This window comes from Chlorocebus sabaeus, chromosome 17, assembly GCF_047675955.1.
Source record: "Chlorocebus sabaeus isolate Y175 chromosome 17, mChlSab1.0.hap1, whole genome shotgun sequence".
Lineage (NCBI taxonomy): Eukaryota > Metazoa > Chordata > Mammalia > Primates > Cercopithecidae > Chlorocebus > Chlorocebus sabaeus.
Genome location: NC_132920.1, coordinates 33,179,200 through 33,250,971, shown reverse-complemented (window position 1 = coordinate 33,250,971; position 71,772 = coordinate 33,179,200). Strand labels below are relative to the sequence as shown.

Sequence of the window (71,772 nt, the reverse complement as noted above, 5' to 3'; positions counted from 1 at the left end):
CTCTGAGAAAAGAACCAATGGGCACTGAGCTTTGTATGAGTCATTGCTCACTGGGCAGAAAGTTGGTATGAAAGATCTGACAATATGGAGCTGGTGATGCTGTTAAGATGACAGATGGAGAACAGTGACACTCATTTTAACCAGTTAAGAGTCATGAGTTTTGGGGAGATGATGTGTTTTCTTTGCTCTGAAGGTGATCTCATATTCTGCTGACCCATCTATGGGCATTACCATTTCCTGAATTCTGCCACACCTCACACACCCACAGGACATGGCCTGGTGTGGAAGAAATGCTATCTCAGTGTGTAAAAGGTCATTCAGTGGCATTATTTAGAGAGATTAAAGTACCCATCCCAGATCTGAAAATGAGGCCTGGAGGCTGTCTTGCCTTTGTTCAAGGCCATGCTTCAGATTAGCGCCCATTCATATCTTCTTCCACATGTCTGTGGGTCCTGAGATGTGCGGAGGATACTGGCTCCTTCCATAGGACTGTCATCGGGATCAGCAGGGCTCAAACTAGGGACCTTACACCTGAGAGCATGGACACACCACCTACACTACTATGTAAGTATGCAGCTTTAAGGACACTGCCTCTCTTGGACTTCAATACTTTGTCTTCAATATGGGGATGATATAACCTGCCTCTACAGCAGGACTCTTAAGATCAAATTAGATCAACAGATCTGTAACTGCTTTGGAAAAATGAGACTATAAATTATACAGTGAATGAGGAAGAAATGAAAAAAATGTCATAAAAGACCCTACCTTTTCCAAAACATCTGATTCTGTTGTGTTTATACTGAATAGTTTAGTGAATTTTCAAAGAATATTACTCCTTAATTTAAAGACCTATAAATGTGATTCTGTATGACCTCCTAATTTAATAAAGAAAATGTAAAAGAGGCTTCATTTATTTATCTAAACATTAAAATTTAAATAGAAGACTAGCATGTAAAATTCAAGAGAACAAAATAATTATGCAGTAGAAGGAGTCAGTATAGAATTGTGGGGAAAAAGCTCAGCTTCCCTGCCATAGTCACCAAGACGGCATGGTACTGGTATAAAAACAGGCACATAGACAAAGGTAACAGAGTAGAGAACCCAGGAATAAACTCAAATACTTACAGTCAACTGATCTTCAACAAAGCAAACAAAGACATAAAGTGGGGAAAGAACACCCTTTTCAACAAATCGTGCTGGGATAATTGGTTATCCACACGTAAGAGAATGAAACTGGATCCTCATCTCTCACCTTACACAAAAATCAACTCAAGATGGATTAAGGACTTAAACCTGAGACCTGAGACTATACAAATTCTAGAAGATAACATGGGAAATACCCTTCTAGACATTGGCTTAGGCAGAGATTTCATGACCAAGAACCCAAAAGCAAATGCAATAAAAACAAAGATAAATAGTTGAGACTTAATTAAACTAAAGAGCTTTTGCACGGCAAAAGGAACCATCAGCAGGATAAACAGACAACCCACAGAGTAGTCACAATCTGTACATCTCACAAAGGACTAATATCCAGAATCTACAATGAACACAAGCAAATTGGTAAGACAAAACAACCCCATCAGAAAGTGGGCTAAGGACATGAACAGACAATTCTCAAAAGAAGATGTACAAATGGCCAAAAAACATAAAAAATGCTCAACATCACTAATGATCAGGGAAACGCAAATCAAAACCACAATGTGGTACCACCTCACTCCTGCAAGAATGGCCATAATAAAAAATCAAAAAACAGTAGATGTTGGTGTGGATATGGTGATCAGGGAACACTTCTACACTGCTGGTGGGAATGTAAACTAGTACAGTCACTATGGAAAACAGTAAGGAGATTCCTTAAAGAACTAAAAGTGGAACTACAATTTGATTCAGCAATCCTGCTACTGGGTATCTACCTAGAGGAAAAGAAGTCATTATATGAAAAAGACACTTGCACATGCGTGTTTATAGCAACACAATTTGCAGTCACAAAATCATGGAACCAACTCAAATGCCCATCAGTCAACGAGTGGATAAAGAAACTGTGAGATATATCTATATCTATATGTCTGTGAGATATATATATCTAGATATATAGATAGATATAGATAGATACAGATATAGATATAGATATATACGATGGAATACTACTAAGCCATAAAAGGGAATGAGTTAATGGCATTTGCAGCAACCTGGATGAGATTGGAGACTATTATTCTAAGTGAACTAACTCAGGAATGGAAAACTAAACATATGTTCTCACTGATATGTGGGAGCTAAGCTAAAAGGACGAAAAGCATAAGAATGATACAATGGACTTTGGGGACCTGGGAGGAAACGTGTCAGGGGGCGAGGGATAAAAGACTACAAATAGGGTACAGTGTATACTGCTGAGGTGATAGGTGCACCAAAGTCTCACAAGTCATCACTAAAGAACTTACTCATGTAACCAAATATCACTTGTACCACTATAACCTATGGGGGAAGAAACATCATAACCATGAACCAACTAATAAAAAAGCAACCTTGCCTTCAGTCTGCATGCTACCCTAGAGACACTCTCTCTGTGTCCTCCCACTTGGAGCTAAGCTTCTGACTTTTGTCTCCAGTACATCCCTGAGGACCCTCTCATCACGGCCATCAGGAACCTCTGCAGAAGGTCAATCCAGTGGGTTCTTCTCAGTGCCTCTGACTTGAGTTACTGATAATATTTGCACTATAATCCACTTCTTTCTAATGAGCTACTCTGTCCTTATTTTTCTCCTATTTACTGAATCCTCCTTATCATCCTTTGAAATCATCTCTTAAATATCATGTTCTCTCATCATATCCTGAGATCCCTGCATTTCTGATTTTTGGCACTCTTCCTGGAAAAGCTCATCTAACCTGCAACTATGCTTGATGACTCTCAGTTCTCTGGCTTAAACTCCTCTCCTGAGACCACCCATCATACATGAATGTTTATGTATTATTATTCCTTAGATAACTTTCAGATATGCTAAGTGCAATAGCCCCCACTGAACTCAGTGTCTTCTCTCAGCCAGGCTGTCTTCTCTCATTACCCTTTCTAATGAATGAAATTGAGATGTTTTCATTGGGTTGGGGAGACGTTGGTCAAAGTTATACATCCATTTCATTTCATTTAGGATACATTTCAAAGGACACATTTCATTTAGATTGGAGGAATAATTTTAAGAGTTTTATTGTATAACATGGACTATAGTTGCTAACAATGTATTGTTGAAAATTGCCAAAAGGGTGGATTTTAAGTGTTCTCACCACAAAAAATAAGTATGTGAGGTGAGCCATAAATTCTTTAGCTTGATGTAGCCGGTCCATGATGTACATACATTTCAAAACAACATACATGATAAATATAAACAATTTTTGTCAATCAAAATAATTTAGAAAAGTCACACACACACACACACACACACACACACACAAAAGAGAGAGATGATTGCATTGGTTAGTCTAGGAATAAGAGTTATCTGGGAGTTTTCTACGTCAGATACCACCGACATCACTCACCAATAATCCCTTTAATGTCAATCAAATTAAGTCCTCTTCTTCCATCATTTTGCTACTGTGCCCATTTCCTCTCTCTTTATTCAGGCACTGTTGGTCTTGCCTCTTGAACCAACTTCTTCCACTCATGCTGCCCACTGTTGCCATAGTGATCTTCCTAAATTGCAAATGTGCCATCACTCTCCCACTTAAAATCCTTCAATAATTCCTTATGACTTCCAGGACTCCCGAGTAACGACTCCCGAGCTTTGCATGTAACGTCTGTCATAATCCAGCCCCTGCCTGTCTATTTTTCCTCTTTTCTTGCTGCTGTTCCACATCCAAAGCTGGCTCCATTCATACTGAAGCATCCGAAATTCTTCAAATATGTCATGTGCCACATTGGGCCCACACTTTTGAACCTGCTTCCTGCTGTGTGAGAAGTGGCTTCTGCCCTGTTTTTGAACTGTCTACATTGAAGCCATCTGTTCCCCAGGAAGCCTTCCATGATGCCTTGACAGCAGCATCTTGTGCATGCCCCATATCTGCACTTATCCATCTGGGCCTGTGTTGTCTTGTCACTTGTGGTCCCTTCTATGAATTGTAAGCATCTGGAGGACAAGATGTATGTCTTACTTTTATTTGAATATTTAGCATCTAACAGTGTTTGACAGGTTTTTAACAGTGTTTGATAGGGTTTTAATACTATTTTTTTACTATAACATTATAGTATATGTTAATATCCGGTAGGACATAGGATATGTTCTCTCTCTTTTCAATTTTTCATTGTTTACACACATTTATAATTCTATCTATAAGGATTTACAATGACTTACATAAAATGAATGAAATGAACGGAGAATGTTAGATATTAAGAGACAGTGTGGAAAGCCGGGCCGGGACTAGGGATGCACTTACCTTAGGTACAAAATTTAGGAAGATACCAAAAGAACTCAATAATAAAAGTCAATCATGTTTTAATGAAATATCTTAAGAAATCTAAATTAATGGAATAATATATAATGAACAAAATGTCAAAAGAGAACTATTCAAAGAAAATGGAGAAGCAGAGAGGCAGAAGAATTAGTAGAATGTACTGGCACATAAGCCAAGGAAGTAAAGATTTCCAGGAAGGAGGAAGTAGAGTGGAGTCAGAAGTTCAACAAAAGTCATTTCAGAAATCTTACCTTGGTTTTGAAATCCTTTCAGAGAGCAGTTTTACATAATGAGAGCAATTATTTCTCCTTCATCCCCATCATTCCAGAATTGAGCTTCTTCTCTGGCTTCAGAAATGTGACCCTTCCCCTTGTCAGGATACGTTGGAGACGCAATGCATATGGATGCCCTCAAAGTCAGCAGGGGTTTGGGGGTGAAATTCATTGACTTTAGGAACTCCTTGACTTCTAAGTGCTGTTCACCTGGAGGACCAGAGCGGGCACAGAGATGACCACGTAGCTTCTGCCTGGGACCTAAACAGGGCAGAGAAATAGGAGGATCAAGTATAAAGGGAGTGGGGAAGATGGGTCTGGGCTTACAGTACTGAACCCAGGGATGACAGTAACTGTGTGTGTCTCGAGGCCGGTGATGAAATATGTGAAAGAAAGAGGACTTAGGAGAGCTCTGAATTCCAGCTGTCCTACAAACTCCACCTCAGCTTTCTTTCTCAGTTCATGTGATCTCTACCCCAAAGCCTGATGGAATTGCTGACCCTTCAAGTTCTCTTCTCATCTGCACACCTTCCCCCCTGCTGCACACCATTCAGCACCATCACACACTTCTCCAGCCTCCTCTCTTCCCAGTCTCACCCCTTCCCAGTTCCCACAGCTGAACTGTCCTGCTGAGGAGTTCTTAGCAGCCCTCTGTGACCACAAGTGCAAGTTCCACTCCCTTCTGAAACAAAGTCTCCCATTTATTCCCTCCTGAGGGGATGTCCTTTCCCCTGACCCTCATGGACTCTCCTAGGTGCACCGCCTGTGGATTTGTTCCTGGGTCTGAGGTTCCCTCCTTCCCTGATGGTGTCTGGAGGGCAAGGGGTATCTGTCCCCCTACTGAGTGTCATAAGCTGCCCAACTCAGCACACCCACCCTCTACCTCTTCCTAGGTGTAGTGACATGGTGAGGGAGGTAATGGGGTGGGGTCTGGAATCAGACACCAGGAGGAAAGGGGTTGTGGCTCTCTTTGCCTCTCACTCTGTGTGTATTTCTCTCGGGCATCAGGAGGATTTCCCAAAGATTTTTCTCCTAACTGTTTTCTGGACCTGTCCTGGTCTCCAAGCTCCCCCTCCTGACTCTCTACAGTGCCCAGGGAGTCCAACAGTTGAGCCTGGACCTGGGCCAACCTGTCTGCTTCCTGTATGAGGATCAGACTGGACAATTTCAACCTCCTGCTCAGGTGGTCTTCTGGGACCTCACCCTAGTAGTTGGTAAGTAAGTCTTTTTGCTCCTCTGGTCTGTCCGGCCCACACTTTTAGGAGAAAGTGCCCTAGAACCTGTATACTCTAAACTGTGAAACCCTGTTCCTTCTTTTGGCCACACTACACCTACGCACTGCCCAAAGTTCAGTCAATTCTAGCCCAGAGTTTGGGCTCACAGTGTGGCATCTTTCTCTGCATGTTGTATTAGCCTGTACCTTGGGGAAGTTACTTAAATTTTTGAGCCTCAGTTTCTACATCTTAGGATGGACAGTAAATAGAATCAGCACAATCAAGTGAGAAAGTGATGGCCCAGTGTCTGGTGCACGGTAAGCACTCAATAAATGGCAGCTATTGTGATTACTGTTCTCATCATCATTGGTTTCAACTTTCATCAACTGCTCTCCAACCTTGTTGACGTCCCCAATTCAGTCAGTCACTTGAACCTCTCACTCCATGACCGTGTGGCTATGGCCATGAAGGGTCAGTCTGTCACCCTCATTGTTGACTGCAAGATGTTAGTCACTCGGCCTCTCCCCTGAAGCACTAGTTCAGTGTTGGACACCTGTGGAGTGATCATCCTTGGTGCCTATATCCTGGATGAAGAAGTCTTTGAGGTAACCACAGAAATCAGAGAAAGGAGTGATTTCTGGTCCCCTATCTTGTGCCCACTCCCTTTCTGGCCCCAGTATCCAATGTTCCTATTTCTTAAGCCTTCATTTTTTTTTTCTCATGAATTTTTATTTGCATTTCCTATCTTCAGAACTACTGATCTCTGCAGAATAACTAGATGTCCACTTATGTGGCAGGACTGTCCACAGCTGCTTATTCTGTACTTCAGTCTTCATCCCCCCATCTATCTATCCCTTGAACCTATCTCTCTCCTTTTCCACCCCATCCATTCACTCATTCACCAGCCCACCTACGCACACATCCACCACCCACTCCCCCAACCATTTACCCACCTATGCATCACACGCTTACCCATCTACTCATGCAGGAAGGCTTATATCCACTTACCTGCCCATCCTCCCCCTGCTTAATGACTCTCCCCTTCTTTACACCCATCTATTTGACTATGCTTTTGTTCATCTGTCCTTTTCAACTTATCCATCCATCTATTCACTCACCCACCCACTCACACGCCCCATCTACCTATGCATACAAGGATGCATGCATCCGTTCAGCCACCCATCTATCCATTATCCTTCCTGGAACTCAACCGCTCTCTCCTTCAATACACTCATGCACCCATCTCCTCACCCACTCATTTCCCATCCAATCATTCATTCACCCACTTATTCAATTCCACTCATCTATCTATTCACTCATCTGATTCCATCTATATCCCGGCCCGCAGGATCGTCGAAGCAGGCCCTGGAGGAGGGAGTGGGAATTTGGGGAACAAGAGACACGAGAAATGGAGACAAGACAGTGCTCTGATCAAGTCTCGTTTAATGGCAGTAATGCAGTGCCTTATATACACTTGGAGAGGAAGGGGTTGGGCCAAGGCGGAAATGATCTCATTTCAGAGGGCGCGGCCAGGCAGGTTTCGGTTTCAACGGTCGGTCGTCATGTTGCGCCTGCGCTAGGAAGTAACAATTTTGCTACGAAGTAACAATTTTCACGCGCGCGGGAAAGATGGGTGAAGAAGAAGCAGGAAGAGCGCCATCTTGTGCGAGGTATTTAATACAGGGAAAAAGACAAATCTGGGAAGGAGGTGAGAGGTGGAAATGAATAGAGCTCAGGCATCTAATCGTCAATAATTACTCGCTATGGCCGGGGCGCGCAGCTCCGGACAGGTCCCCCTTTTTATTGTTTTATGACAAGAAAATGACCCCCCGGGAACTGCGCCTGTCTTAGGTTGGGTCAACTCATCCCCACCTTCTAGGCCCGTCATGGGATAAGGCAGCAGCAAAGGCGGCCCTCCTGTCTTAGGCTCCGGTGGAGATAGTGTCCTCTTACCCGTCATTGACTGTCCAGTTCAGCACACAGGGGAGGTGGTCTTATTGAGGTAAATAAGACTCACCATTTTCAGTCATCTCAAGGCGATGATAATGGACCTGTATAGGTTTGGCCTGGAAGGCCTCGATTTGTTGTCTGATGAATGCCATAAGCTTATTAAGGATTATAGGCCCGAGAGTGAGGAAGAGTAGAAGAGTAAGTAAAGGACCAAGAAATGGCAGGAGATAGGGGAGAAGTCCATCGAGTCCCGTCCACAATGGATTGGCGGCCAGGCCCTTTCTGCGCTTTTCTAGTTCTTCTTGTAAAGTCTTTATCTTATCTCTCACAATTCCGGATTTGTTGGTGTAAAAACAGCACTTTTCCTGTAAAGCCAAACAGATCCCTCCCTGTTCTGCTGTTAATAAATCTAGACCTCTTCTATTTTGGAGAACTACTTCAGCTAATGAGTCTACTTGGTCTTGTAAATCTTGTATAGTACTGGATAAGGTCTGTACATCTGAAATTAATTGGTTGGATAATTTAGTATATTGGGTTAGTGAGACCCCTAGGCCTGTGGCTCCTGTTGTAAAAGCAGTGGTGATTCCTAGTCCAGCCAATAAGGGAATAAATTGTATGGCTCGTTTCGGTCTATAAATAAAATCTTCAATAGCGGGGATGGGGATAGGTTCATCTCCAGGAATGATATCAATGTCGGGGAGAAGAGTGGCCAGAACACAAAGCCCTGTCCAATTTGTAGGTAGATAAGTATATGCCATGTTGTTTCCACAGACGAAGACCGAGCCATTTACAGCACACAAAGGGTCGGTGGCATGGATTATGGAGGTACAGTTGTCAAACACAACATAGCCTAGATCAATTTCTTTAGTGCTTTTATACGATGGTGAAAAGAGGCAAAAGGAATTAGAAAACGTCATAGGTTGAACTAAGAGGGGAGAGATAATAGGACAGGAATTATTTACCAAGGATTCATTTGAGTAATTGACATAGGACAACAAAAAGTTAGGTATAGCTAGAGGAATAGGGGGGCCCATTTTAAGACAAAGCCAACAATCGTGGGCTAGGCTTGTATTGGACATTTGAAGTAAATTGTAAGTAGCATTGAGGATATCAAAAGTTTGAGCATCGAGCCTAAAATTATCTCTAATCTCAGGCAGGGCTAAGGGGTGATATTGAAGTTCAGGATATAGAGCTTTATGAATCTTTTCTAATTTTTTTTTGGACGGTTTTAATTCTTGCAATATCTAATGGGCCTCCTCCATCAGAAATATGAATGGGAGCAGTAGTGCTCCAACAAACAGGCTTTCCTTTTTGGCCGTTACAAGAAGATTGTACAAGTTTATTAGTGGTTCCTAATACTTGTACGTCATTGGTACTTCCAGTTTGTGTTTTTAGTAACGTGGCCGTATAGTATGTTTTATTGCCTGATTTGCATTGTTGATAGGAGGTATAACAGGAACTATGTACAGAAGATTGGAAAGAGCTACAAGGGCATTCTAGGAGCGGCCCATTAGGCGAGGTGTCTTTTGGGGTAGACTTACATTTCCACGACTGGTCTGGCATTAAGTACGCTGTCTTGCCCGAGCAAGTCACCTGGGTGATTCTATCTGACGGAGGTTCAGATATTTGTCCCCCTCTGCAGTCACAAGGCTGGCCGTATTGTTTTCGTAGTAATCCTCTTGCTTTACGAGGGTCACCAAAACCTGCATAGACTGTCACTATGTTATGTAGAGCGATTATTCTCCAAAGGAATCTCATGTTAGGCTTCATTTCCTGAAAAACAAAAAGGGAGAAACTTCTCAGGGAGATTTATCTTCCCTGGACTGACAATGGTTATGATTTATTTGTTTTACCAATCTTTCAGGCAGCCATCTGGCTGCATCATTCTTTTGTGAGAAGATGCATACTGAGCCTCTTCCCCAGATTAAAACTGGATCGGGGCCATGCCATGAATTATCAAGTGGATCTTTCCATTTTACCATTGTGAACTGTTTTTGAGATTCAGGATGCCAGAAACGGTCGGCAGCAGATTTTCCATGACTGTCCAAATTTAAAAAATTAAGGATAAACAGGGCATGATTGAGTATGTTTCTGGGGGTACCCTTCACGGGGTACCAGCTCCCCCCTTTTAATTTTGTGATAACAGTTTTTAATGACAGATGGGCTCTTTCTACTATACCTTGTCCTTGGGGATTGTAGGGAATGCCTGTGGTATGTTTAATTTGTAGGGTATTGCAGAATTGTAAAAAGGTTTTGGCTATATAACCAGGGCCATTATCTGTTTTAATTTGTTTGGGTATTCCTAAAATAGAAAAGCAGTGTAATAAATGAGCTACGACATGTTTGGTGGCCTCTCCTGTTTGGAGAGTTGCACTAAGGAATCCACTATAGGTGTCTATGCATACATGGATATATTTTAGTTGACCAAATTCTAAGTGGTGAGTAATGTCCATTTGCCAAATTTCGTTGGGGATGAGTCCTCGGGGGTTAATTCCTAAATGAGGAACAGGTAAATACGTTATGCAGTTGGCGCATTGTTTAACTATTTGTCGAGCTTGTTCTCTAGTAAGTTTAAACATGAGTCTTAAGGTTTGGGCGTTTAAATTATGTAAGGCATGTGCTTTTTGCGCTTGCTGTAAATTGTCTGTAGTGACTGTGGCTATGGTTTTTGTTGCCATGTCGGCTGTTGCGTTACCTCGTGTTAAAGGTCCCGGTAATCCTGAATGTGCTCTGATATGCCCAAGAAAAAAGGGAGTAGTCCTTTTTTTGAATAAGTTGTTGACATTGTAAAAATAAGTTAGCTGTGTCTGAAATATGTTTAATTTGAGGCACGGTCTCTAAGAGGGGTATTGAATGAGCCAGGTAGGCGCTGTCTGTGTAAATGTTAAGTGGCTGACAAGGAAAAGCTGATAATGCTGCAATTATAGCTTGCAATTCGACTAGCTGAGCTGATGTATAAGTGGTCTGGAATTTAATGACTACATTATTGTAGGTGTAAGCGGCAAGTCCTGTGGAAGATCCATCAGTGAAAATTAGTAATGCGTCACTGAGAGGTTCTTTATGGGTAATATGGGGAAACACAAATGCATGAAGTTTGCAAAATTGAATGAGTTTGTTAGGTGGGTAATGGTTGTCAATGGTGCCAGTGTAAGAAGCGCAAGCAATTGGCCAGGCTTCCGTATTTTGTAACAGCCAATGGATGTGTGATTGAGTGTAGGGCTGTATAATGGTAGAGGGTTCTATTCCAAAGTACTTTCTACTGTTTTCTCTTCCCAAGATAATTAGATCAGCTATGGCATCATAATAAGGCAACAAAACCTTTTTAGGGGAGGAGGGTAGGTGTACCCACATAATGGGATTGCTCTGCCAGAATAAGCCAGTAGGGGTTATTGTTGTGTTAAAAATAATGAATATTAAGGGCTGAGAATAATCAATACTGGTAACAAATTGTGTTGCAATGGCATATTCCACCTGTTGGAGTGCTATTAATGCTTCTTTAGTAATGGACCTGGAGGATTTTGGATTAGAGTCTCCTTTTAATATATCGAAAAGAGGTTTTAACTCTCCTGTAGTGAGTTTTAAGTATGGCCGAAGCCAATTTATGTCTCCCAGTAATTTTTGGAAATCATTTAAAGTTTTTAAATGATCACGACGTATAACGGCCTTTTGATTAATGATTTTAGGCCCATTAATTTGAAAACCAAGATAGGTGTATGGATCTTGTAGTTGTACCTTTTCTGGGGCTATTTGTAGTCCGACTGCTGTTAACTCTTGTTTGAGTTGGGCAAAGCACTGTAAGACTTGTTCGCCAATTTCCCCTGCTATTAAAATATCATCCATATAGTGTATAATATACATTTGTGTCCATGTTTTTCTGACTGGCTCTATAGCAGCAGCTACATATTTTTGACACAAGGTAGGACTATTGGCCATACCCTGAGGTAAGACTTTCCATTGATAGCGCTTCACTGGTTGTTTAAAATTTGTAGATGGAAGACTAAAGGCAAATCTTTTTTGGTCAGCAGGGTGAAGGGGAATTGTAAAAAAGCAGTCTTTAAGGTCAATAATGATTTTAAAATATTTTTGAGGAATCGCAACTGGTGAAGGCAATCCTGGTTGTAAGGCACCCATAAGGATCATAGTGATATTTACCGCTCTTAAATCTTGTAAGAGTCTCCATTTGCCAGACTTCTTTTTAATAACAAAAATAGGTGTATTCCAAGGAGAATTACTTTCCACAATATGTCCTGCTATCAGTTGTTCCTGCACTAACTGTTGGGCAGCACTTAGTTTATCATTGAGTAAAGGCCACTGATCAACCCAAACGGGCTCATCTGACTTCCAAGTAATGGGGTCAGCGCACCTTTGGGGTGCAGGTATGTCAGTGGCCTGAGCTAAAAATTTCCAAACCCCTTTTTATCAAGTTGTCCTGAAACCAGGATAGGTTGTGGAATACCGTTTTCTCCTTTTCCAAGACCTTTACCAGGGGTGTATCCTTGAGTTAACATTTGTGCAGTAACTATATCATTTGGACTACACATTATAATTTTCATTTGAGAGAGCAGATCTCGCCCCCAAAGGTTAACAGGTAGGTAAGGGATGACAAATGGCTTAATAAGGCCTGAATTGTTTTCTTTATCTGTCCATGTTAGGTACTTAGAACTTTGTTTAGGATTACTGCTTTGTCCAATTCCTCTCAAGTGAGTTAAAGTCTCTGTAGTAGGCCAATGAGAGGGCCAGTCTTCCTGTTTAATGATAGTTACATCAGCCCCTGTGTCTATTAGTCCAGTGAATGCCTTCCCGTCTAACCATAAGGTTAGAGAGGGTTTTTGATTTGTAATTGGTTGCACCCAATATATGTCTGATGATCCGAAACCTTTTATATTTCTATTAGAGTGTTGGATATTATTATTTGTTTTGACCAAAGGTAGCAGGATTAACTGAGCTATTCTAACTCCTTGAGGGACAGTAATAATATTATCAATAGCTCTGGCCATAATTTTAATTTCTCCTTCATAATCATTATCGATAACTCCAGGGAGGACTTGCAAGCCTCTCATGGTGACACTACTTCTTCCCAAAAGCAGCCCAAGAGTGTTAGGTGGTAAAGGTCCATATATTCCAGTATTTAAGGTTTGTGGTCCCATTTCAGGTGTTAGTACTGTGTGGGAGGTGGAACTGAGGTCCACTCCTGCACTTCCTGGGGTTGCTCTACTAAGTTTTGAAATGGATTGCTGTTGCTGGCTGGAACAAAGCTGACTGCCCCATATGCTTGTTTCGGGGCCTGAGGCTGGCCCCTCATCCCGTTTCCCTGCCTAGGGGATAAAGGATTTCCTTGACTGTCAGTTTTAGATTTACATTCGTTTGCCCAGTGCCTTCCTCTTTTACACCTTGGGCAAAGGCCTGGAATTTTTGCTTCTGGATTTTTATTTTGGTTTTCATGGCAATCTTTTGCAAAGTGTCCCCTTTTACCGCATCTAAAACATCCCCCTTTATCTCTACCTTTGTTAACAAGGAAGTCTCTTACTGTTTGGCTGCTAAAAGCGGCGGCCATTGCTAGGCCTTGTTGATATGAGGGCCCAATATCTGAACAAAGGCGAATGTATCCTGTTAAATCTGTTTTCTTTTGATAAGGTCTGATTGCCGCTTGGCAGGCGGGGTTAGCGTTTTCATAAGCTAACTGTTTAACATAATCTACACCCGTTTCTGCATTTCCAAAGATTCTACCTGCCGTGGTCATAAGTCTATGCACAAAGTCTGAAAATGGCTCATCGGGTCCTTGTTTAACCGCCGTGAGCGAGGCCCCTGGATCTCCTTTAACGGGAAGTTTTCTCCAGGCTTTTGTAGCGGCAGCCTGGATTTGTGAGAACAGTCCAGGATCATATTGCATTTGGGCCTGAGTGTCTGCATAATTACCTAAACCAGTTAACATATCAAAATCCCAATCGTTTCCTGCCTGTTGATTTCTTTTAGCCGTGTCTCTACAATTTTCAAAGAACTCTGACTTCCAAATTAAATGGTCTCCCCCAGAAAGGACTGCCCTAACTAAGGTATTCCAGTCTGTAGGAGTGAGCCAATTCTCAGCTACAGATTCCACTATAGCAAGAGTATATGGAGCAGTAGCCCCATACTGAGAGGCAGCAGTCTTTAACTCTTTTATAATAGTAAAGTCAAATCCAGCATGATGCCTCCAAGCCTGTCCCCGTTCATCTATGGTTTCAGTGACCGGAAAAACGTCTTTGGGGGAGGAGTCTTCTCTATGTCGGCTAACAACTAACCCCCCTTTTGGAACATGTTGTCCAGGCCGCTGAGGTGGGCGCAAGGAACCCTCCATAGCATCTGAGCTGGGTATTTTTTCATTTCCTGTCTTTAGCTTTTGGAGCCTAATTATCAATGATTGATGTAACTCTTCAAGTTTAATTTGTTCCTCTAGTTGAGCAATTTTTTGTTTTAATTCTTCTTTGGGATCTATTGCTGCCATAACAATGGGCGCAGAAGCCTCATTATGTGTCTTATTATATGGGGGCGGGTATGAAGTAAAGGGAGGCAAATCAGGGTTGTGATATTTAGCCGCCTCTTCCTCTAAATCATCCCAATTTATGTCTGATTGATTAGGCTTATTAATTTCCTCCTCTTTTTGAAGCATCTGTAAAATTGGGTATTTTTTTGGTTTGTTTTCGTGTGGCATTTCTTTATCTGTTACAGAAGGAGACTTGATTTCCTCATGATCACTTTCGAGGGAAATGAGATCCTCCTCCGTATCTTGCGGAGGCTTTGTAAGGTTAGAGCGGGAGCTAACCTTTAAAATATGCTCTGTCTGAGCGACCACAGCCATGACTTGCGGATCGGCCTCCTTCTTATCTATTAAATCTCTAATGAGGTTCCAATAAGAGAAGGCAGTCACAGGAATTTTTTCTGGCCCAAAAGTATTATAATAGTCCTGAAGACAATCCCCTACTCTACGCCATCTTTTAATATCAATAGTTCCTTCCTGTGGGAACCAAGGGCAAGTGTCTTTTACAAAATCAAAAAATTTAAACAAATCATTACCTTTAACCTTTACTCCTCGTATCTTTAAAGCCTCTTTTAATTGTCCTACATAGATCTGATGTTGGCTTAATTCTTGTCCCATTTCGGACGCGTCACTTACCTTCGATTCTGACGCGGCAGGTTCCCGCGGTGATCGGAAGAGTTCACTTTCTTTTGTCTTCGTTAGCGGTCGACCGTCCTTTGGCGTCCTCTTCCTCACGGAGTCCCTCGTTTCTAGGTCCCTGTTCGGGCGCCACGTATCCCGGCCCACGGGATTGTCGAAGCAGGCCCTGGAGGAGGGAGTGGGAATTTGGGGAACAAGAGACACGAGAAATGGAGACAAGACAGTGCTCTGATCAAGTCTCGTTTAATGGCAGTAATGCAGTGCCTTATATACACTTGGAGAGGAAGGGGTTGGGCCAAGGCGGAAATGATCTCATTTCAGAGGGCGCGGCCAGGCAGGTTTCGGTTTCAACGGTCGGTCGTCATGTTGCGCCTGCGCTAGGAAGTAACAATTTTGCTACGAAGTAACAATTTTCGCGCGCGCGGGAAAGATGGGTGAAGAAGAAGCAGGAAGAGCGCCATCTTGTGCGAGGTATTTAATACAGGGAAAAAGACAAATCTGGGAAGGAGGTGAGAGGTGGAAATGAATAGAGCTCAGGCATCTAATCGTCAATAATTACTCGCTATGGCCGGGGCGCGCAGCTCCGGACACATCTACTCTGTACTTCCTGCTCATCTACCCATCAAGCCTCACATGCATAATTCCCTTTGCAGGAGTCCCATTCTACCTGTTTTGTGCCTTTCTTTTCACTCTGGATCATGGTAGCCATAATGTTGAAAGTTCACTTCCTGGATCCTCTTTTCTTGGCTGCTTCCGGTCTGTACAGCCACTTCCTGTTTGTCTGGATTGTTTTGTGGCCATCTTGGCTATGTTTAATTTTCCTTGGCCCTGGCATCACTCTTGCATCCAAGTATTTGTCATTTTGTTCTGTGTCCCTTAGTTGCTCTCATATCTTCCAGTATTCCTTGTCAGTGGGACTGCTTCCTGTCTACTCTGCTCCATATTCTGCCCTCCTTGCAGTTATGGATGCCTTCTCTACCCTGCTGCTGCATCCCACACCTCCCACTCTTGGCACCCTTAACCTTCTGCTGCCTTTCCTTTATGCTGCTGTCTGGGTCTTTGGGGTTGATGTTGGATATGGGAGAATTTTGAAACTGATCATTGCTGTCAGGATGAAGGTGGAGAGGGGCATTCTGAAGATCTTTGTTTCGGTGAGTTGGGGTGGTGGTGAATGTTTCATCTTCTCCCTACCCTTATTTTGGCTATGGCCTGGAACAGGCATCTGAGTGGAGGTGTGCAAGGGAGGGAACTGGTTGGCTTGGAGTGTACATGAAGGCCACAGGAAAGGCAAAGCCTCCTTGCTGGGAGAGGAACTGTGGGGTGTATTGTAGGGGGCTGCCTGGGGCTTGGATAACTGAGCCCAAGAACTGTATCTTTTGCAAAAGCCAGTTATGAGGCCTCAGTTTGGAATATCTCTGGGGAATGTTCTCCAAATTTACTTGCAGTATGGATACTTGTGTGGGGTTTTTACATTTTTGAACTCCTTCAAATTCTAAATACAATTTTGTGCATAACGGCATATACTTTTTCTTTTCTGGAGAAAGACCGAAAGACTCAAAGTCCTCTTTCTGAAAGAGGCTCTCCAGGATTTGGAGAGGTTGTGTTTGCTGAGGTGGGACTGGGAACTAGGGTGCTGGGAACCCTGAGGTCTCCTTGGCAGGCCTGAGAGTTTTGTGAACAGAGGTATTTAGAGGAGGCCTGTGGAGCTTGGGTGTAGGGCTGGTCTGGTCTCCAGAGGACCTAAGAATCAAGGTTAGAGTTGAGATGGGGGCAGGCCTGGTGTCCTGGCTGCTCACGGGCCCCACTGGGGTTACATGTGTGTCTCCCTCAGGCTGCCCATGGACCCTGGGGGCTAAAGGGAGAGAAAAGAGAGCCTGCAGTGCTGGAACCTGTAAGTGATGCTGGTCACAGGGCTGAGGTGGTGGAAAGAGGAGAAGTGAGTGGGGTTTGGTGTGCTGGCCCTGTCACCTCTGAGTTTTAACCTTTGACTCCACAGGGTATGCTCCTGGAGGGGCCCCCTGGTTTAGAAGGCCCCGTGGTGAGTCTAGCAGTGACCTGGTAGCCATTATTTTCTCAGAGATCCCTTCTATGTGTTAATCTGTGCCTTCTTCACACATGCTCATGCCTCCTCCTCAGAACTCCAGAGCATCCTTATTAAAAAAAAATTATTTCAAGAGTTTTTGGGGAACAGGTGGTGTTTGGTTATATGGATAAGTTCTTTAGTGATGATTTCTGAAGTTTTGGTGCACCCATCACCTGAGGAATGTACACTGTATCCAGTGTGTAGTCTTTTATCCCTTACCCAGCTCCTACTCATACCTCTAAGTCCTCAAAGTCCATTATATCATTCTCATGCCTTTGTGTCTTCATAGCTTAGCTCTCACTTATAAGTGAGAACATACAATATTTGGTTTTCCATTCTTGAGTTACTTCCCTTAAAATAATGGTCTCTAACTCCCCCTAGGTTGCTGCAAATGCTATTATTTCATTCCTTCTTAGGGCTGAGTAGTATTTTAAGGTACATCGATCATATATATCTCATATATATATATCACATTTATCTCATATATATATATGTATCTCTCTCTCACATTTTCTTCATTCACCCATTGACTGATGGACATTTGAGGTGGTTCCATATTTTTGCAATTGTGAATTGTGGTGCTGTAAACATGTGTGTGCAAGTGTCTTTTTCATACAATGACTTCTTTTCCTCCAGTAGTGGGATTGCTGGATCGAATGGTAGATCTATTTTAGTTCTTTAAGGCATCTCTGTACTGTTTTCCATAGTGGTTGTACTAGTTTAATTTCCCATCAGTAGTGTAGAAGTGTTCCCTTTTCATCACACCTACTCCAACATCTATTATTTTTTTGATCTTTAACTAATGACCATTATTGCAAGAGTAAAGTGGTTTTGAAATCACATAATGGTTTTGATGTGCATTTCCCTGATAATTAGTGATGTTGAGCATTTTTTCATATGTTTGTCTACCATTTGTATATCTTCTTTTGAGAATTGTCTGTTCCTCTCCTTAGCCCATTTTTTGACGGGATTATTTGTTTATTTCTTGCTGATTTGTTTGAGTTCATTGTAGATTCTGGATATTAGTCCTTTTTTGTATGTGTAGCTTGCAAATATTTTCTCTCACTCTGTGGACTGTTTACTCTGATGATTATTTCTTTTCCTTTGAATAAACTTTTTAGTTTAATTAGGTCCCATCTGCTTATCTTGTTTCTTTTGCATTTGCTTTTGGGTTCTTGGTCATGAACTCTTTGCCTATGCCAATGTCTACAAGAGTTTTTCCGATGTCTTCCAGAATTTTTATGGTTTCGGGTCTTAGATTTAAGTCTTTGATCTCTCTTGAGTTGATTTTTGTATAAGGTGAGAGATGAGGATCCAGTTTAATTCTTCCACATGTGACTTGCCAATTTCCCCAGTACCATCTGTTGAATATGATGTCCTTTCACCACTTTATGTTTTTGTTTGATCAGTTGGCTATAAATATTTGGCTTTATTTCTGAGACTTCTATTCTGTTCAATTTGTCTATGTGCCTGTTTTTATATCATTCCCATGCTCTTTTGGTGACTATAGCCTTGTAGGTAATGTGATGCCTCCAGATTTATTCTTTTTGATTAATCTTGCTTTGGGTATGTGGGCTTTTTTGTGGTTCCATATGAATTTTAGGATTGTTTTTTCTGGTTCTGTAAAGAATGATGATGGCATTTTGATGGGAATTGCATTGAATTTGTAATTGCTTTTGGCAATATGGTCATTTTCACAATATTGATTCTACCCATCCATGAGCATGGGACGTAGTTCTACTTGTTTGTGTCATCTATAGTTTCTTTTGGCCGTGTTTTTAGTTTTCCTTGTAGAGGTCTTTTACCTCCTTGGTTAGGTATACTCCTAAGTATTTTATTTTTTTTGCAGCTACTGTAAAAGGGGTTGAGTTCGTGATTTAATTCTCAGCTTGGTCACTGTTGGTGTGTAGCAGTGTTACTGATTTGTGTACATTGATTTTTTATCCTGAAACTTTACTGAATTCATATATCAGATTTAGGAGCTCTTTGGATAAATCTTTATGGTTTTCTAGCTATACAATCATATCCTTAGTGAACAGTGACAGTTTGATTTCCTATTTACTGATTTGTCTGACTGTTCTGGCTAGGATTTCCGGTACTTGTCTTGTTACAGTTCTCAGGGGGAATGCTTCCAACTTTTCCCCATTCACTATACGGTTGGTTATGGGTTTGTCATAGATGGGTTTCGTTACCTTAAGTTATGACCTTTGTATGTCAAGTTTACTGAGGGTTTTAATCATAAAGCGATGCTGGATTTTGTCAAATGCTTTTTCTGTGTCTATTGAGATTTTTGTTTTCAAATCTGTTTACGTGATATACCACATTTATTGACTTGTGCATATTAAACTATCCTTGCATCCTTGGCATGAAACCCAACTGATCATCATGTATCATCTTTTTGATATGTGTTGGATTCGTTAGCTTGTATTTTGTTGAGGATTTTTGCATCTATTTTCATCAGAGATATTGGTCTGTAGTTTTCTTGTTAGTTTCCTGGTTTTGGTATTAGGGCGATCCTGGGTTCATAGAATAATTTAGGGAAGATTCTCTCTTTCTCTATGTTTTGGAATAGTTTCAGTAGGATTGGTACCAATTCTCTTCTTTGAATGTCTGATTGAATTCAGCTGTGAATCCATGTGAACCTGTGATTATTTTATTGTTGGCAGATTTTTAAAACTTACCATTTCAATCTTTCTGCTTTTTATTGGTCTGTTCAGAGTTTCTGTTTCTTCCTGATTTATTCTAGGAGGGTTGTATATTTCCGGGAGTTTATCTCCTCTAGATTTTTGAGTTTGTGTGTGTGAAGGTGTTCGTAGTAACTTTGAATGATATTTTTATTTCTGTAATATCAGTGGTATTTTCTTCTGTTTTGTTTCTAATTGAGGTTATTTGAATCCTCTCTCTTCTTGGTTAATCTCACTAATAGTCTATCGATTTTGTTTATCATTTCAAATAATCAGCTTCATGTTTCATTTATCTTTTGTATTTTTTTTTGTTTCAATTTCATTTATTTCTCCTCTCTTTGTTATTTCTTTTCTTCTGCTGGGTTTGGGTTTGGTTTGTTCTTGTTTTTCTAGTTCCTTGAGGTGTGACTTTACATTTTGTATTTGTGCTCTTTTAGACTTTTTGACGCAGGCATTTAATGCTATGAACTGCTTTTACTGTGTCTGAGTGGTTTTCACAAGTTGTGTCACTATTATCCTTCACTTCAAAGAATTTTGCATCTTGATTTCATTGTTGACCTGAAGATCATTCAGGAGCAGATTATTTAATTTCCATGTATTTGTATAATTTTGAGGGTTCCTTTTGGAGTTAATTTCCAATTTTATTCCACTGTGGTCTGAGAGGGTACTTGATATAATTTTGATTATCTAAAATTTATTGAGACCTGTTTTGAGGTCTACTATGTGGTCTATCTTGGAGAATGTTTCATGTGCTGATGAGAATAATGTATATTCTACAGTTGTTGGGTAGAATGTTCTGTAAATATCTGTTATTTCTTCTAGTGTAATTTAAGTCCATTGTTTCATTGTTGACTTTCTGTCTTGATGACTTTCTAGTGCAGTCAGTGAAGTATTGAAGTCCCCACTATTATTGTGTTGCTGTCTATCTCATTTCTCATGTCTAGTATAATTGTTTTATAAATTCAGAAGCTCCCATGTTAGGTGCATATATGTTCAGGATTGTGATATTTTCCTGTTGGACTTATCCTTTTATCATTATATAATGTCCCTCTTTGAATTTTTTAACTGTTGTTGCTTTAAAGTCTGTTTTGATGGATATAAGAATAGCTACTCCTGCTTGCTTTTGTTTTCCATTTGTATGGAATATCTTTGTCCACTCCTTTACCTTAAGTTTTTGTGAGTCCTTATGCATTAGATGACTCTTGAAGACTGCGGATACTTGACTGGTGAATTTTCATCCTTTCTGCCATTCTGTATCTTTTAAGTGGAGAGTTTAGGCCATTTATATTCAATGTTAATAGGGAGATGGGAGGTACTGTTCTATTTCTTGTGCTAATTGTTGCCTGAATTCCTTATTTTTTTTCTTTCCATTATTGTTTTATAGGCCCTGTGAGATTTATGCTTTGAGGAGGTTCTATTTTGCTGTATTTTGGGGTTTTGTTTGAAGACTTAGAACTCCTTTTAGCATTTCGTGTAGTGCTGGCTTGGTAGTAGTGCAGTCTCAGCATTTGTCTGAAAAAGACTGTATCTCTCCTTCATTTATGAAGCTTAGTTTTGCTGGATACAAAAATCTTGCCAGAAAATTATTTTGTTTGCGGAGGCTAAAGATAGAACCCCAATCCTTTCTGGTTTATAGGCTGCTGTTAATCTGATAGGTTTTCCTTTATAGGTTACCTGATGCCTTTGCCTCACAGCTCTTAAGATTCTTTCCTTTGTCTTGACTTTAGATAACCTGACGACTATGTGCCTGGGAGATAATCTTTTTGTGATACATTTGCCAGGTGGTCTTTGAGCTTCTTGTATTTGGTTGTGTAGATCTCTAGTGAGGCCAGGGAAGTTTTCCTCGATTATTCCCTCAAATATGTTTTCCAAACTTTTAGATTTTTGTTCTTCCTCAAGAATGCCAATTATTCTTAGGCGATTTAACATAATCCCAAATTTCTTGGATGCTTTATTTATTAAAATTCTTTTTTCTTTGTTTTGGACTGGGCTAATTTGAAAGTCTTGCTGTTTGAGCTATGAAGTTCTTTCTTCTACTTGTTTGATCCTATTGTTGAAACTTCCCAGTGCATTTGTGTTGCTCTAAGTGTGTCTTTCGTTTCCAGAAGTTGGATTGTTTCTTCTTTATGATATCTATGTCCCTGGAGCATTTTTAATCCATATCCTGTGTTTTTAAAAATTTTCTTTAAGTTGTTTTTCACCTTTCTCTGGTATCTTTTTGAGTAGCTTAAAATCAACCTTCTGAATTCTCTATCTAGCAATTCAGAGATTTTTTCTTAGTTTGGATCCATTACTGGGGTCTAGTGTGGAAGTGGTAGGGGAGTGAAGTAGACTCTGTGAGAGCCCTTGGTTGTAGATAGACTTAGTTTGTGGCTTTCTCAAATGCTGGTTATGCTAGCATTGCTGTTATCATGTGGACAGATGGAGAACCACTGGTTAGTCAGGATTTTTCAGAGAGTGGAATTAACTGTTTTCTCCTTTCTTAGAGCAGTTATTCTGTCATGAGTTGTTGTAATGTCCTGAGTTGTTTGGCCTCCAGCCAGGATGTGGTGCTTTCAAGAGAGCACCAGCTACAATAGTAGAAGGGGGATATAAGCTTGCCCTAAGCTGGCCAAGCTAAACATTCGGTTTTTCAGGCAATGGGCGGTGTCATAAAGCTCCCAAGAGTTTACATCTTCTGTGATTGGCTACCAGGTGGGTTGAGAAATGCCCTCAGGTGTGGGCAGGGTTAGGCAGGTCTGAGTTCAGACTCTTCTTGGGTGGGGCTTGCTGCAGCCACTGTGAGGGATGGGGTGGGAGGTTTTTCTCCAGCCAATGGAATTATGTTCCAGCGGGAATTATGGCTGCCTTTGTCACCAGAGAAGTGGGGGAAAGCTGGTAGCAATAGGCTTCAGCCAGCTCTCATGCAGTGGGCGAGGCAGGTCTTGCTCCTGCTGTGCCACACTAACAGCATTGAGTTTATCTCCAGGCAGCCTTCAGGAGGGACTCAGACCTCACTCCAAGCTGTAAGTTTCCTGCTTAGAAAGCAAGCACAGCTCTCAGGCCATGTGCCTCCCTCTCTGCCCACAATGTTGGCAGTAACTTCTGCTCTTTCTCCAGCAGTTCTTGTGCGCCCCCAGATTCTGCTCCAGAGGATTTGTGCCCAGTCAAAATTATAATAAATTTCAGTTGGATGCTTCTTCCACACTGTGACCCTTTCCAAATTTTGCTGTCTGCCTTCCTCCAGGGCCCTTGTGATATATAGTCAGGGATGGCATCCCTAGGCTTGAGCTAAAGACTGGGCGTGCCTACAAGACTCTTCCCACTGCTGCATCTACTTATTTTTTTTTTTTTGAGATGGAGTCTCACTCTGTCACCGAGGCTGGAGTGCAGTGGGGCAATCTCGGCTTACTGCAAGCTCAGCCTGCCAGGTTTATGCCATTCTCCTGCCTCAGCCTCCCAAATAGCTGGGACTACAGGTGCCTGCCACTACGCCTGGCTAACTTTTTGGTCTTTTTAGTAGAGACGGGGTTTAACTGTGTTAGTCAGGATGGTCTTGATCTCTGAGACCTCGTGATCCACCCGCCTTGGCCTCCCAAAGTGCTGGGACTACAGGCGTGAGCCACCGCGCCTGGCCTACTTTTATTTTTCATGCTAAGTCTGTTTCAGGTCTAGGTAAAGTGAAATCCTTTTCCTGTAAACTGGATTTTCAGGTTCCCCAGTGGGGATATGTGTTCAGAGGCAGGTTTTTCCCCTCTCATTCTTTGGGAATGCACAGTTTTTCACCTGTCTGGTGGAATTTGCAGTGGCCCCTCACTTCTTTAAAAGGATCTATGAATTCCTTCGGTTTTCTGCATATTCTCCTGCAGTGCTTCCTTTCTTGAGGGATGTGTGAAGTGAGTTCCTCAAGATATTTCTTGTCAGGTGAACAGTCTGTGATCTCTGTAGGGCCTGTAACACCCCTGGGCACTATTTGCCCCACAGAGTGGGCCTCACTTATGCAGGATCTGGGAAGAGGCTGATTATAATCTGGTGTCTGAGGCCTGGCAACCCCAGACTCTCTTCAGTGAGTCAGGCTCAAGTCTGAGCACATCTGCAGAGCTTATGTTTGCTGTGTTGCTCATGGAAGGCAGGGAATCAAAAATTGTTTTCTTTGAGATGGACTCTCACTGTTTCCTAGGCTGGTTTCAAACTCCTGGCCTCAAGTGATCCTCCTGTCTCGGCCTCTGAAATCACTGAGATTACAGGTATGGGCCACTGTGCCCAGCCTATTATCGATTTTCTCCCGTTTCATTCAGTCCTCAACACAATGCACGTCTCCCTTTTTCTTTCCCTCATCTCTGATGCTGCTCTCATGGTGGCAACTAATGACTTTTATACAACTCAAGCCAGTGGTCACTCTTCTGTTTCTGTCTTATGTGTGTCATTAGTGTATTTGAGATGCATCCTCGCCTCTTTCCTGGAAGTTTTCTCTTGTCTGTTGTCTTTTATGAATCCACTTCCTCTCTGTTTTCCTACCACTTTCTAGTCCTCTCCTTCTCAGCCTATGTCTTCATGTCTGTGTTTATCTGGATGCAGGAGCACACACTCAGATCCTGCTCTCCTGACTTTGTGTACTTTTCTTGAGTAACCTGACCCAAAATTAGAACTTCACCCACCATGAGACTCCTTCCAGTTTATGTCACTAACCTAGTGTAGCGTGACACCCATCCATTTATTTCACTGCCTTCAAATCAACTACATTTGTTTCCCTAGAAGTTAAAATTCAGTATGTCCCAAACAGAAAATTTTATCTTCTCTCAATCACTTCATTATCACCTTTGCAGTCACTGATGCCACAATTCTCCACGTTGCCCAGTTATTCTAGACTTCTTCATATCCCTACTACTGGCAGATGATTTAGTGATGCCTATGGCCTCTCATGTCATTACTGCCATCAAACCCATCTGCTGTCCTCCTCACCCCATGTTCCTGCCCCGGCCTACACCCTCGTTACTTCCCACCAGAAGGCTTAAAAATCCTACTGGTCTTTCCTTGAGTCCAGCCTCCTCCAGCCCATCCTTCCTATCGGTGCCCCATATAAACACAAATCTGACCATGTTACTCTCCTGCTTAAGATCCTTCACAGTTTCCCCCGTTTCCTTGGATAAAATGCAAACACCTGCCATCAGCACACAAGGCAGGTTACAGTGCAGCCCGGTCCACATCTCCCCTGGCTTCAGTCACACTGAAGAACTGCAGTTCTCCTTGCAACTTTATGCCTCCCTACTCCTGAGCCTGCTTCTCCTGCTGGAAAGCCATTTCCCCTTTCTCTGTTTTGCTATCTGCAGGTGAACACTGTTCCTAGGAACCTTTCCTAAATCGTATTTTAACTCTGTTCCTAAGTAACTCTTGGTATACCTTGCGATACTCAAAGGTGATCAAATCACACATGTAGCAGTCATCTTTTCTTTGTCTCTTTTGTTCTTGAATTTCAAGTAGATTGAGGACAAAGTCCCTATCTTTAGAGTTACATCCTTATTACCTGGAGAGTGAAAGTTCACAATAAGCATTTCTTTTACTGAATGAAAATTAATATTTGAAGTGTGGAATTTGCTTCAAAATGTGCCAACTTTTAGTTTTCAGATTTTGTGAATATAATAAAGTAGCCTAAGCTGAACCAATTACATCTGTATAGCCCAGTCTATATACACCATGTATTTTTTTTCCCTTTGGGCTTCATTTCTGTAGGTGAGTAATTCTATAGACCCTAAACTCAGTGGGGGACCCTCACCATCCGTGTGCGACACTGAACCTGCTGTCACTCTGTGCATCCAAGTAGAGGACTGGTTCTCCCCGTGTTGGTCTGGGAGGGGAAATCCTCGCTTAGGAACCATCAACCATGCAGTGTAATTTTGCTTCACTTCCTCTTCCAGGCGGAACCCCAAACTCTCTCATCTTTACTTCTCCACTGTAATAATAATTCACTTTTTGTTATCAACCAGTTGCTGCTTCTTACATATCAGGTAAAGCTAAGATACTATCCCATAGGTGTTTCAAATGCAACAACTTGTATTTCCAGGTGAAACTACACTCCACAAGACAATTTTGTGAATGTTATGTGAATGATAATACTTTTAAATTTACTCTGCCTAAGATGTAAGTGTTGTGGATAAAATTATATAAGGAACCATTTTTCTTCTAAAAGTAAGAATGTAACTTGAAGTCAATAAATGCCACTAGGACTCGAGATATTTTCATATCCTTCACGATATTTTTCCACTCTGAAATATTTATTCCATCCTTCCACTTCCCTGCCTTGCTTTCTGGCTAGATCAGTAATTTTTAATGTATTGTCTTGTAGGGTTTCTGAGATCCTGTGGGAATGGGGCAGGAGGACTACTCAATATTGTTTCTACCAGGAGTTGTGTGACTTGGACAACTTACTTTACCTCTGGGGTCAGTTCCCTATTATGGAAAATAATTTCTTCTATATGGTGGTGTGAAGACTCGATGAGTAAGTTTAGCACATAGTAAGTGCCCAATAAATATTATCTTATTGTCTTCAATATTATCATTATCATAGATGGATGTTACGTCTTCGGGGACAAGAGAAACAACCTATATCATCCATGGGTCATTTCTGTCTTTCTTTCTTCTCACTCTTTTTCTTTTCTTTCATTTTGCATTTCTCATTTTCTGTGTTATTCCTTCATGTTCCCAATAACCTTCCTGTTACCTGTTTGCTTTCTGCATTCTGTATAGCTTCTTTCATATTCACCCATTCTCCATCTTCTTCTCCTTCATGCAGCAGACCATGTGTCAACATATGCAGAGTTTGTGCAGACACACAGACCCTCTGGAGAGTATATGTTTGAGTTTGATGAGGAGGAGCAGTTCTATGTGAACCTGGATGAGAAGGAGATGGTCTGGCATCTACCAGAGTTTATTCACACCTTTGACTTTGGCGCTCAGAGGCGTATTGCTGGCATCGTCATGGCAAGGAAGCACTTGAACACCAGGTTCAATGGTCCAAACAGGCCTGGACCACAAATGGCACTGCCTATAGCTGCCTGTTGCTCTACAGTCCAACTGGAGGGATGGGAGGACCTCTCTGGCACACAGAGAACTAGAGGCCATGCTGCCCACTCATGAATGAGCCCCTTCCCTGAGAGCGAGCAGTGTTGGGGCCACACAGCTGGGTTCTTAGGACAGCGGAGGGGGAGGTGTTTTCTTCTTACTCAAGAGAAAGGCTGGGCTGAGGGGCCCAGGTCAGGAGCATGAGAAGCTGTGACCCTGCCCGGGAGCCCTGGGGGAGCAGGAGGATGGGCCTGGGAGAGGTGGCCCCTAATCTGGTGAATATAGGGCTTGGGGTGGTGGAATCTTTGAGACTCAGTCAATGGCAGTAGGCTCCTTGGGTTCTATCCCCTTTTGGAACCCCCCGATATGACTGTCTTTCCTAAGGAGCCTGTGGCGCTAGGCCAGCCCCACACCCTCATCTGCTATGTTGACAAGTTCTTCCTGCCGCCGCTGAACATCACGTGGCTGCACAATGGAGTCAGTCATTGAGGGTATTGCAGAGACCATCTTCCTGCCCAGCAAGAAACTCAGTTTCCACAGGTTCCACTACCCGATCCTCCTTCCCACGGCCGAGGACACCTGTGACCTCCAGGGGGAGCACTGGCACCTGCACCAGCCTCTCCTCAGGCACTGGGGTATGGAGCGCCCTCCCTCTGCCATCACAGCCTTGGCACAATCTTTATTTCCTGGACCCATCACCCCTCAGCACCTGCTTTCCTCAATCCTATGTTTTATGGTCACTTTATCCAAATTTTCACCATCTCATAATTTCAAATACCCAACACCTCCCACACCCAAGACCAGCCTCTGCTCTCTGTACCTTATTACCCCGTCTTCCCTTGGTGGCCCAGAGGTCCAGGAACTAATCCAGGTGCCTGAGACCATGGAGATGCAGGTCTGTGCCCTCGGCCTGCTGATGGGCCTGGCGGGGATCCTCAATGGCACCATCGTCTCAAAGACTAAGCGATCTGACAGCATCCCTGGGTCCAGGGGCTCCTGTGAGTCATCCTAGAGGTGCATTAGGGACACAGTGGAATAGACGAGATAAAAAGTTAGGGGTGAAGAATGGGAAAGAGAAACACTTCACCAGGGCCTCTTTGAGCACTGATGTTTTAGTGCCATTGGGCTGGTTGAAAACACTAACAAATGTAATGAGAAATGACATTTGTTGAGTTGCTTACTGTGTTCCAGGCACTATTCTAAGTGCTTCTCATGTGTTCACTTATTTACACGTGGAGGTTGGTTCTTATTTATTTCATGTTACAGAGGGGGAATCAGACACGGGGGGAGGTGAAGGCCACACAACTTCAAAGTGCAAAGCTAGGATTTAAACCCAGGCTTTGGGCCTGCAGTGGCTGCAGTCTTGTCCAGTATTAGAGTATTTCATCTGCACCCACAATCTGTCTTCCTCCATTTTACACAGCCTTAATTTTCTTCTGCCCGCAGAGGGATGTTCAGAACTTCCAATGCCATGTTAAACATTTCCAGCAATGAAGGACATCCTATCTTTTGCACAATCTCACAGGGAATCCACCTCATTTCTTTGAAATATATAAGCTATAGATTTTTGGTTCACTATCTTTAACACATCATGAAATTGATTAAATTCTGTCTGTGTCTTGAGCTGAATTCAGTTTAAATTAATATGAATTTTGTGGACTCCACTAATGTGTTAACCACATTATATATTTTCTGACACTGAAGAATCATTGCATTCCTAGAATAAATCTAAATTGGTCAAAACTGATTGTTTTTATAATGTACTGTTAGATTCAGTGACTGCCTCTGGAAATGAACCAACCTCATAAAATGATCTCAAAAATGCTGTTCCATTCTGTTTTCTAGAATCACACATGTAAGAGGCATAATCTGCTCCTGGAAATGTAGGAGGATGCCCCTAACGGCAATATGATCAGGACAGGGCCTTTTGGAAGGCGATTCTTTGCTTCCCATGACAATTTCTTTGATATTCTCTACTCTATTTTAGTTTTCTATTTCTTCCTGTCGTTTTGACCTTTATATCTTTCTAGAAATGTATCCATTTTATCTAAATTTTGAAATTTATACGTATAGAGTGGGTTGTAAGATTTCGCATTTTAAAATGTGTGTACAAATAGTCATTTCCCCTTTTCATTCTGACTCTCCTGTATTTTCCTTAGGAGTCTTGCCAGAGGTCTCATTAAGTTTTCATTGCCTCAAAATTTGATTTTGTTTGTCTTCCCTATTTTTATATTTCATTGAATTCAGCTTTTGTCCTTACTGTTTACGTGTATTTTTTTTTTACTGTTTTTCTACTTTTCCATCCTCTTAATTCACATAATTATCTCGTTTGTTTTCAGTCATTTCGCTCTAACAAAATTGTTTAACAAATAGTCTGACATTCTATGCAGCATTTTGAATGAACTTATTTCATCTTTCTATAAAGACTAAACATCTATTATGTTTTCAGTTATTTCCTCTCCCTCCACTATTTCCCTGACTTTCTAGATTTCTAATTATCAAGATGTCAGATGTTTGTTTCTATCCTTCATTTCTCTTCACTTTTCCTTTACATTTTCTATTGTTTGCTCCATCATATTTTCCTTGGGGCAGTTTCTCAGCCTGACTTTTTGCTTATTAATTACACTTCAGTTGCAAAAGTCCTATTTGTTATCTCATTTATTATGTTTCTTATTCCAATCTTTATCAAAGCTCAGTATTTGTGCTTGATTCGTTGGCTTCTTGCTTTTGCTTCAAATTTCCAAATTCTCCTTTACTTCTCTATTTAAGCCCTTTTATTGTGAACTAGGGGACATTCGGAAGAAACACACAAACCAATAGAATGTACGTTGAATGATTATCACCACAAGCGCCCATGTAACTAGCACCTGGGTGAAGAAATAGACTGTTGCCAGCATCCCTGTGCCTCTCCTTAGGCCAGGAGGTAGTTTGTAAACTTTTCAGGAGCCAAAGCCTGCTGATATCCATAATGCCTAGCATTGCTCCAGGTACACAGTAGGTCTTCCATAAATATCTCTTGTAGAAGTATTTTATTATTTATTTAATATGTACTGCTTAAATGTTTTTCACCTTCAAGGATTCCCACTCATTTGAAGTTAGTTGCAGCCATGTGATTTACATTGGAAAATGAGATGCGAGAAGTGTGTTCTTTCTAGGAGGGATCATTAAGAGCCAGTGAATGATTTGTTAGGTTCCCTTCATTCTTCTGGGGAGGTTCTGGGAGCAGAGGTGCAGGAGAAAGCCTGTCAGCCTGGCTTCCTGAGTAAGATGATGAGCAGAGCTTCCTGGACAACTTACTTTGGATGTGTAGCATGAGCCAAACCTGGATATCTGGGTATTTGTTACTTTAGCACAGCTGATCCTATTCTTACTGTGTAAAAGGAGTTGAAGGGAAGGTGCTCAATGAGACTTCAAATAAACTGAGGGACAAGAGGACTAAGAGGATGTTTCATCCCATAAGCCAAGTGCACAGGAATTTCAGGGACAGTTTAGAATGTGACATGCTGTAGAGACGTCAACTATGGCAAGTGTTCACTGGCCTGGTAGCAAGTGGTTATTAGAACCCCTTTAAAGAGCATCTTCGCAGCCAATGCCCAACTCCCACCTCCTTCCACTTTCACCATCTCCTGGCTTGGCCTCACTGCTGCTTGACAAATGGGGACAAAGAGAGGGTGAAATGACTTCTCCTTAGGGTACCCTTTGATCACTACCTGAGGCAACATCATCTGTTGGGTGGACCACCTTCTCCTTAGGGGACTCTGAGGGGTAGAAAATGAAGGGACCAGGTGGAAAGGGATGGGAGGTACAACACTCAGCTGGGAGTCCTAAGCCCATTGGGTTTGTTGTACTGCAGGTGTCAATCTTTCTGAGCCAGAGGCTGACACAGGGGAGTCACCAGCTTAAGCTCTCCTTTAAAACTCCAGTCCCAGCTTTCCTTTGAATCTCTGCTTTTCAACCCCAATGACTGATGTACCTCAAGACTCCTCTGCCTCCTGGCTGCCTTTGATCTTGCTGCACATAGCACTCAGCAAAGGGCCTGAAATTTAGAAAACTCTCTATAAATATTGAAAATATGAAGTGTAGTGACAAGGTGGTCCCCAGTTTGGATGGTCTCTCAGCTCTTGTCTCCTCTGGGACCTCTCTCTGCACTGCATCCTTCCTTAGAAATCCCAGAGTTTCATAAATACCAGCATATGTCAGAGTGAGACACGTGTTACACTATCTTTCCATGACTGCAGGGCATTTCCTCATCTCCTTATACCCTCAATTCCCTAGGAGCACATATCCTGTTCCTGTAATGTGGGTGCAGATCCCTCAGCTTCTGATCCTGCCAGGTGTTAGTCCAGGGATTGTTCACTCCACTCTGGGTACTCCCTAACCTGTAACGTGGGTACAGGTGACAAGCATGGAACAGAATGACTCTGATGGGATATGGCTTGTAATATTAACTGCTCTGTGGCTCTGAGGGTAGGATTTATGTGCTCTGGGTCTGAGGATTTCACAGTGATCTCGATTTGAAGACTTTCTGCAATTCTCATGACCTCTTTCCATCGTTGAATCCCTGGATTAAAATCATATTAATTTTCTGCTGCATAGGTTTCTCCCAAGTTGGCTGTGAAGCTAAAAGGGAAAATAAGACAGATAAAGGGTCCTCATTTATTTACTATATATTGTCCTCATTACCTCATCATGTGACAGCTGAAATTACTACACAAAAACAAGGCAGCAGCATTTTCCTGTATAGTTTTTGAGAAAATGAGGCTGATTAGTGATATGGATGTTTTAAAAAGAAAAAATGATTGTGTCCTATTCCCTAGGTTAAGAAGACTCTACGAGACATGATTGGTTTTCCTTGTGGGTGACTTCTCTTTCCTGACTCCCTCACTCATGATCCTCTCTGCAGACTCTAGCTATATTTACTTATATCTGTGCCAGTGACATCCAATCTGTACCTTCAGCCCCACTTCTCTTGGAATTGGAGGAAGCTGGTCCCCAGATGCAGGGCATTATTTGCAAGGGGAGGTGGGAGAGAGAAGCACAGTAGCTTGTGGGAATCATCCAGGGACAGGCGCCCAGGGACACACGAGGCCCAGAAGAAGCTTGTAAGAAGCCATGGAGAGGGAAGGCATCAACTGGATGTGTCAGAGAGCTGCTGAGCACTCATTATGTGTATCAGGAGCGAAGAATCCATCCTCTACACGAAAAGAAAAGCTTACACCAAACATGTCTTCTACCTTGACTGAAAGGTGTCAATATGAGGCGAAAAACACAGAACGATGTTGGATTGAAAAAATAAAAGAAAGAAAAAATGACCAGTGCTTGAAGAAGAGTGCTACACATATTGCTTTGCTCTTTTCCCAACGGGGAGGCGTTTCTGTCTATGTGAAAATGAAGACAGGAGGCCGAGGCTGGTGGATGAATGCAGACTTAGAGGATAAATCACGTCTACTTGATGCATTCGAAAGGCCAAGCTAGCTTTGGTTAAGGAGTATTTGTGATGGCATGTGAAAAAAATGTTTAAAGGGTATGAGATTATATTTATAATTTTAAATTCTGATGTTCATTTAATTTCTTAATGCTAATGATAAAACGTGCTCTCAGTAAGTTGTATGTTGGATCAGAGCTGTGTGAATATGGGTCCTAACAGGCAGATTTGCAGTCTGTTCACCATGGAATAGCTAAGAATAGTGGTCTGAAATCTAAATGGATGAAGGCACTAAACTTGATTTGGGGGCAGATCACTTAAATCCAGTAAATTCAGAAGAGTGCCATGTCTAACAGGACACAGTATACAATAGTTAACATATCCCCATGTTCACGGTGTTCTTCTTTCCTGCGTGTAAACCAAAATGAACTGCTTTAACTCCTACTGTTTACTAAAACCCTTAAACGAAAGTGATGAGAGGTGCATATTTGGTGCATATTTTTAAAAGAAAATAAACACTCATGTTGGGTTTTATTATTTATGGCACTAAGAAGAAGGGAACATGGTTGGAGGCCCAGTTCAAGAAACTGTGCATCAAATCAAAGAGCTGAATGACAGAAACTGGCATCAGAGCAACTTCTTGGCAGCTGCATCCTTTGGGAAGCTGGGGGTCTGTCCCGGTACCAGCCACTGGTGCTAACGAAACACAGAAAATGCTTGTTCCAAGGCACATTAGTCCTTTTGATGAAATCAGGAATGCTGTGGGGGTAAAAGACAAAGTTATCCCAGGTTGCTGGCCTCCTTTCTTTAAGTCCCAGGAGAGAAAAATCATGGTGAGAGGCTGAGTCTCAGGCTGATAAAGAACAGAGTTGATCTCTGCTTCCTTCGGCAATGGAGCCACGCAATGCTCTTTCCCCACTCACCCGAGAGCTGAGGTTGAAAGAGGGGTTCAGGCCTCAGATTCTATTCCTAGAGGAGCCTCAGTGTCACATTGCACAGAAAGGACTCATATCCTTCTGCAACCCACCCCACAAGGAAATCAAAGCAGGAATATTACCTGTTTATGCAGATCCTCGTTGAACTGAAATGAAAGAGAAAAGGTTATGTATTCAGTCATTGAAACCACCTCAGATAATTCGAGAAACATTTCCATCCCACCAAATTCCATTGCCCATCACTCAATGGATGTCCCGCAGGAGCCTGAGTACTTGGGACTTCATGCATCTGGCTGCATTAAGATCCCAGCCTGAGATACCTCTCTCGCTATAGGTCATGTTTGTTCTCTATCTGATTTCAGTGGCCTCTAGAGCTTTCTGGCATTTCTTTTCTGTCTGAACCCCTCATCATGGAGTAAGTGTGAATATGCCAGGGAAGGTAAGTCCCGCTCACCCTGCAGGCCTTCTCACCTTTCTTGCTCCTCCTGTGCATGAAGATGCCCACTCCACAGGTGATGAGCCCCAGCACGAAGCCCCCGGCTCCCGTCAGCGTCTTACTCCGGGCAGAATCAGACTGTGCCTCTGGGAAGGACAGACCCAGGTTTAGTGTCACCTCCCCCAGCTGCGCCCCTACTCATGTCCTGTCTGAGATTCTGGAGCCTGATGCAGAATATCAGGATGAGGACAGTGTGGGGGGGAAAGCTTGCTTAAGAGGAAATTCAGAAAGAGCCGCCCTCATGTCTGGAACAGAGGGTGTGACCTCAACAAAGTAGCAAATGCTGATTCTGGAAGTTGCCTCTCAAAAATGCCTGAGAAGAGGCTACAATGCTGAAGGAGGAGAACAGTTTCCATGTGTGAGGTCAGTTCAGGAAGGTGTCTGTGTCCCTAGATTCTCTGACAAGGAGGAGAACTATGAATCCTCAGGACCCCCTAGGCCAGGGTCAGGAAATCTCCATTTCCCCAGCTTAAAACTATGCTCAGGAGCTGGTATGGAAGAAAGATGGGGTTGGACATGGCCCCAGGGTATAGATGCAGAAGACAGGACAAGTGGACCTCAGAGCCAGAGAGTCACCTACTCTTCAGAGGTGGGGTCTAGAAGGTCATCAGAGACTAACTCACTCCACTCCACAGTGACAGGACTGTCCAGGCTGGGGTGCTCCACTTGGCAGGTGTAGACATCTCCCTGCTGGGGGGTCATTTCCAGCATCACCAGGATCTGGAAGGTCCAGTCTCCATTACGGATGAGGTTGGTGGACACGACCCCAGCTGTTTCCTCCTGTCCATTCAGGAACCACCGGACTTGAATGCTGCCTGGGTAGAAATCTGTCACGTGGCAGACGAGCAGGTTGTGGTGCTGTAAGGGCCCCTTCTTGGAGGGGGAGACGTTCACCCTCGGCTGGACTAGGGATGGGGAAAAAAAAATGTGGGATAGCATTTGAGATTATTCTTTCTTTCTTTTTTTCTTTGAGACCGGGTCTCACTCTGTCACCCAGTCTGGAGTGCAGTGGTGCAATATTGGCTCACTGCAGTCTCAGCCTCCCGGGTTCAAGGGATTCTCCTGCTTCAGCCTCGCGAGTAGCTGGGATTATAGGTGCCTGCCACCACACCCAGCTAATATTTTGTATTTTTAGTAGTGGCGGGGTTTCACCATGTTGGCCGGTCTGGTCTCCAACTCCTGACATCAAGTGATCTGCCCTCTCGCCCTCCCAAAGTGCTGGGATTACAGGCCTGAGCCACTACCTCTGGCCAGATTATTACTTCTTAGGCATGTTTACTATGCAATTGATTCCTAGATGTTGAAAATAGGAATAATGTGATTAGGCTAGTGGGTAAGGGTGACACTGAAAAGATAGAAATAGACCTTCAAGTAGAGCATGCATGATCTTGAATAAAATAATAAATAATAAGTATATAGGGGAATGGTGGGGATTCAGAGGTGGCACTCTGTAGCACGTTTAGGAGAAATTTTAACTAAAAACAATTTGGACAAAGAATATTTAATCAAATGTGAAAATTCCTATCTTTTCAAAGTTCTATCTTGATACAAATGATGTAAAATTTACGCATATAATATCTTGAAATTAAGATATACAGACAATGGCATTATGGTAACTTTATTTCAAAAAATACAAAGAAAACAAAGAGAGCTTGACATGTCTTATTCTGCAAATAACCTATGTATTTTTTGACCTCACCTACAAATATTCAAAATCTTCGCATTTACGTATTATCCTGAGCCCCTACATGCTTCAGTAGTAGAAATCCCGTCCTTTCCAAGTTCCTCCTCTGTGCTGTGTCTTCAGGTCCCGTGAAGGTTTCACAGATGACCAGGTATTGCCTCTCTCTGCATTTCTGGATTTGTACCCCAGCTTGTTCTGTTGTTCTCGGGTCAATTTCCACACTGCCACCTGCAATTTTTCTTTTGGATCTCTGTCACCAGTACCTTTTTCCTCCTCAGAAGGCACAAAAGGGCGGGCATGGTGGTCATGCCCATAATCTTAGCACTTTGGGAGACTGAGGTGTGAGGAGCACTTGAGCCCAGGGGTTCAAGACCAGCCTGGGTAATATAGTGAGATCCCATCTCTAAAAAGAAAACAATTTAGCTAGACACAGTGGTACATGTATCTGTAGTTCTAGCTACATGGCAGGCTGAGGCAGGAGGATCACTTGAGCCAGGAGGCCGAGGCTTCAGTCAGCCATGATGGTACCACAGCACTCCTGCCTGCGAGACAGAGCGAGAACCTCTCTCAAAAACAAACACAAACACAAAAACAAAAAACAAACACAGAAAAGGGTCAACTGCCTCTAGAGAACAGCTCATTCAGAGGACTCCCCTAGAGAACAGCTCTTTCAGAGAAATGTCTCAAATCAGTCTTCTAGGTCCCTATTCACTCAGTTCTTTCCTTTCTACTTCCTGGAGAGCACAAATACCCTGACATGGGGCCGGGCCAGGTAAAAGCACCATCTTGAACCGACGCAAAACCGTTACTCCCTATGATATTTTTGCCTTGTCTACAGACTGATCCACATTGCCAGCCTTTTCCCTCAACGTAAGTTTATTTCAGGGGCACCTGTGTCTTACTACATCATCACCTCTGTAAACTCAATGTCTATTAAACTATTCAACCCATGTCTAAATCTCAGTTGTGAATTACGTACAATTTCTTCCCCATAGAGCTCCTGGGAACCATGAAATCAGGGGGAATACTTGGGTGTCTGTTTTAAGGTATCAGAACTTTCCATGAGAGGCATCTTGCTCAATCTTCTTTGTCAGGAGCTGATCAGCCTGGAGCACATCAGAGACCTCCAGGGGGCGCTGGAGCTAAGGCTTGATACGCAGTGGCCTCATTTCTGAACCAGTTCAAATACATTTCACCAGGGGAAGATTCCTGTTTGTTCTAGTTGCCTTCTCTAATGCACAGAAAACATTTGCCCAATTACTTCCAGATTTGGGTGGGCATCCACATTAGAATCGTCACAACTCCTTTCCTGCTTTTCCCACCTCTGCCCTGCCTCTGTTTTTTCCCTGTTTCCTACCTCATCTCTCTGCGTCTGGTCCCTCCTCTACCTAACACCCTTAGTAGTGTTCTGAAGACACGGCTCCAACCTTCTCTTTTTCATTTTTCAAATATCTTCAGTGTTCTGACAATATTTATATGGTTACATGGGAACCTCTAGGCAGCTGATTACAAACTTTGACCTCCAGACCTCCCCACCCAGGGAACCTGAGTCTGGGGGCAGTGAGTCTGGGGATCTGTGCATCACAGAGGATCTCCAGGACAGTCTTTGGAGGAGTGAGGTTGGGGACCTGTGGGCCTAGAGGAGAAACCCACACTCCTTAGGCTGGCATTACATTTATTTGAACGATTATTAAGTAATTGCATTACTTTTATTTGAATACCTCTCTCAACCAATTACCTCAGCAACTTGCCTAAACTCATGTCACTCACCTCATCCCCACCCAGTGTGTCCACCTTCTCACTCCTAGCAGGTGCACTTCCTTCCACTTTCCAGGAACAAGGGGATCAAAGGTGTGATCCCCCCAGCTTCCTCCTCCTCCCTTTATTTTTTTCTCTTTCAAGGACAAAGGCCTAGGGCTCACCCCACACCTGATGCTACTCCCTCAGGTCCCTCAGGTTGGTTCACCATGCTCCCCACCCCACAAGTTCACAGGAGGAAGCCAAAGCTCCAAGGCCCTCTTGTCCCATCCTTGAGAAATCCTCTTACTGCACACACCTTACCTCTCTCCATCCCTTTACACCCAGACTTCCTGAAGGAAAAGATGAATGAGCTCAGACACTGCCCTGTGCCAGCCATGGGCAACCCACAACAAGTAAAATCCATCTCAGCCCGGAGGAGGATGCGCCACACTCAGCCTCATCCGACCCCTCCCATTCCAGCTTCCACCACTGCAGCCAACCTGCTCTCCCCAGGTCTCCCTGGTTTCCAAACCCATTTTCCATCTTCTGTTGTCTGACCTTCCGAAGTCACTGGCACCTCTGTCCACTGTACTGCTGAGGTCCCCTCCCTCAGCCTCCAGGAATCTTTTTTGTGGGTCTCTCCTCCCCTCAGCCTCCAGGACTCTTCTCTGCAGGCCTCCCCTTCCCTCAGCCTCCAGGACTCTTCTCTGCGGGCCTCCCCTTCCCTCAGCCTCCAGGACTCTTCTCTGCGGGCCTCCCCTCCCCTCAGCCTCCAGGACTCTTCTCTGTGGGCCTCCCCTCCCCTCAGCCTCCAGGACTCTTCTCTGTGGGCCTCCCCTCCCCTCAGCCTCCAGGACTCTTCTCTGCGGGCCTCCCCTTCCCTCAGCCTCCAGGACTCTTCTCTGAGGGCCTCCCCTCAGCCTCCAGGACTCTTCTCTGTGGGCCTCTCCTCACACTGCACTTTGGTTTTTTGTCTCCTTCACTGGCTTTTCTCTGTTGGCCAAATCACAACTGTCCAGTTCCCAGAATCCAGTCCTTTGCTCTTCCCCCTGGGTCCCCTCTCCCTGGGTGGTCTCATGTAGCCCAGGCCCCTCCCCCGGCTTCAGACCCTTCTCTCTACCTGCCCATCAGACCATCCATCTGCCCCTCAAGCATCTGAAACCCAGCCGTCTCCCTGCAGGTTTCTACTCTGCATGGCCTGCTGTGCCATCTCCACCTCCATTTCCACATCACACTCCTGCACGCTCTCCTGTGGCCTCCTTTCCCCTCACCCCACATGCAGTCAGCTGCCAGGTCTGATGAAGTCCAGGGGGTCTCTCTGCTCCCATCTTCCTCACTCCACACTCAGCACAGTCCAGGTCCCCATGCTCCCTCCCCTGACATGCTCCGGATGGGCTCCCATCAATCCCCAGCCCAAAGTCCCCTTCCCGCCTGGCACTAAGGTCCCTTAGGCCTGCCTGGCTGCCCCTGCTCTCTGGGACCGGCCCCCGCGGCTGCCCGGGGACCCCTGGCCCAAAGCCTTCACTCACCTCGGCGCTTCCGGATGAGTGGCTCCTCCAGCTCGTAGTTGTGTCTGCACACCCTGTCCACCTCGGCCCGCGCCTGCTCCAGGAAGTCCCTGTTCCAGTACTCGGCAGTAGGCCGTCCCAGCTCCGTCACTGCCCGGAACTCCCCCAGGTCGCTGTCGAAGCGCACGTACTCCTCCTGGTTGTAGATGAATCTGTCCAGGAGACGCTGTGTCCCATTAAACGCATAGCATTCATACCGTCTCTGGTACACGTAATTCTCTGCAGGGAGGAGGAGGCCATGAAGGGGGGAGGTGTACTCTCACCTCTCACCTAATCCTCTCTTTCTTCCTCTCTGTCTCAATATTAACGATTTTTCCCAAATCTTCCCACTCAGGACTAGATTTTAAAATAGGAGTTTTCATTGTACCAAGTTCTGTGGTCCTAGGCAGGTCGCAGAGCCTCTCCAGGCCTCAGTTTTCTCACTACGCAGCAAGAGGATTTACTGAAAAGAATGAGGCTCACTGCTCGGGGGACTGAGTGATCACTAGGGAGGGGCCAGCACTGAGGGGAAGGCAGTCCCTTCTGCTGGTGGCTGGAGGAGGGGGAGACGGTTCACCTGTGGTCGCTGGGAGAAACAGTAGGGGCAGGAGGAGCTGGGGACATGGAGGGTGGAGGCGCTCCCCCTACCCAACTTCCTGCCTGACATTTCCATCCTGGTGTCAGTCCTGGCTCAAATGTCACCTCTTCCAGGAAGCCCTCCTTTCCTTCTTTTTCTTTATCACAGCTAGGGACTCTCCTCTGCCAGTTTCTTGAGAATTCCTCAACCTGCTCCTGTTGTTTTGCATTTAGGAAATGTAGAAATAAATCATTAAAACTTTCTTCAACTTTGGTAGGGGACCTGGACTGGGCCAGGCACGGTGACTCACACCTGTAATCCCAGCACTTCAGGAGGCCAATAGATCAAGACCTTCCTGGTCAACATGGTGAAACCCCATCTCTAATAAAATACAAAAAATTAGTTGGGCATGGTGGTGAGTGCCTGTAGTCCCAGTTACTCGGGAGGCTGAGGCAGGGGAATCACTTGAACCTGGGAGGAAAAGGTTGCAGCGAGCTGAGATTACGCCACTGCACTCCAGCCTAGCGAAAGAGCAAGGCTCTGTCAAAAGAAAGAAAGAAAAGGAAGAGAGAGAGAGAGAGAGAGAGAGAGAGAGAGAGAGAGAGAGAGAGAGAGAGAGAGAAGAAAGAAAGAAAGAAAGAAAGAAAGAAAGAAAGAAAGAAAGAAAGAAAGAGAGAGAAAGAGGAAGGAAAGAAGGAAGGAAGGAAGGAAAGAAGGAAGGGAGGGAGGAAGGGAAAGAAAGAGAGAGAGAGCGACAGAGAGAGAGAAAGAAAGAAAAGAAAGAAAGAAAGAAGGAAAGAAAGAAAGAAAGAAGGAAAGAAAGAGGAAGGAAAGAAGGAAGGAAGGAAAGAAGGAAGGGAGGGAGGGAGGGAAAGAAAGAGAGAGAGAGAGAGCAACAGAGAGAGAGAAAGAAAGAAAAGAAAGAAAGAAAGAAAAAGAAAGGAAGGAAGGAAGGGAGGGAGGGAGGGAGGGAGGGAGGGAGGGACTCTATAGCCTGAAAGTTAATTTTCAAACATGGGTGCAGAAAGACTTGGTGTCAAAAGATGTGGAAAATACCTTAATCAATGAAAATCACCACAACTACCAGAGACCTGTGGGAGTGGAGTCCTTTGGGTTTACAGGCATTGAGGTCATTTTTTTGGCAGTTTTTGTGGTTTTATTTAAACACAAAACGTGGACATGAGCTTTCTACTCATTTTCTTTGCTGAGCAGCCCGGCATTGTGGTTGGTGACTCTGATGACCGGCTGGGCAGCTCTTTCCATGATGGGTTTGTGGTTCTTGGTGGAAACTTTCTGAGCCATCTCAGCACAGTAAGATTGGTGGCACATCAGCAGCACTTCAAGCTCCTTGACATTGTGGAGCAGAAACTTCTGGAAGTCACTGGGCAGCATGTTTTTGTTGTTGTTGTTGTTGTTGTTGCTCCCATAAGCAATGTTGGGCATCAAGAGCTAGCCCTTGAACCTTCTATGAACCCTGTTGTCAAGACCTCTGGGTTTTCACCAGTTATGCTTAATTTTGACATATTGGTCTAAGTGTTGCCATATGAACTTCTTGGTCGTCTTTTTGATGATCTTAGGCTTCATGAGGAGTTAGAGGCAGGCCGCAGTATGGAGGAAGAGATGGCTACCAACTGCATAGGCAGCACAAAGGAAGAGAGCACTGATGTAATTTTTACATAAACAGCGTTGGCAGCCTTTCCCACATGCTGTTCTTCCTAGGGAGTGCCATGAGCAGTGTCTGACAGGTGTGTGTCTACACAGAATTATCAATGACACGGCACTTGTTTGTTTCTGTTTGAGTCTCTTCAGGCCTGCTCTGTTCTTGGGCACATTGGGGAAATTAAGGTGCTATGGTTGTTCTGCTCATCTGTTTCATGCCCTGCAAGTTAATTTCTCCAGTTTATTAACAACACCCCTCACAAGCTGCACAGCTGGCGGCACAGGATAATGGTGATGGAGTGGGGCTGGGCTCAGGGGCACCACAGAGTCCACCTTTAGTCTCCAGTGTCATTGCTAAGGCGAGATCCCAGGTCTTGACTCGGATATCCTGACCTGCTTCTTTTCCTGGTGCCTTGGGCCCCAACCCCCTAAACTCCCAAGCCCAGCTGCCTCCAGCTCTTTGAGCCCAGATTCCTCCTCCACGGCCACCCACCCGCCCCTCCGTGTTCAATTGCCCTGCTCTGAGTGTGGATTCTCCCATTTTCATTTGTTAGTCTTTGTTTCTCCTTTTCATTCACCAGTAAGAGAACATTTTTCACTCAAGAATAAGAATTTTGAAATTTTTCTTTGCAACATTTGATTCTTTTAAAAAAAAATTATCCAGTCTTAGGTATTTTTTAAAATATATTTAACTTTTTAAATGGAATTTTACCTGCCAAGTAGACATAAGTGATGAGGGATTTTATGATGTAATTTGAAACCTTTGGTTTTGAATATAAGAAAGTTTATCCTGTTTGTGGAACCCTTAACAATTGAGTTGCCCAGAGCACAGTTTGAAACCACTGAGCTGAATGAATTCATCTCTCACTCAGAACAGGATATATTAAAAACTTCTAGCTCCCTATGGATTGTCTTAGCCAAGCTTTTCTCCCCCAACCCCTTTAAGCCACAGCTTGGCTCCTCGGTCCTTTCTCTTGTGCTGTTTGAGGATGGGATGTGTGTGGAGTTGGAGGAGCATGCAGTACACTTGGAATTGGCCCTGCCCACTCTACCCACTTCCCTATGGCCCCAGCTCTCCCTCCAGCAGGTTTTGATTGAACATTCATTCTACGCAGGGAGCTCCGGTAACCCACCCTCGGTCCCTGTCACATGCCTCTGCTGCCTCATCTCATCCCCCCAACAACCTCAACCCAGCCTTTGCCCCTCCCCACGTTCACTGCCCAGCATCACATGCCCCCTTCTGCTCTCTGCTCCCCCATCTCTGGGTTTCCTTGGTGGCTCCCAACACTGCCCCTCATCCCACACAACAGCTCTGCCTAGGGGATGGGGGCGCCGCATCCCCTCACCTCCTCCTGACACTGATTAGTGTCACCAGAGCTACTCCAACCTCCTCTTTCCCTAGCCTCAGCCCTCTCCAGTTCCCAGGACTGAGCCATCCTCCTGGTTAGTTCTCAGCACCCCTCTGTGACTACAAGTGCAGGTTCTCCTCCCCTTCCCAGACAATGAACCTGAGGTAATGACTTTGAGGGGCTGTCCTCAGGAGATTCCAAGATTGTTACCCTGAAAAATGAGGAGGTGACATGATGTCAGTACCTTCTAGGTGTGTCCTATGAGGGGTATGGAGGGGTCTAGGAGGAAGGATCTAAGCAGGAAAGGTGGAAGTCAGTGGAAAACTAAGGTACCTACTTTGCAGTCCTTCCTCTTAGGGTGTTGGTGTAAATTTGGACTAGTAAGATAAGAGCATCCTGAGAGAAAAACAATGGCTCACAGAAGACATAATATTACACCAGCCACAGGGAGGCAGCGGGAAGAAGAGGTTTTTCCGTTTGTTACTGCTTCCTTGGCTGTCTGATAACCTACACTCAATCTCTTTCACGCACCCATACATCCGCATCACATTCTTCCTACAAGTCTCAGCCCACCCTAATACTCTAACCAAGTTCTGGGGAAGCTGGGGGAAGTACCTTTAATGAGAGTGCCTTCAGAAGCTAGAACCCGTACTCAGTCCTCCCTCCCATTTTGCCTTAATTGTCCAAAGGGCGTGGGCTCCTGCTCCTACCTGGAGAATGATCCTCAGAGCCTGGACACTCCAGCTAAGGGCTCTTTTCCTGAGTCCCCTCCAGACTGGATGCAGATGTGAGCACGCCCAGGAGCCTGCACTTGCCAACCTTCTCTCTCTGCAAACCTTGTCTGTCCAAGGTTATCCTGGATCTCCTGGCCCCATTTCCCCAAAGACAAATATCCTGACCACTGGGCACCTCTCTCTGTTTGCTGTACCCACATCCTTGGAGAAAGAATAGGCCTGTAGGGTAGCAACCTATCCTATACGGGATGAGCCTCATTCTCTAGCTGAGAAGGGAGGACACTGGCTTAATGCAGGAGCCCCCGTAGTCTGTCTCAGGGTCTGGTCTCTTAAAGAGAAAGTCCCCTAGGAATTGTTCCCTGAGCCAGACCCTCCAGGAATGGCAGCTCTGCTCTTACCTGGAGTGGCCCTGCCCTGGACCACAGATGTGAGCAGCACCATCAGTAACGCCATCAGAGTCACTGTCTGGGGGGCCCCAGAAACTGGCAGAACCATCATGGAGCTGGAAAAGGATGGCAAAACAAAAACAGCTGCAGTCAGGAAAAGAAGGACTCACTAAGGGGAGCTCCTGTCTGAAATATTAGAAACCATGAACCCAAGCTGTCTTCTGTGACCCTGGGATTGGACAGAGTCTGAGAAAAGAACCAATGGGCACTGAGCTGTGTATGAGTCATCACTCACCGGGCAGACAGTTAGTGTGAAAGGTCTGAAAATATAAAGCCTATGATGCAATTAAGATGACAAAGGGAGGACAGTGATACTCATTTTAAGTAGTCAGCTAAGTCATGAGGTTTGGGGAGATGATGTGTTTTCTTTGCTCTGAAGGTGATCTCAAATATTCTACTGGCCCATCTACGGGGATTATCATTTCCCCAATTCTGCCACACCTCACACACTCACAAGACATGGTCTGTTGTGAAGAAGCACTATCTCAGTGTGTAAAAGACCATTCAGTGGCATGGTTTAGAGGGATTGGAGTACCCATCCCAGAACTCAGATGAGGCCTGGAGTCTGTCTGTCTTGCCTTTGTCCAAAGGTGTGTTTAAGATTAGCACTCATTTGTATTTACTTTCTCCCAGAGGTCTGTGAGTCCTGCAATGTGCAGGGGATACCAGGTTCTTCCATAGGACTGTCATCAGGGTCAGCAGGGCTCAGTGTAGGAACCTTACACCGGAAGCATGGACACACCACCTACCCTGCCATGTAAATATGCAGCATTAACGACACTGCCTCTCTTGGACTTCTATTCCTTGTCTTCAATATGGGGATGATATAACCGGCCTTATAGCAAACTCTTAAGACCAAATGAGATCAATGGGTCTGAAATTTCTTTGGAAAAATAAAACCACAGAGAATATAAATTGACCAGCAAATAAGGAAGAAAGTGAAGAAAAAAATCAAAGACTCCACCTCCTTCAATCTGATTCTATTTTGTTATAGTGAATATTTTTACAAACTTCCAAAGAACATTACTTTTTACTTTAGACACTTATAAATGTGATCCTACTGGACCACCAATTCTAATTTCAAAAAAAAAAAAAAAATCAAATTGGCATCATTTATTTAAAATGTAAATAGAAGGCTATAATGTAAAATGCAAGAGAAGAAAGAATTATGTAGTAGAAGGTGTCCAGTAGGATTGAGGGGCCAGGAGAGGATTGTGGAGAAAAGCTCAGTTTTCTTAGTAACTGCCTGGGTTGGACTCTTCGCCTTGTCATTTACCTGCCATAGATAATTAGACAGATACTTAACTCCTCAATGTCTCAGGTAATTTATTTTTAGAGTTGGCATTAATAATACCTCCCTCAGATTTATGTGAAGATTAAATGAGATAATGCTTGCAAAGCACTAATAATAGCATCTCTAATGAACTAATCTGTTAGTAATTATTATTTATGCAAGGTAAGGCTACCACAAACAAGAAAAATATTAGTGTAATATTAAATGTTTTGTGACTTTATCCATGAGTATCAAAGAAATCGCTCAAATTTGAAATATTTAAGATGAGACTAGAAAAGTAATTTCTTACATATGGTAAAGAGAATATAAAATAAAAAATGAACATTACATGTAACAGAAAAGAATTAGAGAAACCCTTCTCAAAAACAAGATCAAAATATGGGTGCGCATTGTGACCACAGGTAATGCTGTCCTGGGTATTCTTATATGAAAACGAAATAACATGGTAATTTAAACATAAAAATGTTATTACACAGTTTAAATACCAGGAAAAGTCAAATAATGAGAAATCTAAATAAAAATTATCTAAAAATTTCACTAACAAAGGTAACAAGGAATAGATAAATACTTAAAGATCAACTTCATTCAGGTTAATTAAAACCTCTAAATAGAAATTATAACACTTCTGCAGGAATTATTACATAAAAAGGAGATATCTCAGGGAGGTAGAAAGAAAGATTAATAAATATTTTATTATATAGCACATTCATTCTTAATTATCAGCAGAATATATCTGTAAACTTGACAATGTAACATAAAACATGATTTAAAATATAGTGACCAAAAATCATCAAAGATCATCTGACTGTCTGGGATGGGGGTGGGAGTGGAGTGAAGGAACATAATGGAAAACATTTGCCATCAGAGAAGATGTGACTTATCTTTTTAAGTCTCTTTCTCTAACTCTGAAAACGAACTGTGAACTGGAGCTCTCTTGACCACGCTGGTACCTAAAATTCTCCCATCTCTTCCCCAGCACCTTCCAGCATCCTCTTTACCCAGCAACAGAGAATGTCAGCTCTGTTATTTCTCTGATTGGTGAAACCCAGGCATGCGGACCCCTCTCCACCCATTTTGACCATTTCCAGTGCTAGAAGCCCACAGTTTCAGGGTCTCATCTGCCTCCACCCGGCCTCAGTTCCTCATCACTCTTCCTGTGCTCACAGTCATCAATTATAGACCCTATAACATGCGCCCTGAAGACAGAATGTTCCAGTCCAGAGCTGTGATCTTGAGAGCCCTCTCCTTGGCTTTCCTGCTGAGTCTCCGAGGAGCTGGGGCCATCAAGGGTGAGTGCTCAGGAGAACGCAAGAGCGTCGGGGTGAGTGGTGGGGAGGCTCATATCAACTGTCGCTTCAGGAATCAGAGATTTTAGGGGCTCATTAATCTATCTGGCCCTCATGATAGTCTGTGTTCCCCCGGCCCTCATAATAATAACAGCAATAGCAGCCAGAATTTACGAGACACCTGCATAGTTTCTTTCCCCATTTACATCTCACAGGAAACTTCAATGAAGACATTATTCCCTTCATTTAGAAATTATTTTGAAAAAACTGAAGCTCAAAAAGATGAATACATTTTCCAAGGTTACACAGCAGATCAACGAGCCAAGTTTGAAGTCCAGACCCAGCTCTGAGGGTCATACACTGCCTCCCCCAGATTCCTGCACACAGTGACCTTCTACCAGGGCCCTCTGGGCCCCCACATCCCTCCCATCTCTCTGGGATCCCCAGCCTCTGTCTTTTGTGGCTGCTTCACAGGAACTCCGAGCTATGGGCTCTGCATTAGGAGAGAAAGTGCTGAGTTTTCCTGTATCCTCCCATCCTCCCTCTCTCCTAGGACCCTACGGCTCTTCCTGGGTCTTTGTGGGTGGTCACAAGCTTTCCTCTCTCAAGACAGCAGTGTCACATGGTCTTGTTAGCCTTGTGACTTGGGCCCTGAGAGGTCCAGGACAGACTTTGGAGAGCTGCAAGGACTCAGCCAGAGTTGAGCAGTGGTGAATGCTCTTTCTTCCTGTAGCTGACATCAGGGAGAATGACATCAAGCCTGTGTATGATGCTGTCATCCCAAAATCTAGTGATGGGGAAGGTTAGAATCCATAATATACAAGATGCACACTGGCCTCAGACAGTTTTATTTAAGATGTGTAGAATAAAGAGGAGGTGAGACTGGGGGAGAATCAGAAATATCGATTGCCCTGTTCACAGTCACCTGGGTTATTTCTAATGTTATGTTATAATAAACATCACAATGGGCATATCTTCTTAGATTTGAATGTGTTTTAGGATTATTGGTAGAAATTCATAATTTGCTCAGCTGTCTCTTCAGGGTTTCCCTCCCCCATGGTTCCTTGTCTCTTAACATCTAAACATGTCCTTTACCTTAAAAACATAAGTGCAGACCAACTGACAAAAAACAACCTTGCCTGCATCCTACCCTAGAGACACTCTCTTTGTGTCCTCACAGTTGGAACTAAGTTTCTGACTTGTGTCCAGTAGATCCCTCTCATCTTGGCCATCAGGAACCTCTGCAGAAGGTCAAATCCAGTGGGTTCTTGTCAGTGCCTCTGACTTGACTTACTAATAACATTTGCACTGTAATCCAATTCTTTCTGATGAACTACCCTGTCCTTATCTGTCTCCTGTTTCTCTGGATCCTCCTCATCATCCTTTAAATCACCTCTTAATTATCATGTCCTCTCATCATAGCCTGAGATCTCTGCAATTCTGACTTTTGGCACTCTTCCTGGAAAATCTCATCTAACCTGCACCTGCCTCTAATGACTGTCAGTTTTCCGGCCTAAACTCCTCTCCTGAGACCACCCATCATCCACAAATGTCTATGTATTATTTCTCCTTAGATGACTTCCAGATCGTCTACTGCAATAGCCCCACAGTGAACTCAGGATCTTCTCCTGGTCAGGCTGTCTTCCCTGTGAGAAGTGGCTTTTGCCCTGTTTTCTGAATGCCTACATTGAAGCCATCTGTTCCCCCGGAAGCCATTCCCGATGTGCTGTTTGATCGCATGCTGTGTATACCCACGTATCTGCACTTATCCTTCTGAACCTGCTGTTGTCTTGTCATTTGTGTTTCCTTCTGTGAATTGTACATGTCTGCAGAACAGGACCTATGTGTTATTTTTATTTGAATATTTAGCATCTAACAGTGTTTGACATATAGTAGTCTTTCAATACATATTTTTGTCTGAATAGAAATGACATTTTGAAGTAAAATAACCTGTTTCATATCTGGCTGATCTTTAGACAGCAGAACTTGTGAAAATGTTTTTTAAAAAGCATTTTAAAAAATACACGGGACATTCATGTATTAAGAAGATGGGTTCCCAGTAATTGCTAGAGGACTTTGTGTCTTTTTATTTTACCCTCTTTTTCCTGATGAGTCTTTTGAGTCCTTTAAACTGAGGAGGAAGCTAAGTTTCCTTGTGAAACACCTATAGGATTTAATTTATTTTGTTTTGTTTGAAATACCACTTGTGCTTGGCCACTTGCAGTGACAGGGAGTCATTCTCAGTGAAAAATAAGACACAAGTCATACCCTCCAGATACTTACAATTACAGTGACAGGGCGTCATTCTCCCCGTCACTGTAAGTGGGCAAGCACAGACTGGGTCCCCACATGTCAGGGCTGCAAACTCGCAGGGAAATCCGTGAGTTGGGAGGTGAGAACAGATGAGCCCTGTGGTGCCTTCTCACTCTCATGCATTTATCATTCTAAACCCAGACTCTCACATATACATTCATTGTTTTCTTTAATGATTATAGTTGCTTTTATCCTCTTATCTTTGCTACTTCTTGCAAACAAATAAAGACTAAGAAACAAAATAAATTAAATCCTACAGGTGTTCCAAACTCAGCAATAATTTCTAGTTGGCCTCTAGAACATAAATCAAATTATAAATGTAAGAAAAGTTTAGAATGCTTAGTACCTGGGTGATGAAATAACCTGTACACTAAGCCCCTGAGTCATGAGTTTACCTATGTAACAAACCTGCACATGTACCCTCGAACATAAAATAAATGTTGAAATATTTTAAAAAAGGAAACAAAAGTTTGGAACAAATGCCAAAATAACTGTATTGTACTTTTGAATTTATATGCCCCAAGTGAAAAATATTGTCAACAAAGCTGTACATTCTAGTTTCATGCTCATAAACTGAGACAGAAACTTTAAAACTGTCAAGAACACTAAAATTTGAAGGATATTATCTTCTTCCTCCCAATTTTCTATTTTTTCTCTCTTTCTGCAATAAGAAAAATAAAATGTCCACTCCCCCACCCCCATGACTCGAAAAGCAATTTTACATCGTGTCTTAGAATAATTAAGACCTTAAGTGTAGAAAAAAATCTCTCTACTAGTTCCACCAGTAGCTGTATGACCTTGGCAAGTTATTAATATTTAACCTCTCTGCATTTCCTTACCTGTAAAATAGTATGCTATGTATTTGCTTCATAGGGTTATTGTGACAATTCAATGAGTGAAATTTGTAAAGTATTTAGAAGGATGCCTGGTACAAGTAAGTGTTCAACAAATGTTTGCTGTCATTGTTACGATTACTATTGTGTAGGGTCAGGATGCCCAGACTTTCAAAGACCAGGAAGCAGCTTGACTTATCAGTGATAAACTTCATTTTCTTCTTCACTCCTTTCTTTTTATAACTGCCCATCTGCTCTGTATTATTTCCTTAATGCTGTTGGTCTCTCTTCCCCATATGTCCTGCCTTTGACCTCTTACCTTCTTCCTTTTTATATTCCTAAGTCTTTATTCATTCTCGAGCTTTCACCACTTGCATATTCATACTGACATTTTGTCATGTTTTTCTCTACTTTCTTTATGCAGCAGACCATGTGTCCACTTTTGCCATGTTTGTACAGACACATAGACCAACAGGGGAGTTTATGTTTGAGTTTGATGAGGATGAGATGTTCTATGTGGATCTGGACAAGAAGGAGACCGTCTGGCATCTGGAGGAGTTTGGCCAAGCCATTTTCACTGACGCTCAGGGCGGGCTGGCTAACATTGCTGCATTGAACCACAACTTGAATATCATAATCCAGCGTTCCAACCACTCTCAGGCCGCCAATGGTACTGCCTATCTTTTCCTCTTCCTCTGTAGCCCAACTGGAAGGGATGAGAGGGCCTCTCTGCCACCCTCAGACTAGGAAGCCTAAGTGCCCCCTGCTGTGTAATCCTCTTCCCCTAGTGGCCATGGGCTGATCCCACTACAGCAAGGGCTTGCGTTCTCCCTTCTCAAGAAAGAGAAAGGTGAGCAGAGTGAGGCTGGTCAGTGGTGTGATTCAGGAACCCAGAGCTGCCAAAAATCTAAGGCTGAGGTAGAGGACCCCCCAGAGGTGGAGCCTCTGTGATTCATCCCAGAACAGGGTCCTTACCTGCTCCTGTCTCCTCCCAGATCCCCCTGAGGTGACCGTGTTTCCCAAGGAGCCTGTGGAGCTGGGCCAGCCCAACACCCTCATCTGCCACATTGACAAGTTCTTCCCACCAGTGCTCAACGTCACGTGGCTGTGCAATGGGGAGCCGGTCACTGAGGGTGTCGCTGAGAGCCTCTTCCTGCCCAGAACAGGTTCCGGCTTCCACAAGTTCCATTACCTGACCTTTGTGCCCTCGGCCGAGGATGTCTATGACTGCAGGGTGGAACACTGGGGCTTGGACCAGCCGCTCCTCAAGCACTGGGGTATGCAGCTCCTTTTCTCTCCATAATCCCCTGGCATCCTCTATTCCAACGACCTGGTGTCCTCAGCACCAGCTTTCCCCACTGGCCAGGTCTCAGTCCTCTCCTCATCCTAATGTCCAATTAACTGTCCATAACCTTCAATTCCCACACCCATCCCACACCAGAACCACCCTCACTGCACCTCCTGACCCTATCTCTTCATTCTTCCCCCAGAGGCCCAAGAGCCAATCCAGATCCCTGAGACGACGGAGACTGTGCTCTGTGCCCTGGGCCTGGTGCTGGGCCTAGTGGGCATCATCGTGGGCAGCATCCTCATCTTAAAGGCTATGCGTTCTGGCCGTGACCCCCGGGCCCAGGGGCCCCTGTGAAATACTGTAAAGGTGGGAATGTAAAGAGGAGGGTCTAGAATCTATAGACTGTAAGGAAGGGAGGAAAAAATTCAATCTGATAAGTGTTCATTGATCTCCTAATGGGTTAAAAGCATTCAGCCACATAACAAGATTGATAACTAACTGAGAAGTTAATATGCTCAGGCGCTATTCTGAGCATTTACATTTATTAACTCACTTTTTTTTCCCCACAAATAGTCTTTGAAGTAGGTACTATTATTTTCACCATTTCACCTGAGAGATATTTCTATCTTTTTACATACACAGAGACCTGAGGCACCTTGATCAAGTTCCCACAGCTATGAAGTAGTAGGGCTAGCTTCCAACCCAGAAAGTCTAGATTCAAGACTGTTTATACACCCTATTTTGTGAAGGAAGAGGCAAAGTTCAAATTCTCCAATAGTCCATTGTAAGTAATGGAGCCAGATCTATATTTCTATACATAATTACAACACAGTGTGGTGGGTGCCTGTATGTACTATTTACTGTCTTTACTTGGACTGACTCATTCCATGGCAATGCCACACAAAAAAACCCCTCCTGAGATCTTATATTTTCTATTTATTATAACACTCACCATATTTTATATTTTTATATGTTTTGGGAATTCTCTTAGCATTAGATGGTGAACTTCCATGCAGATGACCATATATAATTCATTATTATTATTGTTATTCATGCTGGATCTCAGGTACAAAAGGTTAAGAAGTTCACAGTTCGTTATCCTATCATCATTGGTGCCTCCGAGCTCTCTCTCTCTTTTGATTTATTTGGTCCCTTTCATCCCCAGTTGTTACTCCTATATCTAACCTCTTACCCCTACCTCATAGGTAAACATTTTAATGAATTTGATATTTCTTTTTATTTGCATAGATCCTGTACAATATGTAGTAGTGTCCAGTGTACATGTATTTTAATTAACCAAAATGGCATTAAAGTATAGATCTAATTTTGTACATCCTGTTTGTTTCTTCCAAATCCTCCATATTATTCTACTCTATACGTCCATGTATTAGTCCATTTTGCATTGCTATAAAGGAATATCTGAAGTTACCTAATTTATAAAGAAAAGAGCTTTAATTGACTCACAGATCTGCAGGCTGTATGAGAAACATGGCACCGGCATCTGCTTCTGTTGGGGGATTCAGGAAACTTTTACTCATGGTGGAAGACAAGGGGAGCTGGTGTATCACATGTTCAGAGAGGGAGAAAGAGAGAGAGAAAGAGGTGGGAGGCTCTTTTTAACAACCAGGTTTCATGTGCACTAATCGTGTAAGAACTCACTCATTACCCTGAAGAGGGCATCAAGCCATTTGTGAGGGAGTCTCCCACATGATTCAAATACCTCTCACCAGGCCCTGCCTGCAACACTGGGGCTCAATTTTCAACATGTGACTTGGAAGGGACAAATATCCAAATCATATCAATCCACATATCTATATTGCTTCTGGGATACCTGGATCATCCCTGGTTCTCTACTATTGCAAGCAATGCTTGTATCTCACATGGACCTGCGTATGCATGTAGACCTGACCTGCATCCCTGGAACGTATGTATCCTAGAAAAGGGTTGCAGGGTCTCTGGAGATGCAGCTCCTTAATTTGACTAAGTACTGCTCATCTGCTCATCAGAATGGCTGTACTGATCTGTACTTCCTTTGTCAGTACCTGAAATGTCCTGCAACTCCTAAATGCACTTCAACACGGGACATAATCCAGTTTTCTAACTTTTGTCAATTTCATTTGCATATAGAAATATGCTGTCTTACTTTGCATTTCTTTAATTGCTTATAATTGGGGCTATAATTGGGACTGATTAGCCACTTGGGGGTTCCTTTTCTATAATTTGCCTGTTCATATTCTATGCTCATTTTTTGTACTGTGGGCATCTTTTTCTTATTGATTTGCAGGAGATCCTCATATAGTCCTGCAAGTAGTCACTTGTCAGTTTTAGGCATTGCAAATGTTTTTCCCTAATCTGACTTCTGGCAACTTTCTCCTTGGTTTCCTTTATTGAAGAGAAATCCTGAGTATTTTGTAATCAAGTCCATCAAGTGTTTTTTTGTTCGTGTGTGTTTTTTAAAAGAAGTCTTCCCTATACTGAGATATTAAAGATACTCTTAAAATATCTCCTATAGCTTTAAATTTCACATTTGCTACTTTAATTCATCTGGGATTCACCTTTGTGTTTGATGGGGATCATGTTTTATTTTTCTCTATATAAGGAGCCAGTGTTCCCAGAACTACTAAATAGTTCACCTTTTCCCCATAAGTTTGTGGTGTCTCTTTGCTATACTGAAAGCCCCCATTACAGACGGGCCCGTGTCTGAGTTCCATGTTGTTCCACTGCTCTGTTTGTCTCTTCTTGTGCCAGTGTCCCAGTGTTTTGATTACTATGACATTGTAGTATGTGTTATTATCCAGTAGGACAAATTCTTCTTTATTTTTCTTTGTTCACACACATTTATATCTGTAATGATTTGTAACAGAATGAAGTGAATGGAGAATGTCAGATGTTAAGAGGAAGTATGGAAAGGAGGGCTGGGAATAGGGTGATGTAAGGGATGCACTTGACTTAGGTGCAAAATTTGGGGGATACCAAAAGAACTCAGTAATAAAAGTAAATCATATTTTAAAGAAATATCTTGAAAGAGCAAAATTAATGCAAAGATACATGATTAACCAAATATCAAAAGAAGAGTATTTAACGAAAATGGAGAAGCAGAGAGGCAGAAGAATTAAGAGAATATGTTGTCACATAAGCCAAGGAATTAAAGAATTCCAGGAAGGAGGAAGTACTGCTGTCACATGTTCAACAGGGATCATTTTAGAGAATTTACCTTGGCTTCGAAATCCTTTCAAAGAGCAGTTTACACAAAGTGAGCAAGTATCCCTCCTTCATTGCCTTCATTGATATGGTTTGGATGTTTGTCCCTTCCAAGTCTCATCCCAGAGTTAAGTTTCTTCTTTACCCTCAGAAATGTGGCCCTTCTGCTTGTCAGGATATTTTGGAGACATAAAGCATACGGGATGCCCTCAAAGTCAGCTGGAATTTTGGGGGTGAAATTCGATGATTTTAGGTAACTCCTTGGTTCTTATGTGCTGTTCACCTGGAGGACCAGGGCATGTGCACGGATGACCACCTTCTCCCTGGGACCTGAACAGGCACAGAATTGGGAAGATCAGACATAAAGGGAGTAGGGAAGATAGGTCTGGGCTTACAGTAATGAACCCAGGAATGACAGTAACTGTGTGTGTTGTTGCAGGTGACAAAATATCTCAACAGAAGAGGACCTAGGAGAGATCTGAACTCCAGCTGCTCTGCAAACTCCATCTCAGCTTTTCTTCTCACCTCATGTGTTCACTACCCCAGTGACTGACTGAATTGCTGACCTTTCAAACTCTGTCCTTATCTGTTACCTTAAAGCAGTCATTCCTTAGTAAAGTTTCCAACAAATAGAAGGTAATGAATAAATGCTGACATTTTTGTAGCACTGATATGGAGATTATCCCTTCACTGAGCCTTTTATCCTCTGGTCTCCTTTGAAGAACCATCACTGTCACCTTCCTGAGTATACCCTAAGACCAATAAATACTTCAGTATTTCAGAGCTGGGAGACTCTGAGCCTTTCTTACTGGAAATCTAGGACAAGGTCACATGTGAATATGATTTATTGAAGGTGTGGTTTCAAGCTCTGTTGCAGATATAGTTACTAAAGGTTCTGATCTTATTTGAACGGAAAGGTCTGAGGATAGTGATTCAGTCCTGGGTTCTTTCCTAACCACAGGATAGGGTGAGGTAGAGAAAAGATATTTCGGGGAAATTTTACTTGGATGAAGTTTTGCTTGGATGTAGTTTGAAGACTGCAGTGTTTGAAATCTCTGAGGGAAGAGATTTGGTCTGTCTGGATCAAGATTTCAGGCAGATTTGGATTCCATTCACAGCCCCAGATCTCCCTTCCCAAGTCTGGATTGTAATTACAGCAATATCTCATGGAAGATATTTTCTACATGATAGACAAAGAACCAAGAAATAAAATAAGAAACTGCGCTCATTCATTGCAATTTTTTACCAGCCGTAGTCACTCCATGCGGGAGAACTTAAATTACCACTAACAGAGCTTTCAAAGGTTTGAGAATAGTGGTGATCATGAAGAAAAACATCTTATTTGAGCAAGGATTTTGTTTCTTTATGAGTGTTCTCTAGATGTTAAAATGAAAAGAGCATGAGATGGTAGATAAATATAAAAACATGTTTTCTAGTTTTTTTTATTTTTGAGTTGAAAAAGGTAATTGTTTAAAGTGAAAATTATTTGGGGATTTATAACAGACCCACAAGTAAAACATGATGACAATGGCACAAAGAATAGAAGGGAGAAATGGAAGGATAATATTTTAAGTTTCTTATACATGTGAAGTAGTATGTTATTATTTGAAGGTAGAATTATTAAGATGAATATTTTAAACTCTTGACAACTACTAAATAAAAAGAGGTATCACTAAGAGGCCAATGGAGAAGATAAAATAGAAAACTAAGCATAATTAATTCAAAATAAACACAAATGGAAAATCTGATAAGAAAAAGAGAAAACAAACTGTAAGATGGTAGAATTTAAAACAACCATACTAATAATTGAATTAAATGCACATGGTCTAAGCACTATAATTAAAAGGCAAAGATTGTCAGAATCCACAAAAATGTATAGGCCAACTTTACGCTGTTTACATAATGCCCTCTTTAAATATGAAGGCAAAGACAAATAAAAAGTAAAAGAATGGGAAAATACATATACACCATGGAATATCATGCAGCCTTAAAAAAGAATGAGTTCATGTCCTTTGCTGGGACATAGATGGAGCTGGAAGCCATCATTCACAGCAAACTAACACAGGAACAGAAAACCAAACACTGCATGTTCTCACTCATAAGTGGGAGCTGAACTATGAGAACACATGGACACAGGGAGGAGAACATTACACACTAGGGCCTGTTGAGAAGTTGGGGGTAAGGGGAGGGAGAGCATTAGGACAAATTCTAACACATGCAGGGCTTAGAACTTAGATGATGGGTTGATAGGTGCAGCAAACCATCATGGCACGTGTATACCTTTGTAACAAACCTGCACGTTCTGCACATGTGTCCCAGAACTTAAAGTTAAAAACAAAAGAATGGGAAAATAATGCCAACCATGGAAATGTTGGTGGTTGTATTAATATCAGAAATACAGAATTCAGAATAAAAAATATTACCAAAGAGAAAGAAGGATAGTTCATAATGATAAAAGGATCATCTTATTACCAACATATAACATTCCTAAATGTGTATATTCTTAGAAAATAAGTCTTACATCACATAACACCAAAAATGATAAAAATAAAAGCAGAAGTAGACAAATTCACAATTATATTTTAGTATTCAAGCACTTAGTAAACAATAAAATATTTAGGAAAAAACTCAGTGAGGACATGGAAGATTTAAATAACATTATCAACGAACCAGTGTGATCTAATCAATACCTATAGAATACTCCACCCAATAGTGGCAGAATACTGATTATTTTCAAATGCTCAAGAATATTCCACATGACAGACTATACACTGGGTCATAAACACATCTGAATAAATGTCTAAATAAATAAATAAATAAATAAATGTCTAAATAAATGTCTCTGTTGAAATAGAATACATTCTTGGACCACAATAGCATTAAATTAGAAACCAATAACAGAAAAATACCTTGAAAAGTCCCAAATACCTAGCAATTAAAAAGTATACTGTAAATAGCACCTGGATTTAAAAAGAGTCAGAAGGAAAATTAGACATTTTGAACTAAAAGAATATGAAAGCACACTATATCAAAATTAGTATGATACAGTAATTAGAGAACAATTTATAACTTTACATAATTGGAAAGGATGAAAACTCTAAAATCAACCATCGATGCTCCCATCTTAAGAAACTAGAAAAAAATGGTCAAATTAATCCCAAGATTAGTAAGAGCAGAAATAAATGCAATAAAAATGGACAAGCAGTAAAGAAAATAAACAGTCAATTGCTGACTTTTAAAAAAGCTCAATACATTCATGAATCTCTAGCTAGATGGATCAAGAAAAAGAGATAAGACTCAAATCTCCAATATCAGGAATGGAAGTGGGTACATCACAACAAGTCATTGGACATTAAAAGTATTATGACAAAATGCTATGAAAATGCCAATAAATAAAAGTGACAATAAATTTGACAACTTACATTGTTAAATTAAATTACATTTGGTGTAAAGCTTTCTCCATATCTTGAGTCCCTACACAGCAAACTAACCTAACTTAACATAACTGCATTATGCAAACAAACTACAGCCTAACTTAAGAGTGTTGCAATAAATAGCTGAGTCTCAGCCAATCACAGGCTGCCAACTGATCATACTATGTCCCCCATAAGGCAAATGCCTCATCACACCATGACCATATTAGGCAAACACTGAGCTGTAGCCAATTGACTGGTTTGGTATATCACTTCCTGTTTTTATCTATAAATACTGCCTTCTCATGTTGCTGGATAGAACTCTTTGAATCTTTCTGGATTCTGAGGGCTGTCCAATTCATGAATTGTTCTTTGCTAAATAAACTCTATTAAATTGAATTTGTCTAAAATTTGTATTTTAACAACATGAAATAGAAACATTTCTTGAATGATTCAAATTACCAAAACTAAATCAAGAAGAAATCTGAATCAATGAAATAAATTAAGTTTATAATTTTAAAAATCCTTCTCACAGAGAAGGCCAAATGGTTTCCAGGTCAGATGGCATCATTGATTAATTCTATCATACATTTAAGGAAGAAACAATACCAACTCAATACAAACTCTTCCAATAAAAGAGCAGGAAGAAACACAACCCAATAATTTGTGAGTTCAGTATACTAACACCAAACAATGACATTAAAAGAAAAGGAAACTAAAGATGCATATCCTTCACAAACATAGCCACAAAAATGTTTAACAAAATGTTACAAAATTGAATTCTACAATACATTAAAAAGGATGATATAACACGATCATAAGAGTTTATGCCAGGAATGGAAGGCCTGTTTAACATTCAAAAAAATCAATGTGATTCCACATCTTAACAGAATACAAAAGAAAAATTATATAATTATGTAAATGGATGCAGAAAAAGGCATTTGCTCATTCATGATAAAACGTCCTAGAAAACTAGGAATAAAAGGAATTACTTCACCTAATAAGGGTGTCCATGAAAACCAACAACTAACATTTTCAATTTTGAGGGGAGCATTTCACTGCCTCCATAGAACTATTAAATTATCTAATGTGAGAGTGGAATTCAGTGAAGAAATGTTCCCTACTGGAAAAATACAAAATGCTGGATATTCTGTGAACAGTTTCTATGCATTCTATATAAATGAAACTATTAACTATATAATGCATTTGTTGAAAAAAGAAGATGACTTTCTGTTGTGGGAAGTCAAGGACCCTAAACGGAGGGACCTGATGGAGCCATGGCAGAGGAACATAAATTGTGAAGATTTCATTTTAATATGGACATTTATCTGTTCCCAAATAATACTTTTATAATTTCTTATTCCTGTAATCTCTTAATCCTATTGTCCTCATAAGCTGAGGATGTATGTCACCTCAGGATCACTGTGATAATTGTGTTAACTGTACAAATGGATTGTAAAACATGTGTGTTTGAACAATATGAAATGAGTGCACCTTGAAAAAGAACAGAACAGAATAACAGTGATTTTTAGGGAACAAGGGAAGACAACCATAAGGTCTGACTGCCTATGGGGTCGGGCAAAAAGAGTCATATTTTTCTTCTTGTGGAGAGCCTATAAACAGATGTGCAAGTAGGGAAGATATCACTAAATTCTTTTCCTAGCAAGGAATATTAATATTAATACCCTGGGAAAGGAATGCATTCCTGGGGGGAGGTCTATAAATGGCCACCCTGGGAATAAAGGAAGACGGAAAACAAGAGTACAATAGTTCAAAGGGTTGTGATTTTGGAGCCATTAAAGAATCTGGTCAAGTTTGGTCTCATGAAGTGAAAAAAGCAGAATCAGGATTGGTTTAAGAATCTCTGACTCAAAATAAGTATACCTCAATTATGGAGGTCCTAGGAAGTCAGGCAGGGGAGTGTTGCTTTATTTATGAGAAAAGTGTACTCACGTATCTCTAAATATGCAAGATACATGATTGATTCCTTCTTTATTGTCTTCAGTAGGATGATCTGCTCCTAGTAAAGTGCAGACGAGGCTTATGTAAGCCCTAAGCACTCATGTGTGACAGAGGAACAGAAGGTTCTTCCTTAGGGTGAGAGAACTCCTAGCAAGATTACTCCAGCCCATCCTCCCATTTGCTCTCTCTTTCTGTTTTCAGTTCACATAGAAAAGCCTTTTCTGGTGTTTAAGCTCAGTTGCTCTTATTGTGGGACAGTGGAGGCTGTGTATTAGCCCCCATTAAAACTATTTGTCTCCATTTCCTGTCTGAAAAGGTAGTATTGCAGCATTTTCCTCTCTCCTTTCCCTGTTTCCTTCTCTCTCTTAGCCAGGGGCTCCATTGCTCAGGGTTAGAATACAGTCAACTAAAAAAATCTGTCCCGGAAAGGGGCTGTTGAACATTCAACTGGTTATTTGATGGTTGAAGCTAGGCTCTAAGAGTGAAAGTAAAATGTTGGTGGAATAGATTTGGAGAAAGCTGTGATGACAGAATTATCACTTGTGCTTAATTACTCTCTCTCCAGTCATTGAGATTTGAGTGTGAGGCATCCTCACTTGTGACCAGGTAATAGAGGTACTGAGATTGTCCTGAATGAGTTGCAGAGAAGGGAGAGGTATTAAACAGAGATATTGTATCCTTGAATTCTGGAAAGAGAAGTGGCATGCTATCAAGAGAATAGTTCTGTATCATAGTGGGAAAATGTATCAGAAGTGTCACATGGACATAGAAGTGAGAGAACTGAGGGTTGAAGTGGGTTCTTGGGAAAGTCATGTCCTCTGCTGTTGAGAAAATCTGAAGTGTATGCCAACTAGGGTTAGAATTGCTGCCTCACAGGAAGTAGCATTCTGTGTAACCACCAATTAGAGCTGCTCTGCCTGGATCCTCTTAGTATTTTAGGATTGATAAACTAGTATTAATAAAAAATGAGCAAACTCATGCAAGGTAAAACTAAGGAGAAAAAAATAGAAATACTGCATGGAAACGAGTTAGAAAAGAATAAAACAGTACATAAGTACGAGTCTAAACACGTATGCATAAAAAGTGAGCAAACCCTTGCAAGGTAAAACTAAGGAGAAAAAAAAATAGAAATAGTGCATGGAAATGAGTTAGAAAAGAATAAAACAGTACATAAGTACAAGTCTTCATACCCATCAGCACATGGGAATAGTTTTGGTGTGTGTTAAAATAGTTTCTCCTTGGAGATTCAGGTTGTAAATTGCTAAGGCAAGTCTGCTTGGTGTTCGAGTCTGGAGTCTTTATTTTTCTTCTAGTTATAGCTCTCAGAGGCCTGTTCAGGTTCTCAGAAGCATAGTACCCATTAACTACTTTGTTAGATCTACTGTGAAATTTGGCTTCCATATCTGTTTTTACAATTTAATGTTGGATCAAAAAGACTGGTTGGCCTCCTAGAAGCCTTTCTAAATTCTACTGAGCTGGAAACCGTGAGAGAAAGAGCTGTTTACTCTCTGAGGAGCACTTCTGAGTTACTTCTACTTCACAGGTTCTAACCTGTCATCAAGTCTTTCCATTCCAAGTTGCCGGCTGTTTCCTTTCCTTGAGACAAACTCTGACTTAACTCAGATTTGATTCTCCAGCTTTCTCCAAAGAACTGATCTGGTAAGGCATGGTGGCTCATGCCTGTAATCCCAGCACTTTAGGGTGCTGAGGTGGGAGAATCACTTGAGTTCAGAAGTTTGAGATCAGCCTGTGTAATATGGTGAGATCCCATTTCTACAAAAAAATAAAATAAAAATTAGTCAGGTGCGGTGGTACGTGCCTGTGATCCCAACTACTTGGGAGGCTGAGGTGGGAGAATTGCTTCCCCCGGCAGTGAAAACAAACTCAAAACACTGGAAAAAGTGACTATTACACGAGATGTCCAAATATAAATGTAAGGACACAGGAAGCACGAAAAAGCAAGGAAATATAATACCTTCAAAGGAACACAGTAATTCTCCAGAAACAGAGTACAATAAAAAAATTCACAAAATCCCAGAAAAATAATTCAAAATTGTGACACTAACAAAGCTCAGTGAGATAGAAGAGAACTCCAAGAAACAAAATAAATAAATCAGAAAAGCAATTGAAGATGTAAATGAGAAATTTACTGAAGAGATAGATAACACAAAAAAGAATCAAAGATAAATTCTGGAACTGAAGAAGTCCTTGAATGAAATATAAAATGCATTTGAAAGCCTTAACAATCAACTAGACCAAGAAGAGGAAGAACCTCAGAGCTTGAAGAAATGTCTTTTTAAATAACCCAGTCAGTCAAAAATAATGAAAAAAAAGACTTTTAACAATGAGCAAAGCAGGCCAGGGTGCAGTGGCTCACACCCGTAATCCCAGCATTTTGAAATCGCTTGAGCCCTGGACTTTGAAATCAGCCTGGGCAACACAGCAAGACCTCATCTCTACAAAAAATTCAAATATTGGTCAGGCACCATGATGTGTGCCTGTAGTCCCAGCTACTCAGAAGGCTGAGGTGGGAGGATCTCTTGAGACCAGGAGGCAGAGGTTGCAGTGAGCTGAGATTGCACCACTGCAGTCTAGCCTGGGTGACAGAGAGAGACCCTGTCTTTAAAAAAACAAATAAATAATAGAATTTTTTTTAAAAAGAAGAAGAGCAAAGCCTTCATGACATATGGAACACCATAAAATGATTAAATATTTGAAATATCAGTGTCCTAGAGGGCAAACAAAGAACAAAAGGGTTAGGAATCCTATTTAACAAAATAATAGGTGAAAATTTCTCATGTCTATCAAGAGAGTTAGACATCCAGATATACCCAAAAAATACCAATACAGACATAATGCAAAAAGTCTTCTTTCCAACACATTATATTCAAACTGTCTAAAGTCAAAGACAAAGAGAGAATTCTAAAAACAGCAAGAGAAAAACATTCAGTCATTTACAAAGTTACCTCTATCAGACTAACAGTGGATTTCCCAGTAGAAACCTTACAGGATAGAAGAAAAATAGTATGTTATATTCAAAGTGCTGAGACAATAAAACTGCCAGTAAGGGTACTATACCCAGGAAATTATCCTTCATAAAGGAATAAGAAATAAAGTCTTTCTCTGAGAAGAAAAAGTTGAAGAAATTCATTATTTATCAGACTGACCCTACAAGAAATGCACAGGAGACTTCTAAACCTGGAAATGAATAGATGACATTTACTATCATAAAAAACACATGAAAATATAGAACTCAGTGTTAAGCAAACACAAAAATGAGGATAAGAAACCAGACAAATGGTGTGACTACTGAAAAAACATGATGAAAAACAATAAGAGAAAAAAAGAATAAAGAATATACAAAACAATGAAGAAACAATTAACAATATGACAGAAATAAAACCTCATGTATCAATAATTACTTTGAATGTAAATGAATTTTAAAATTCTCCACTTAAAAGATACAGACTGGGCCAGATGCAGTGGCTCATGCATATAATCTTAGTGCTTTGAGAGGCCAGCATTTGGGGGATTGCTTGAGGTGAGGAGTTTGAGACCAGCCTGGCCAACATGGCAGAACCTTGTCTGTACTAAAAATACCAAAAAAAAAAAAAAAAAAAAAAAAAAAAATAGCCAGGTGTAGTGGCATGGATCTGTAATCTCAGCTACTTGAGAGGCTGAGTGATGAGAATCACTTGAACCTGGAAAGTGGAGGTTGCAGTGAGCCAAGATCATGCCAGTGCACTCCAGCCTGGGTGACAGAGTGAAACTAGGTCAAAAAAAGGAAAGAAAGAAAGGAAGGGAAGGGAAGGGAGCAAGGAAGGAAGGAAGGAAGGGGAAGGAAAAGGAAGGAAGCAGAAGGAAGGAAGGAAGAAAGGAAGGAAGGAAGGAAGGAAGGAAGGAAGGAAGGAAGGAAGGAAGGAAGGAAAAAAGAAAGAAAGAAGAAAGAAAGAAAAAAAAGAAAAAAGAAACAAAGATGTAATCCCAGCACTTTGGGAGGCTGAGGCAGGTGGATCATGAGGTCAAGAGATCAAGACCATCCTGGCCAACATGGTAAAACCTTGTCTCTAGTAAAAAATACAAAAACTAGCTGGGTGTGGTGGCATATGCCTATAATCTCAGCTACTTGGGAGGCTAAGGCAGGAGAATCACTTGAACTTGAGAGGCAGTGGTTGCAGTGAACTGAGATCATGCCACTGTACTCCAGCCTGGTGACAGAGTGAGATTCCATCAAAAAAAAAGAAAAGAAAAGAAAAGAAAGAAAAAAAGAAGGAAGGAAGGAAGGAAGGAAAGAAGGAAGAAGGAAGGAAGGAAGGAAAGAAGGAGAAAGAAGAAAGAAAGAATGAAGAAAGAAAGAAAGAAAGAAAGAAAGAAAGAAAGAAAGAAAGAAAGAAAGAAAGAAAGAAAGAAAGAAAAGACTGACTAAATGAATGGGTGAAAAAATATGATCCAACTATATGCTGCCTACAAAAAATGCATTTTACCTGCAAGGACTCATATACACGGAAAGTAAAGGGATAGAAAAAGATATTCTATGCAGTAAAAAAAAAGCAGAAGTAGCTATACTTATATCAGATAAAACAGACTTTAAGGCAAAAACAGTAAAATAGGACAAAGAAGGTCATTACATAATGTTAAGGGGATCAATCCAGAAAGAGAATATAACAAATACACACACACACACACACACACACGCACACCCAATGGAGCACCCAGATTTATAAAACAAATATTACTAGATTTCAAAAGAGAGATAAATTCCAATAAAATATTAGTGGGGGACTTCAACACCCCACTCTCAGCAGTAGTCAGATCATCTAGACAGAAAATCAACAAAGAAATATTAGACATAAAATGATCTTTAGACCAAATAGACCAAACAGACATTTATAGAATATTTTATGAACAACTGTAGAATACATAATCTTCTCATCAGCACATGAACATTCTCCAGGATAGACCATACGTTAGGCCACAGAACAAGCCTCAACACATTTTTAAAAATTGAAATTATATCAAGTATCTCCTCATACCACAATGGAATAAAACTAGAAATCAATACCAAGAGAAACTTTGAAAACTATACAAATACATGGAAAGTAAACAATGTGCTCCTGAATGACAACTGGGTAAATAAAGAAATTAAGAGGGAGGCCAGAACAGTGGCTCACACCTGTAATCCCAGCACTTTGGGAGACCGAGGCAGGTGGATCATGAAGTCAGGAGTTTGAGACCAGCCTGGCCAATATGGTGAAACCCCCTCTCTACTAAAAATACAAAAATTAGCTGGGCATGGTGGTGCGTGCCTGTAGTCCCAACTGCTCAGGAGGCTGAGGCAGGAGAATTACTTGAACCAGGAAGGTGGAGGTTGCAGTGAGCCAAGATCGTGCCACTACACTCCAGCCTGGGCAACAGAGTGAGACTCTGCCTCAGAGAAAGAAAAGAAAGAAAAGAAAGAAAAGAAAGAAAGAAAGAAAGAAAGAAAGAAAGAAAGAAAGAAAGAAAGAAAGAAAGAAAGAAAGAAAGAAAGAAAGAAAGAAAGAAAGAAAGAAAGAAAGAAAGAAGGAAGGAAGGAAGAAAGGAAGAAAGGAAGGAAGGAAGGAAGGAAGGAAGGAAGGAAGGAAGGAAGGAAGGAAAGAAGGAAAGAAGGAAAGAAAGGAAGAAAGGAAGAAAGAAAGGAAGGAAGGAAGGAAGGAAGGGAAAGAAAGAAAGAAAGAAAGAGAGAGAGAGAGAGAGAAAGAAAGAAGGAAGGAAAGAAAGAAAGAAAGAAAGAAAGAAAGAAATTAAGAGGGAAATCAAAAAATTTCTTGAAACAAATAAAAATGGAAATATACTCAAACCTGTGGAATACAGCAAAAGCATGCTAAAAGGGAAGTTTATAGCAATAAATGCCTACATCAAAAAAGTAGAAAAATTTCAAATAGATAATCTAAAAATGCACTTCAACAAAATAGAACAGCAAGAACACACAAAATGCCAAATCAGCAGAAGAAAAATAATAAAGATTAGAGCAGAATAAAATACAATATTGACACTAAAAAATACAAAGGATCAATGAAAGAAAAAGTTGAAAAGATAAACAAATTGATAAACTGCTAACTAGACTGCAGGGGTCTGACCTGCAGACCCTGACCCAGCGAGGATGAGAGATGTACACTGACACAGATATCTTGCTTGTCAGTTCGGTTGAGGGTCCAGGCCACACACAGACACCAAGGAAGGTGCTGTAAAGAGTTGCAGCCATGGCCCTGATCAGCCAGCAAAGCTGGCATTTATTCAATAAAGGTTAAATGACAAAGGTCATGAGTAAACACCACTAGAGGGTAACTGACCTGGTTGCCGACCCCCCAAGTAGATAGCAATTATACACCCACAGTTGATGAAAGGTTGTTCTTAGGAACACATGGGTAAACAAGCTATTTAGATAAACTACCCTACATTCCTTTGTGTCTGCATCCCAAGAAATTAACTGAAGGTAAGGATTATGCTACTTTCAGCCATAAATCTATCTTGAGTTTTTTGCAATTACCTTCCAGTCTTCCAAGAAGGTTTGTGTCTATATCCTGTAATTTTACAATTTCTCCCACCATCTTGACTGAACCCCCACACCTCCCCCTTTTCTGGTTTTTGCGTCGGGTTTTGTTGACTCAAGCGTACAGATGTGCGCAGCAATAGGTCTGTCAGGCAAGGCAGTCATTGTTCTTATTCCGGCTTTGTATCCTAGAATTAGCAAATAACATAAGACAATCGTGAGTATAATTAGTAACATTCTTTTTCAGTCAAAAAGTGAACCGCAGGAGCGGGGGTCTAACCAGGAGGGATTATCTTGCACACCCTTCCATATGGCTATTTGTTGGGTATATATATCTATTGTGGAAAGGGATTCTAAAATTTTAGTTTTAAATTGCTTTACATCTGTTGTTAAATTGTCATGAAAGGTTCCCCAGAGGTGTTGTTTCACCTCATCCCAACTATGTATTAATTGATTCCCTGGTAGAGAAGTGACACAGATATGTTTATGCTCCCAGTGCAGTTTAATTGCTGTCAGAATGCCAGTGCATCTTTTCGTGCCCCCACATATTCCAGGGCAGCCTTGAGGGCTTGCAGACGTGCAAGAATCTTTTGATCTATACCCTGCTGTAAGAGAAGTTTATTAGATACATTTCTGGCCAAATTATCTACAAAAGCAACTATTTGTACTGATGCAGTAATAGATGCTACAGCCAGACTAGCAGTTGCTAGGATGACCATGGCCAAGACTATAAAGTCTATAAGTGTGCCTATGAATCTTTTGGGTCTGACCTAAGACAGGGCACATTCTAAGGTGGCAAGGGCAGAGGAACCTCGCGAATTGCATGTCAAATTTACTGGTAGGAATGCCTCAGATTGGCTCCTCAATACCATGACATTAGTAATATTTAAATTAGATATATTGTAATTAGTGATACATAAGGCAAACCAAGCCTGTTCCTGCTCCCGGGTCACAAATGCAGAGTTTTGGGGTGTAATGGAAATATCAGTGCCCATAAGGAAAACATACGGATGGGTAGTGCAATTAGGCACTGATCAGTGTGATTATGAATAAAGGTTACAGTATATTTGCCACTGGAATTATGACATGTCCTATGACAAGTGAAAAGGAGGTGCTAAGATGTCCCAGGCACCATAAAGTGTCTCGGGGTGGCATGGACTTTACTTAGGGCTAGGGATAACCCATCCCCTCATCAGCCCAAATCATAGGTGAATCTGATGAGGCTACGAAACTGTGATTGATGCCATGATGGATGATGACATCAGTAAGGTTGCCCTGAAAATGGTTGTGGGGGCTCCAGTCTAAGGTGTTATAACTGCCTAGCTGGAGGCTACAGGCTTGGTCCCCACGACAGACCTCCCAGCTAAAGTGGAATCCATTACTTTCCCAGCTTTGTTCTTTAGCACAGGAAGGAATGTTTGGGAAAGAGGCACTGATTGCATTACAGTTTCAGGCTACCTGCAGATTAGATTTTAAGGCATTTCTTTTGCCACGATATAGCCATAATAGTGTTTGGACAGGTACACAGTAAGGGTTATAACCTTCATAACTTATACACAGTGGGAGGATAGTGGAGTGATATGTAGTGTTATCTGGCACCTTAGTCCAAATGTACCATTATTGAGAGACCCCACTGGAAGTAAATCTATCCTTTCTAGCCAAGCAGTTACGTTATTAAACGTTGGGAAGAGAGTGTCTGCCCAGGTGACAGGGTGAAAGAAAGGCAGATCTAAGATATGAGCCCAATAGAGTACAGCAGGTACAGGTTGCAGACAAAGTGAGAGCATAAAAAGGATCAATACCCAGGGTCACTTCCAAGATGGCTGAATAGGAAGAGCTCCAGTCTGCAGCTCCCAGCGAGATCAATGCAGAAGACAGGTGATTTCCGCATTACTAACTGAGGTGCCTGGTTCATCTCATTGAGACTGATTGAACAGTGAGCACAGCCTACAGAGGGCAAGCTGAAGCAGGGTGGGGCACTGCCTCACTGGGGAAGTGCAAGGGATTAGGGGATTTCCCTTTCCTAGCCAAGGGATGTCATGACAGCCTGTACATGGAAAAAATGGTACACTTCTGCCCAAATACTGTGCTTTTCCCACAGTCTTAGCAACCGGTAGACCAGCAGATTCCCTCCTGTGCCTGGTTCAGCGGGTCCCACGCCCACAGAGCCTTGCTTATTGCTAGTGCAGCAGTCTGAGATCGACCTGTGAGGTTGCAGCTTGGTATGGGGAGGGCTTCTGCCATTGCTGAGGCTTGAGTAGGTAAACAAAGCGGCCGGGAAGCTTGAACTGGGCAAAGCCTACCACAGCTCAGCAAGGCCTACTGCCTCTATAGGCCCCACCTCTATGGGCAGGGCATAGTTTAAAAAAAGGCGGCAGACAACTTCTGCAGACTTAAACGTCCCTGCCTGACAGCTCTGAAGAGAGCAGTGGTTCTCCCAGCATAGCGTTCGAGCTCTGAGAATGGACAGACTGCCTCCTCAAGTGGGTCACTGAATCCCACGTAGCCTGGCAGGGAGACACAACTTCCAATAGGGGCTGACAGACACCTCATACAGGCGGGTGCTCCTCTGGGATGAAGCTTTTCTGTTCTGCAATATCTGCTGTTCTGCAGTCTTCGCTGGTGATACCCAGGCAAACAGGGTCTGGAGTGGACCTCCAGCAAACTCCAACAGACCTCCAGCTGAGAGAACTGTTAGAAGGAAAACTAACAAACAGAAAGGAATAGCATCAACATCAACAAAAAGGACATCCACACCAAAACCCCATCTGTAGGTCACCAACATCAAAGACCAAAGGTAGGTAAAACCACAAAGATGGGGAGAAACCAGAGTAGAAAAGCTGAAAATTCCAAAAACCAGAATGCCTCTTCTCCTCCAAAGGACTGTAGCTCCTTGCCAGCAATGGAACAAAACTGGACAGAGAAGGACTTTGACGAGTTGACAGAAGTAGGCTTCAGAAGGTCAGAAATAACAAAATTCTCCGAGCTAAAGGAGCACATTCTAACCCATCACAAGAAAGCTAAAAAATGTGAAAAACAGCTAGATGAATGGCTAACTAGAATAAACAGTGTAGAGAAGACCTTAAATGACCTGATGGGACTGAAAACCACAGCACGAGAACTTCGAGAAGCATGCACAAGCTTCAATAGACAACTGAATCAAGTGGAAGAAAGAATATCAGTGATTGAAGATCAAATTAATGAAATAAAGCAAGAAAACAAGATTAGAGAAAAAAGAGTAAAAATAAATGAACAAAGCCTCCAAGAAATACGGGACTATGTGAAAAAACTAAATCTACGTTTGATTGGTGTACCCAAAAGTGACGGGAGAATGGAACCAAGTTAGACAACACTCTTCAGGATATTATCCAGGAGAACTTCCCCAACCTAGCAAGGCCAGCAAACATTCAAATTCAGGAAATACAGAGAATACCACAAAGATACTCCTTGAGAAGAGCAATCCCAATACACATAATCATCAGATTCACCAAGGTTGAAATGAAGGAAAAAATATTAAGAGCAGCCAAAGAGAAAGGTTGGGTTACCCACAAAGGGAAGCCCATCAGACTAACAGTAGATCTCTTGACAGAAACCCTACAAGCCAGAAGAGAGTGGGGGCCAATATTCAACTTTCTTAAAGAAAAGAATTTCCAACTCAGAATTTCATATCCAGCCAAACTAAGCTTCCAAAGTGAAGGAGAATAAAAGCCTTTACAGAGAAGCAAATGCTGAGAGATTTTCGTTACCACCAGGCCTGCCTTACAAGAGCTGCTGAAAGAAGCACTAAACATGGAAAGGAACAACTGGTACCAACCACTGCAAAAACATGCCAAATTGTGAAGACCATTGATGCTAGGAAGAAACTGCACCAATTAATGGGCAAAATAACCAGCTAACATAATAATAACAGGATCAAATTCACACATAACAATATTAACCTTAAGTGTAAATGGGCTAAACGCCCCAATCAAAAGACACATACTGGCAAATTGGATAAAGAGTCAACATCCATCAGTGTGCTGTATTCAGGAGACCCATCTCATGTGCAGAGACACACATAGGCGCAAAATAAAGGGATGGAAGAAGATCTACCAAGCAAATGGAAAGAAAAAAAAAAAAAAGCAGGGGTTTCAATCCTAGTCTCTGATAAAACAGACTTTAAACCAACAAACATCAAAAGAGACAAAGAAGGCCGTTACATAATGGTAAAGGGATCAATTCAACAAGAAGAGCTAACTATCCTAAATCTATATACACCCAATACAGGAAGACCCAGATTCATAAAGCAAGTCCTTAGAGACCTACAAAGAGACTTAGACTCCCACAATAATAATGGGAGACTTTAACACCCCACTGTCAATATTAGGTCAGCAAGACAGAAGGTAAAAAGGATATCCGGGACTTCAACTCAGCTCTGCACCAAGCAGACCAAATAGACATCTACAGAACTCTCCACCCCAAATGAACAGAACATACATTCTTCTCAACACCACATCACACTTATTCTAAAATTGACCACTTAATTGGAAGTAAAACACTCCTCAGCAAATGTAAAAGAACGAAAATCACAACAAACTGTCTCTCAGACCACAGTGCAATCAAATTAGAACTCAGGATTAAGAAACTCACTCAAAACCGCACAACTACATGGAAACTGAACAACCCGCTCCTGAATGACTACTGGGTAAATAACGAAAGCAAAAATAAAGATGTTCTTTGAAACCAATGAGAACAAAGACATAATGTACCAGAATCTCTGGGATACATTTAAAGCAGTATGTAGAGGGAAATTTATAGCACTAAATTCCCATAAGAGAAAGCAGGAAAGATCTAAAATTGACACTCTAACATCACAATTAAAATAACTAGAGAAGCAAGAGCAAACAAATTCAAAAGCTACCAGAAGGCAAGAAATAACTAAGATCAGAGCAGAACTGAAGGGGATAGAGACACAAAAAACCTCTCAAAAAAATCAGTGAATTCAGGAGCTGGTTTTCTGAAAAAAATCAACAAAATTGATAGACCACTAGCAAGAATAATAAAGAAGAAAAGAGAGAAGAATCAAATAGATGCAATAAAAAATGATAAAGGGAATATCACCACTGATCTCACAGAAATACAAACTACCATCAGAGAATACTATAAACACCTCTATGCAAATAAACTAGAAAATCTGGAAGAAATGGACAAATTCCTGGACACATACACCATCCTAAGACTAAACCAGGAAGAAGTTGAATCTCTGAATAGACCACTAACAGGTTCTGAAATTGAGGCAATAATTAATAGCCTACCAACCAAAAAAAGTCCAGGACCAGACGGATTCACAGTCGAATTCTACCAGAGGTACAAAGAGGAGCTGGTATCCCGCCAAACTCTTACAACCTCTGCCTATTACCCAGTTCCAAAGTCTCTTCCACATTTTTGGGTATCTTTTCAGTGATGCCCCACTCTACTGGTGCCAATTTACTGTATTAGTCTGTTTTCACGCTGCTGATAAAGACATAACTGAGACTGGGAAATTTACAAAAGATAGAGGTTTAATTGGACTTATAGTTCCACGTGGCTGGGGAAGCTTCACAATCATGGTGGAAGGCAAGGAGGAGCAAGTCACATCTCACATGGTTGGTGGCAGGCAAAGAGAGAACTTGTGAGGGCAACTCCGTTTTCAGAACCATCAGATCACCTGAGACTCATTCACTATCACAAGAACAGCATGGGAAAGACCTACCCCATAATTCAATCATCTCCCACAGGGTCCCTCCCACAATGCGTGGGAATTACGGGAGCTACAAGATGAGATTTGGGTGGGGACACAGAGCCAAACCATATCACCCTAGAACAAATGGACTTAACGGATATTTACAGAACATTCTACTCAACAAATGCAGAATATATATTATTTTCATCAGCACACGGAACATCCTCCAAGATAGACATTATGATAGGCCACAAAACAAGTCTTAATAAGTTTAAGAAAATCAAAATTATATGAAGTACCCTCTTAGACCACAGTGGAATAAAACTGGAAATTAACTCCAAAATAAATCCTCAAAGCTATACAAATACATGGAAATTAAATAATCTGCTCCCAAATGATCTTTGGGTCAACAATGAAATCAAGATGGAAATTTTAAAAATATTTGAACTGAGCCATAACAGTGACATAACTTATCAAAAACTCTGGGAGGGCCGAGCGCGGTGGCTCACGCATGTAATCCTGG

At 42.1% G+C, this 71,772-nt stretch overlaps 2 protein-coding genes and 1 pseudogene across 2 annotated transcripts; 2 read left to right on the top strand and 1 right to left on the bottom strand.

The window, feature by feature from the left end:
* The first annotated feature begins 4,831 nt into the window (after positions 1-4,831).
* LOC119626742 (collagen alpha-2(XI) chain-like) lies at positions 4,832-7,170 on the top strand (annotated as a pseudogene).
* A 25,610-nt stretch (positions 7,171-32,780) lies between these two features.
* On the bottom strand, positions 32,781-43,562 carry MHC-DPB1 (major histocompatibility complex, class II, DP beta 1). The gene is made up of 6 exons (XM_038005951.2): positions 43,376-43,562; positions 38,641-38,898; positions 34,311-34,592; positions 33,663-33,773; positions 33,314-33,337; positions 32,781-33,015 (listed from the first exon to the last, which is right to left on the bottom strand). The coding sequence occupies exons 1-5, from the start codon at positions 43,473-43,475 to the stop codon at positions 33,318-33,320; spliced, it is 771 nt and encodes a 256-aa protein (XP_037861879.2). The 5' UTR covers positions 43,476-43,562; the 3' UTR covers positions 32,781-33,015; positions 33,314-33,317.
* Positions 43,563-45,805: 2,243 nt separating this feature from the next.
* On the top strand, positions 45,806-54,424 carry LOC103247136 (HLA class II histocompatibility antigen, DP alpha 1 chain). The gene is made up of 5 exons (XM_008019174.3): positions 45,806-46,006; positions 49,574-49,819; positions 50,145-50,426; positions 50,640-50,806; positions 54,081-54,424. The coding sequence occupies exons 1-4, from the start codon at positions 45,907-45,909 to the stop codon at positions 50,792-50,794; spliced, it is 783 nt and encodes a 260-aa protein (XP_008017365.3). The 5' UTR covers positions 45,806-45,906; the 3' UTR covers positions 50,795-50,806; positions 54,081-54,424.
* Positions 54,425-71,772: the final 17,348 nt, after the last annotated feature.

Bases quoted from the DNA above. Each gene is read 5' to 3' on its own strand.
- MHC-DPB1 (XM_038005951.2), bottom strand. From the start codon at position 43,475: ATGATGGTTCTGCCAGTTTCTGGGGCCCCCCAGACAGTGACTCTGATG. The intron at 33,774-34,310 runs GTGAGTTAGTCT...TGTCCTTCCCAG, and splicing joins TCCTGTCACTGTGGAGTGGA to AGGCACAGTCTGATTCTGCC. The intron at 33,338-33,662 runs GTGAGAAGGCCT...CTTTCATTTCAG, and splicing joins GCACAGGAGGAGCAAGAAAG to TTCAACGAGGATCTGCATAA.
- LOC103247136 (XM_008019174.3), top strand. From the start codon at position 45,907: ATGCGCCCTGAAGACAGAATGTTCCAGTCCAGAGCTGTGATCTTGAGA. The intron at 46,007-49,573 runs GTGAGTGCTCAG...TTCTTTATGCAG, and splicing joins AGGAGCTGGGGCCATCAAGG to CAGACCATGTGTCCACTTTT. The intron at 50,427-50,639 runs GTATGCAGCTCC...TTCTTCCCCCAG, and splicing joins GCCGCTCCTCAAGCACTGGG to AGGCCCAAGAGCCAATCCAG.